At 50.7% G+C, this 71,160-nt stretch overlaps 1 protein-coding gene across 3 annotated transcripts; it reads right to left on the bottom strand.

Moving 5' to 3' along the window:
* Positions 1 to 26,255: 26,255 nt before the first annotated feature.
* On the bottom strand, positions 26,256 to 54,940 carry SSUH2 (ssu-2 homolog). 3 transcript variants are annotated; one of them, XM_072720350.1, is made up of 12 exons: positions 54,624 to 54,940; positions 45,352 to 45,450; positions 44,878 to 44,959; positions 43,278 to 43,410; positions 42,076 to 42,136; positions 40,680 to 40,804; positions 39,556 to 39,618; positions 37,811 to 37,896; positions 36,147 to 36,239; positions 35,472 to 35,577; positions 33,577 to 33,684; positions 26,256 to 28,884 (listed from the first exon to the last, which is right to left on the bottom strand). In XM_072720350.1, exons 3-12 carry the CDS (start codon positions 44,886 to 44,888, stop codon positions 28,738 to 28,740), a joined length of 933 nt encoding a protein of 310 aa, XP_072576451.1. In that variant the 5' UTR covers positions 44,889 to 44,959; positions 45,352 to 45,450; positions 54,624 to 54,940; the 3' UTR covers positions 26,256 to 28,737. The 3 variants fall into 3 exon arrangements, with proteins under 3 accessions (XP_072576451.1, XP_072576452.1, XP_072576453.1); XM_072720351.1 differs by having other exon boundaries at positions 43,278 to 43,407; positions 54,624 to 54,767; XM_072720352.1 differs by lacking the exon at positions 54,624 to 54,940 and having other exon boundaries at positions 45,352 to 45,505.
* Between the last annotated feature and the right edge of the window lie 16,220 nt (positions 54,941 to 71,160).

Here is a 71,160-nt window from a genome sequence, read left to right as displayed (position 1 = left end):
GTGTGTGTAGTGTTTATTTTATTTTTATTTATTTTTTATTATAAATTTATTTTTTATTGGTGTTCAATTTGCCAACATATAAAATAACACCCAGTGCTCATCCCGTCAAGTGCCCCCCTCAGTGCCCGTCACCCAGTCACCCCCACCCCTGCCCGCCTCCCCTTCCACCACCCCTTGTTCGTTTCCCAGAGTTAGGAGTCTCTCATGTTCTGTCGCCATCACTGATATTTCCCACTCATTTTTTCTCCTTTCCCCTTTATTCCCTTTCACTATTTTTTATATTCCCCAAATGAATGAGACCATATAATGTTTGTCCTTCTCCGATTGACTTACTTCACTCAGCATAATACCCTCCAGTTCCATCCACGTTGAAGCAAATGGTGGGTATTTGTCGTTTCTAATGGCTGAGGAATATTCCATTGTATACATAAACCACAGCTTCTTTATCCATCATCTTTCGATGGACACCGAGGCCCCTTCCACAGTTTGGCTATTGTGGACATTGCTGCTATAAACATCGGGGTGCAGGTGTCCCGGTGTTTCATTGCATCTGTATCTTCAGGGTAAATCCCCAGCAGTGCAATTGCTGGGTCGTAGGGCAGGTCTATTTTTAACTCTTTGAGGAACCTCCACACAGTTTTCCAGAGTGGCTGCACCAGTTCACATTCCCACCGACAGTGTAAGAGGGTTCCCTTTTCTCTGCATCCTCTCCAACATTTGTTGTTTCCTGCCTTGTTAATTTTCCCCATTCTCACTGGTGTGAGGTGGTATCTCATTGTGGTTTTGATTTGTATTTCCCTGATGGCAAGTGATGCGGAGCATTTCCTCATGTGCTTGTTGGCCATGTCCATGTCTTCCTCTGTGAGATTTCTCTTCATGTCTTTTGCCCATTTCATGATTGGATTGTTTGGTTTTTTTTGCTGTTGAGTTTAATAAGTTCTTTATAGATCTTGGAAACTAGCCCTTTATCTGATATGTCATTTGCAAATATCTTCTTTGTTGATGGTATCTTTTGCTTTGCAAAAGATTCTTATCTTGATGAAGTCCCAATAGTTCATTTTTGCTTTTGTTTCTCTTGCCTTCATGGATGAATCTTGCAAGAAGTTACTGTGGCCAAGTTCATAAAGGGTGTTGCCTGTGTTCTCTAGGATTTTGATGGAATCTTGTCTCACATTAAGATCTTTCATCCATTTTGAGTTTATCTTTGTGTATGGTGCAAGAGAGTGGTCTAGTTTCATTCTTCTGCATGTGGCTGTCCAATTTTCCCAGCACCATTTATTGAAGAGACTGTCTTTTTTCAAGTGGATATTCTAAGAGGCAGGTTTTTAAAGGCAAAATGAGAATGAGGAAATAGCTTCTGAACAAGTGTGTTCAAAATGAGATTAGGGGTGCCTGGGTGGTTCAGTCTTCTGAACATCTGATTCTTAGTTTTGGCTCAGGTCATGATCTCAGGGTTGTAAGATTAAGCCCCATGTCAGGCTCCAGGCTGGGTATGGAACCTGCCTAAGATTCCCTCTTTCCCTCTCCCTCTGCCCCTGCCCCCCCCCCACTACTAACCCCTGCACCAGCATTCTCTTTCTCTCTCTCTCAAAAAAAAAAATGACATTAAAGTCAGGTCTTCAGTTGAAACAGTAGGTCATTAATAACCCCGGCGTTGAATTTAAATAGTTTACTTGCAGTTTCCAAAATAATCGGCTGGGTGTCCTTTTGTCTCAATAAAATACCATCTTCTGGGCTGGAAGTTTAGAAAAATGATTTATCTCTGTGTCGAATGGCATCATTACACAGAGCACAAAATGCTCTGGACCTCTGAGTTTCACAAATGAGGACAAGCCATTCTTGTTGCAGGCAGCACTCCAAGGGCAAAGCATTTCAGACTCTTTATTCAATATTCACAACAAGCTTGGAAAATTACCACCATCCCCCATCAGACAGGTGAGACCACTAAGGCCCCAGTCTTCCTTCAGGAGTCTATGCATAGCTTAGCATCTGGAAAGTCTGAGTATAAGCTCTTTGAAGAAAGAAACTCCTCCGTGGGGTCCAAAATAATTGCCTTTTCTTTCTGCCAGTGAAAAAAAAAAGTGAATGTAGTTCCCAAAGTTATATGGAACATGTGCCTGTATTGTAGCCTTGAGTACTTGCCTTATCACCTTGAGCAGTAAACTGGGTAACATCAAGCAAATCACCTCACTTCTGAATGTTCAGGTTTTCTCAAGTGCAAAATGGAAATTGTAATAGAACTTGCCTGAAACATAGTCAGCACTCAATAGAGATTAGCTGGTGTTAATGTTGTAATGGTGATTGGGCTCATGGTCTCGGTAGAATGTCAAGTGCTGTAACCATATTATTATCTACTTGATCTATTTCTACAGATATCTGCCTATTAATATTCATCTACATCATCTAACTTACTACCTTGGCAAGTCTGCAGACTACAGTCCCTTAGCCCCACCTTATAGGAGGGGAAACTGAGGCTCTGAAACATGAAGTAACTTGCTCGAAGTTAGCAGTGTATGAGTTTGGAAGGGCAGGGGGGGGGAGGGCAGAAAAAGCTGTGACTTCGAAGACCTGGTTCCAACACTGGTTTTCAATTGTCACCAAGTCAAATTTCTCTTCTCCAACCTCGGTTTTGTCACCTCGAATGAGCAATCTCTGCCTCCTCCACGTACTTGGTGTGGGTACCAGCTGAGGCTGGCTGTGAAAATTCTTCATCATGACCAAAGAGTATTCACGCTTCCTGGGGGGAACAGGGGGGTGGAGGGGGTGTCCACATCTGTTCCGTCCCTGCCTGTGCCCTCGGTTCCTCACATTTTGGAAGCATCACAGTCAGTGCTCAGTCAAAAGTAGCTGGATGAATGGGCAAACTAATCGGTTTTGCTTCCTCTGAACAAAGGTTTCTCAGAGCAGATGGTTTCTGAATGACTCCCCACATCCCAGCAATCCTGTGGTCCTCGGAACCTGAGAGAATGGTCCCAATCTTTGCCCCAGGTTTATCTGTGATTCCAAAGAGGAAAACCAGATCCCAGGTTCCAGGAGGGATTGGGACACCTTTAGGACAGCACAGCTGTGCCAGAGGGAAGAAGGGCTGGTATCTGCATAAAGACTGTGTAGCTGGGCTCTCTCCACAGGGAGGGTGAAGTGCTGGCAGGGTCTCACAAGCTGAAGCTCACATAGAAAATAAATGCCAGTTTCATTCATGGTCTTATTTTGGTGGTTCTGAGCAAAGCCACCCCTGTGAAGGCCACAGGAGGTCCCACAGCATTCTAAGTCGCTTGCTACATGCCCTGTGGCCATCCCTGCATTCAACTTGCGTTTTTCCTACTCTACTCAGCAGAGATTAGATGCTCATTAGTTTTCTACTGTATCTTGGAGGAAGCATGTATCTGGCGATGAATCATGCCTGGAAAAATGAAGAAAACCCTCCAGAGGCAGTCGTTTATTTGTTTGCAGATAAAACTGCAAAGGAAACTAATTAAAGCTTTTATTTTTAATTTAGGTTCAATTTTGAAATGCTCCATTACCAACAGTCTGAAGGAATGTGTTTTCAGTGTCCTGAGGACTGGAGCAGCTAGCCCAGAAGAGAAAGGAGTTAGGAATCAGAGAAGATGCAGATACTCTCCAGGGGCAGGTGACAAGGTCCTGGGGGGTGGAGCAAGAGCTCCCTGCCCTGGGGAGCCTGGCCCTCCTGGTCACCGAGATGGTCACTCGCAGTGGTACCACTAAGCCCACTCGTTGCAGCATGCAGATTCAACTCCCAGTTCCGCCTCTTATTTGGTGTTTAAGCTGGACAAGGCACTTAGCCCCTTTGAGCCTCAGTTTCCTCATCTGCAAACGAGAATGATGACGCTTGCCTGTGTCAGAGTCATTCTGAAAATTCCAATGCTACGTTGGTTGACAAAGCAACTTTACAAATGGGGACGTGCTTCTAAGAATTGGAGCTTTCCTTAATTGTGTCGTGCCTCGTCTTTCCCACCTCTACCTCACCTTCTCCAAAGAAACAGTGGGCTCTCTCAGGGCAAGGCCCACATCTTGTGCGGCAGTGAAACATAGTGCAAAATGAGCAGGCTTTGAAAAACAGCATGCCTGGGCTTCAATTCTACCCCAACACACCCTGGCTGGGGTCACTGTGGGCAAGTTCCTTAACCTGAGACTCAGTTTGCTCTTCCAGAAAATGAGGGTCCTAACATTTTTCCCATAGGGGTGTGGTGAGGATAAAATGAAATAACAGATTCACAGCGTGTGACACTTAGTGGATATTCCAATGGTTGCTCATTCTCTTCGTTTACCTTCCCCCAGTACATTTGCTTATATAATTCCACAGTTTTCAGGACAGGGCTTCTGCACATGGTGTGTGCCAAATTAATGTTGACTTGATAAATAATTGGTACTCTATAAACACTTGTTCTAGATCAGCTGGCTGATTTATCTGACCTTGTAGTGCAGCAAAGAGTCATTTCCCATAAAGCACTCCAGCCCCCAACCTACTACTCTGTGGGGTATCCAAAGGGAACTAACAGAATTAATAACCATTAATCATCTATTAAAAGCAATAAGATAGGGGCGCCTGGGTGGTTCAGTCAGTTAAGAGCCTGCCTTCAGCTCCCGGTCACGATACCAGGGTTCTGGGATCCAGTCCTGCATTGGGCTCCCTGCTCAGCGGGGAGTCTGCTTCTCCCTCCTGCTTGTGCTCTCGCTCACTATCGTTCTCTCTCTCTCTCTCAAATAAATAAATAAATAAAATCTTCAAAAAAATAAAGCAATAAGTTAGACTTCAGAGGTCTGGCATGGAAATCATCATCATCATCATCATCATCATCATCATCACTTAAGTAGCCCTAAGTCCATGTCAGGCATTAAGAACTTTTTAAAAATATTCTTTCATTTATTCCTCACAACAACCCCTATGGATACAGGTGGTGTTACCACATTTTATACCCAAGGAAACTAAGGCACAGAAGCCTTAAAAGATGGTCTCCAAGCATGCAAAAAGTGAAATAATTCAAGTTCCAGAATCCTGAATAGAATTCTCAATTATATAATTTTAGAGACACTCACACACGTACACATATACACATGCATGTAAATTCACACAAGTGATGAAGTTAGGCCAACTATGAAGTCAGAGGGCACTATCCGCAAGATGACCTTCACTTCTGACACCAATTGCAAATGCAGGGGGCTGTCCCAAACCCTCAGCGTTAATAATTTGCTAGAAAAACTCACAGAACTCATGAAAACTCTTACACTCACAGTTATGGTTTATTACAGAGAAAGGATACAGATTAAGATCAGTCAAGAGAAGAGGCACATAGGGCAGAGTCCAGGAGAGGAACCAAACATGGGGATCCCATCGTCTTCTCCCACCTAGTCATGGTCATGCCACTCTCCTGGCATCCATGTGTGACACTATGCATGGCGTAGCATCAGCAAGGGACACCTGGGTGGCTCAGCAGTTGAGTGTCTTGTGTGATCTTGGTCCAGAGATTGAGTCCCACATCTGGCTCCCTGCATGGAGCCTGCTTCTCCCTCTGCCTGTGTCTCTGCCTCTCTCTATGTGTCTCTCACGAGACACATTCTCTCACAAGAATAAATAAATCTGAAAAAAAAAAGAGTAGTACCAACAAAGGTAGCTCACCCAAGTCTTAGTGTTCAGAGTATTTGCTGGAGGTCATTACAAAGGCATGATTGATCACTCAGTTGGCTTAATCTGCAGGTCATCTGGGCATGACCCAAAGGCCCCACCTAAATCGCATTGTTGGTCTTTCTGGCATGGTCAGCCTCACCATAAATCACACAGTTACTATCTGGCTGGCCCAGCATCGCCTGGCAAATGAAGGTCTCCTCCCAGGAGCTGAGAGCTAAGGCCACACATCCTCTTGAGCAAGGTTAAATTCTCTACTGCATAGACACATATGTATTTGCATTTATATTTGCACAGATACGTATATAAACACATAGAAGAAAGATTGGAAAGAAACATGCCAAGTTGTTAAGTGTCAGAATTGAATGACGTGGAACCTAAATATTTCACTCGAAGCATTCTTTCTATATTTCTCAATTTTTTAAGTCTTTCCCAATGAGAATATAATTGCATCTTACTTGTGAGAATAGTTATCTTTAAAACTTAGAGAGGACAGCCCCAGTGGCTCAGCAGTTTAGCACTGCCTTCGGCCCAGGGCCTGATCCTGGAGACCCGGGATCGAGTCCCATGTCAGGCTCCCTGCATGGACCCTGCTTCTCCCTCTGCCTGTGTCTCTGCCTCCCTCCCTCTCTCTCTCTCTCTCTCTCTCATGAATAAATAAATAAAATCTTAAAAAAAAAAAACTCAGAGAATAAAGAAAAAAAGAGAAAAGAAAATGAAGTCTATTGTGGCCACAAGGCCAGCCTCCAAGTCGCCAGGTCTAAACTGCTGCCTCATCCTATAAATAGTATGAAATCTGCTGACTTAACTTAATGAGGAATGGCATGGGCTGGCTGTATCATGGAATTCAGAGTTGGGAAATCCTAGTGACAATGTGCAACACTGGGACTCAGGAGGAAGGGGAAAGGGAGACAAATTCCAGGAGAGAAACGATCAACAGAGGAGGTTCAGTTTGACCTGCGGCGAGCTGGCTGCCAGGCTAGGCTGAGCCCTGTGAGCAGGTAACTGAGGACAGTAGGTGGCACGGAGAACATGGAATGCAGAGTTTGGCCTTAAAAATGGGGGAGAGGAAGTGAAGGCCAGAAGAGCAGGAGGGATCTTCCCCACTTTGATGCTCCTACACCCCATTCCCTAGCCAGGACCCCAGGAGTAGTGAGTGGCAAAGCCTTGCAACGTCTCTCCTGGATGACCCCCCTGCACACCACTGCTCTGTCCTGTTGTCCTAGCCGCACAAAGGTGCTTCCAATTCAGCAGCCTGGGGGCTCCCCAATTTGTACCCCACCTCACTGCACAGATCAGGGCCTGCCTGGGCCCACCTGTCATTGCTCATCAGGACAGACCCTCCCTTGCTCTGTAGGGCCCAGCTGTCACAAAGGCAAGCCCCACATCTTTCTTTTGAAATGCAGCTGCACTTTTCCCTCTCAAAAAACTTTCTAACAAAACTTAACAGTGAAGAAAGACAAACTTACACAAAGTGACGTGTATGAGAGACATATATTAGAAATCATTCTGAAACCATAATTCAAGCCGCCTATGGAATCTACATTATTCATAGTCTCCACTAGTTTGTTTTCCTTTTTAAAAGAGGGACAAATTTTTTAAAAAGAACTCAGTGCTGTTAGAGATGTAACAATGTCTGCTATTACCAAGTGTTGCACTAATTCAATGAATCTTCACAACTAACACTGCAAAGCACTACCCCCATTTTACAGATGTGGAAAACTGAGGCTCAGAGGGTTAAGAGGCTCAACATCACTCATACAGTGAGAGGAAGAGCTACAATGCAAACCCAAGACCGATGTGAGAATCTATGCTCTTCCCAGAAAGTTCTAAAGAGCTCCTGGTTCCCCCCCGCTCCCCCCACCCCCCCCGCCCCAGCTTCCAGCCCACAGGTTGTCCCGGTTCTGGTAGATCACACTGACCGATGGTTAGCTGCTCCCTCTCAGGCTTTGTTCCCAAATTCAGAAGCATCCTGAATCCCAAAACGACCTGGGCTAACTTGAAGATCACCTACTATAGGGAAACATTTTTCAAACCAAAAATAAGCCCAGTGTCCAACAGAGAAATTTTGCTCTCCTTCAGGTGTGAAAGTTAATCTGGAAGTCGTCATTTGGACCCCAAAGTGTCATGATTCCAGGCAGAGCTCAAGGGCTTATGAAGACCAGGGACCTCAAACATTGGGCTCACAAAGAAACCCAGCATCCATTAGGGCCCTGGAAAGGTTCCACAGGTGACACAGGCCAGGAGGAGGGGGGCGGGGAAGGCTGTCCTTGCCCTGCACCTGTCACCCAGGAGCCAGCCCTTCTTAACTGACCTCAGCCAAGATCCTAAAGCCTTCACCCCCTGCTGATCCGCCCCCAGGACCTCACACTGGTGGCTGCCACCCCCATGCTTGCCTCCCTCTGGCTCCCAGGGCAGCAAGAAGGGTTCCTCCAGGGTCCTCCAGACAGCAAAGAACACCAGGCGAGCGTGGGTTCACTGTGCACGAGACTCCGCTGACCCACCCCATTGCCTCCAGCAGCACAAGTCAGACACAGCCTACCTGGACCGCACCCCATCCTCCCCAGCCTGGGAACGGGAGGACTAAAGGAGCTGTTGGACCACACCACCTGTAATGTGTTGACTGCCTGCCCAGGGAGGGCGCTGAAATATGGCTTCGCGGGATCCTGAAAGGGACACAAGTGCCTGTCCCCACAGGTCGTGCTTCCCAGTGACCCGGCGAGCATAAGCAGCACCCCAGTCAACTAAGGGGGCCCTACAGAGCTGGGAGGCACTGCCAGTGGTGAATGTGGCTAGTAGGACCCCAAGATACCCAGCCAGCCTGGAGCAACAGCACGAACTCAACAAGGTGAAACTCTAATGAGGACAGGTGGTTGGAAGCCCCGTGCTTGGGCCTGGAGTCGCAGGGGCCCAAATCCCAGGATGGGTGGCAGGGCTTGATGGCAGCCTGTGTGACAAAGACCTGGGGGGGTCTGTTGCGTGTAAAGAGGGTGGGTGCCTGCCAAGCAGAGCTGTGACAATAGATGTGCGAGGGTCGGAACAAAGTCACTGTCCGGCTCCTCGCTGCTAAAGGACAGTGAGAAGCTGGTGCCCATCCAGCTGAGGGCAGTGGCATAGCGTGAAGCCATGTCATGTGAGCAATGGCTGAAAGAGCTATGTTTAGCTTGGAGAAGAAACTCAGGGAGGACGTGAGAGCTGATTTCAAGTATCTGAAGGGTTGCCATATTTAAAGAGGAATTGAAACGTGTTTTAGGTGGCTCCACAGGCTGAAACCAGGGCAGCGGAGGGGGCACCGAGGCTTACTGGACCACGCAGAAGTCAGGCTGGCACTGTCCGGCAGTGAGAGTTGTCCAAGAATGAAACGGGTTGTCTCCAGCTCCCCATCACTGAAGTAATCAAGCCCAGGCAGAATGAGCACCCCTTAGAGGGGTTGGGAAGGGTGTTCTGGGGCCAAGAAGATCTCTGGGGGCCCTTTCATGTCTCAGAACCGAGGGGCCTTGGGCGGGAAGACCTGTCTCGGGCTAGGTGTCTCAAACGGCCTTTTTCTTAAATTCTCTGGCTGAAGGCGTGAGCCAAGCACTTTCAACAGCTGCCATCCCCCTGATTCCTTTTCCTAAATTAGGCTCCCTGGAGCCTCCCACCGGCTGAGCCCAGAGACAAGGCCCTTCATGGTCCTGAAAGTAATTAGTCCGTGACATCATCACTCAGCTTGTCCCAAAGAACACCGAAGCCCCAGGGGCAGGGAGCCAAGGTTCCTCAAATTACCATTCTTGTAGCAGATTTTGGCCTTTTGTCCCTGAGGGCCCAGGCCTCTGTAAGGTGACACACGCCAAATGGCGACCAAAATAGAGCTGAGCGCTGGGACCCAGGCTGTCACCCAGGAGGGCGACGTTCAGTCAAGGACACCAAGGAAGCGGCCTCCAGAGTCCCTGACCACTTCTCCCCCACTGCTGTCGGCAGTGGTTTTCCTTCCAAGCCAAGCTGAGCGGGGATGGGAGATCACCCCACTGGCATGAGGACGGGAGACACCTCCACATGGGCAGGACTGGCCGGTCTGGGTGTCGTGGACCAGCGGGGCTGCAGAGGGGAAGGGTCCCCGAGAGCCCATCATCCACTCGCCCGGCAGATGAGTGAGCGCTCACGATGCGCTAGGTATTTTGCTACAGCAACGAACAAGGCAGACTCAATCCCAATGATGGGAAGGGAAAGGCCTAACAACTGAACAAACATTCTCTCTAGTGGGGTACGAAGAAACTGAAGCCCAGAGAGGTTGAGTGATCGGGCCAGGGTCACAGAGCAGTGGCCAGGCGTCTGTCAAATCTTAAACAGACATGCCAGCCCCACTGGACCCAGAAGCACCAAGGAGAGGCCCTTCTACCATCCAATTCACTGGCTCTCTCATCTCTAGAACCTCGTTTTTTAGGGAACCAGAATTTGTGGAGAATTAAAATTCCTAAATAGGTAGAAAATATGCAATCTCTGAGTGCCTGAAGGAGGTGGGTGGGAACCCCGCAAAGCAGACAACCCCCAGAAGAGCTCGGGCGTTCCAACCAACCCACCTCCCTTCCAAAACTCCCCCTTGGGATGACTACACACCTGAGGGACAGAAAAAGGCTGGAGGCTTGGGGAGGGAAGAGAAGCAGGAGCCTGAGGAAGCTGCCAGAATTGGTGGACCCCGCTTGAGTCTTCACTCCAAATCCAAGTTCAGATAAATATGTTTGTCTATTAGCAACTGGGAAGGGTTCAACTGGACACATTCTGAAATACTTGTGGATGGAATAACGCAATTCTAGGACTCCTTCCAAATACCCCGGTGGGGTCATGGAGGAGGGAGAGGTGGTCTTAGATGAAACAAGACCAGCCGTGAGTTGATAGGGCTGCAGCCCGGGGCTGGTACAGGGGGCTCGTTATCCATACTACTCCCTCTACTGTAGTGGAGGTTTGAAATCTTCTATAATTATAGATTTGAAAAGGAGATGTGGCCAATATTCTGAGCATCACTGCTATGTTACAGCCAGGAAAGGGTATTTCAAAACGATGCAAATAGTTTGCAAAGGCCAACGTTGGTGTCCAGGATGATGTGAGTGCTCGTTACTCCTTCCGGAAGTCATTTGAGCAAATGGCTATTGAGCAGGGCAGGGAGTAAAGCACACTCATTAACAACAGGGCCGAGTTGTTCATGCTCACTTTTCTTTTCTGGAAGACCAACTGCTGGCTTCAGCCTCCGTCCCGGGAAGGGGTTACCTCTGGGGAAGTTTCTAGAAGATTTCTTGTCCCTTTATTTGATTCATGTCGGTCTCCGAGCTGGACTGTCGTGCCATGTCTCCAGTGATGTCACCAGGAAGCTTGCTTTGGAGATTTGAACGACCCCTCTGCAGAGCCTGGCCCATCCCAAACCCAGTTGCTCAGATGCCTTCTCTAAATAGCAGCCTTCTGTGATGGTGCCTTTTCTTTTGCCTGCTTGAGGAAGCCAGCCTGAAAGGCCAAGCTGATTAATCCTGAGCTAATTTTTACCTGTGTCCACCTGTCGATGTCAGTTTCTACAGGTCCTGGATAGCACAGCCGTGGGACATGGTGATACAACAGCCTGTCTTTGGGGCAGACTGTCCGTGGGGTAGGGTGAGTTCCACTGGCAGCTCAGGAATGGCTTCAGTGGTTCACAGCCCAGGCACTAATAAACGCTGACCCACACACTGAGAAACTGACCATGCTCTGCCATCAATTCTCCTCAAATCTTGCTGGTGTCCACAGGGAGAAAGGCTCACTTTTGGTGCCAGTATCTTTAATACCTTTCTAATGCGAGCTGATCCCCTTTTTAACAAACAGAGAGCAAGCCTCAGGTTTGGAGTCCTTGCCTGCAACAGTATCTAGCCAAGATGAACTAACTTTGATTTTCATCATACTGAATTCTGTAGCCACTTTCTATTTATGGAAACGATGCTGGCTTCCCATGTACAACCAGAAGACAAGGTAAAGAAATGTTAAGTAAATATAATTCAGCTGTTCTGCAAATGGTGATAAAGCAGAGACTTAATGAAGCTTGCATAGGCTTCCTGAAGCTGCCCCATCATTACGCAACACAAGAGCTAGTGTGCAGGAGGGGAAGTCAGAGTAGGCAGAGAAAGTAGTCACAGTTAAGATATCCAATATCCAACTTTTCAAATTCTATAAAAGCATGTAATCATATTAATATATTCTGGGTGGCATTTTTTTTTTCTTAAAAAGTGCTCAGTCACCTGGCCTAGAACTCCTGCAGCCATCCCTGACTTTTTCTTCCAATCCCATTTGTCATCTCCATCCCTGATAGTTGTCACCATAAAGTCATCATCATCATTATCTTCACTATCACCATCATCACCACCACCACCATCAGCACCATCCTCCTCCTCACAATCACTATCATCTCTATCATCATCATCATCATCCTCATCACCACTATGCTCATCATCAATGGTTAAGCAGCATTTATTGAATGCTTCCTATGAGCCAGGCAATGTACAGGCTCCACTTGAATTATTTCAGTGAATCCTCCCAACCCTCCACAAGCAGAAATACTCCAGCCTATCTGGATGGTGAAACAGACCTGGAGAGGTTGTGTGACTAGCCCATGTTTACACTTACAAGTAGGTGGCATAGTTAGGATTCAAACTCAGATTTTTTTTTTTAAGATTGATTGATTTATTTATTTATGATAGAGAGAGAGAGAGAGGCAGAGACACAGGAGGAGGGAGAAGCAGACTCCATGCCGGGAACCCGATGCGGAACTCGATCCCGGGACTCCAGGATCGCGCCCCGGGCCAAAGGCAGGCGCTAAACCACTGAGCCACCCAGGGATCCCCTCAAACTCAGATCTATCATTAGAGTCCAAGCTCTTAATCACTACACTTTTCTGCCTTTGGTGCAAGCACTCACCTAACTCACACCTTTAGTATTTCTTCCCTCTTCTTCATCACTACTTAACCAATCCTCTTACCTCTATCTCTATCACCCCCCAGGCCCCACAAGAACCAAGCCATATATTGTTCAGTCACCAGCATTCAAATCTGTCCCAGAGATTCCCCTAGTTAAAATCTTCCAAAGCAGCTCCACCACCTAGATAATATAACCTCCTTGTATCTATTAGGGCTCATTAATGAAAAGCAACATAAACAACTCTCAATAATTTATGAAGGAAAAAAGGCAAGAGTGGAGAGTGTATTGGAAGGAAAAGAGGTAGCTCACTTAAGCACAGAGCCTAAGGTATTAAGTACTCATCACGAGTTTGTTAGATGGACAGATGAATGAGAGACTAAGTAAATGAATGGGGGAGGTTGCTTGGCTTCTAAGTAGAGCTGTAAGGATCCATGGAATTACTTCAAACACCCCTGGTGGTTTGAGGCTCTGGGCCATAGCCCCCTTCCCACTACTTCTATGTATCTAAAGTTGAGAAGACTCACATAAGACATCTTTGAGGAGTTCTATTTTTACAAAACCACAAGTAAAATAAGTAAAGCACCAGCCTGGAATCTGGAGATTGATCTTCTAACCCGGGCTCCAGCACTCAGTGGGTGGGCATTCTTACTAGATGTGACCCCTCTCTCAGCTTTGATTCCTATAGCTACAAGACCCCTATAGCTACAAGACCCGCAAATCCAGCAACTTTAAGTTACTTGCACTGAGGAAGAAAGAGATGCAGCGTGACTGCATACACTTGGATAAGACCACACACAAGCTCTACAGATGAACTTTCTTAATCACATTTCTTTTTTGCATTAATAGTATAATGAAAACTACCCAGCCACAGGGCATGTTGGGGGCACAAGGGTAGTGACAGAAAGAGGGCCTTATCAGGGTAAGGCAGCCCGGAGTTTTAATAGCTACTACTAGTAATCTACTAAATGCACTTCCAGCATTAGGGTAAGTTGGAGGAAACTGAAATTAAAGGTGGATGATTTGTGATTTTCCTATCCACCAGGCAGATTATGCAATTAAATGTAAATTTTGGATGTGTGTGTGTGTGCGCACACGCGAGTGTGTATGAGCATATGTGAACTCATTGGGAAGACCCTAGAAATCTACCCAACACTAACCCACATGATAAAGAAGCTGAAATCCAGAGAAGCTAAATACCTGCTTCTTGTACAACCATTGATTTTGTTCCGATGGTCTCTCAAGTCCCATGTCTCCTGATTCCACACCTAGTGCATGCCTACCCCTCCACCAACTCCTCTACATAAATCCTTTCTAAAATGCCTCCTGCCTGCTTCCCTCCAGGGGATCCAGCTGCTCAGGCAGTGTCCCAGAGGAGCCTGCGGTGGCCCCTGAGTCCACAGGAGCCCAACACACAGTGTTTTTGTTCTAAGTGGGTTGGCACCAACCCACCATCAACCTGCCAAAAATTTCCTGTACTCTTTGGGTTTAAGCCCAAGGTCATCATATCACCTTCCAGGGAGCTCTGGAATTGGTCCCAGAGAGAAAAAACATCTGGAAAGCAGAATGTAGATATGTATTACTCTTGGAACCACTACATGTGCACCCTACCAGCGGGCTCACCTTTGATACTAATGGAGGTGGAAGTGGGAACTGGGGCAGGCAGGGCCTTGAAATGAGGTCCTACCCAACTCCATAAGGCAGAGCTGTGTTGACACCTGCACTCTCATAGGTGACTAGTAGGAAAAATGGGACTTTTCAGCTTCTCTGGAAAGCAAATAATCCGCATAGAACAGGAGTCTTAAAAATATATGTGTGTGTGTGTATATATATATATAAAATGTCATACACAATCTTTGTGCTCACATTTTTATGTTCATCTCTGATGATTTCCTTCATTCAGAATTTTTTTAAAAGATTTTATTTATTATTCATGAGAGACACAGAGAGAGAGGCAAAGACACCGGCAGAGGGAGAAGCAGGCTCCATGCAGGGAGCTAGACATGGGACTTGATCCTGGGTCTCCAGGATCATGCCCTGGGCCGAAGGCGGCACTAAACCACCGAGCCACCAGGGCTGCCCCCCTTCATTCAGAATTTTAAAAGTGGATCATGGCCTGAAAGGAAACATTTATATGTATATATGAACTACACATATTATATATTGAACAATATACATTATATATGTATCTGTACAATAGCAAAAAAAATACAAAAGAAAAATATTAAATGCCCACTATCATAAGAATAGTTACAAAAACAAATGGCAATCTCTATGATATAAAAAAACAAAGTTTTATTATATATATATATATTTTTTTTTTTTTTTTAAATTCATGAGACACACAGAGAGAAGCAGAGACACAGGCAGAGGGAGAAGCAGGCTCCATGCAGGGAGCCCGATGTGGGACTCAATCCTGGGTCTCCAGGATCACGCCTGGGCTGAAGGCGGTGCTAAACCTCTGAGTCACCCAGTGATCCCCTATTTTTTATATTTTTAAAGATTTTATTTATTCATGAGAGATACAGAGAGAGGCAGAGACACAGGCAGAGGGAGAAACAGGCTCCATGCAGGGAACCTGAAGCAGGACTCAATCCCAGACTGTGGGACCACAACCTGAGCCAAAGGCAGATGCTCAACCACTGAGCCACCCAGGCACCCCAAAAAACAAAGTTTTAAAAATCATGTTTATCTGCTATGTTTTTTAAAAATATTTTATTTATTTATTAATGAGAGACACACAGAGAGAGAGAGAGAGGCAGAGACACAGGCAGAGGGAGAAGCAGGCTCCATGCAGGGAGCCCGGTGTGGGCCTGGATCCCAGGATTCCAGGAGGTACCAAACCGCCAGGGACATCCTGGGTGGAAACATCCTGGAAGGAAACATACCTAAATAACAACTGAGTTCTAAGTGGCAAGATCCTGGGTATTTCAGGTTTATGCCATGGCTTTCAAATGTCCCATAGGAAACCTGAATTGCAGCAAAACGGAGGAGCATCTTTTCAATCTCCATACCGCAGAACTGGCCTGGCTGCCTTGCTTGAACCATTGTGTAAATGCTCCAGCTCTGCACCCTCCTCAGTCTGGCCAGCTCCACTCTGTATTTACTAGTCTGACACCTCCTCTCGTTGACATTGTAAACTGATCTTGAACCAAACCCCATTTTTGCCTCCGTACAGCTCTCATCCCAAGTGGGCTGGTCAGAGTCCTGGCAGGAAACAGCCAGCACCCTCAAATTAGGACAAATTTGGGAGTGTCTCATAGAGAAAAATTTTACAAAGGTGTGGGCAGGGTGTGGTTCCCTGGAGCTGGCAACAGCCAACTCAAGGCAATGTATAAGTGGGAAGCAGGGGAACAAACAGCCCCCACATCACTCTCCTCATTCTGAGGCCTTAATCAGATGTAAATGGAAGCTCCTCATTGGCCAACCCCAAATGAAGCTTCCATTGGCCCAAACCAAGTGAAATTGCTCATTGGCCAAATCCAAATGAAGCCAGAGGCCAAGAGAGCCTCTCCAGCATTGCCTCTCAGGGCTAGAGAAGTGAAGAGATTCAGCCCACAAGCATTTGGGGATTTCTTAATAATTTCCACTGACACTGTGTATGTGCACAGGGAAAGCCCATATCACCCAGCACCCTGGATGTCTCTTGAAAAGCTCCCCACCTGACACTTCAACCTTTCTCAGGCCCTTCTCAGCAGCACTACTCTCCCTGTCTGCCATCCTCCCTCACACCTTGGTCAGTTTTTAAAACCAATCACTCCCTCCTCAACTGCAAACTTCTCCCTCAATTATGCAGAGCAGTTTAGGAGGCATCCTGCTCTGTGTTCCAAGAGGTCATCACAGCATTTCTTCCTGGCCACACAGTGCCCTCCCCCAGAGGCAGTTTGGCAAACCACTTTCTCAGGTCACATTTCTGTCGTTCATGTTGCACACGCCTGCTCATTACTAACTGCAAAGCCTTGTTGGAGGAGTGTTGCAAAAAAAAAAAAAAAAAAGAATAATTCTCCCTAATTGATCTGGATAAACATGTGTCTGTCAATACAAATCCCCATCCCTTCATGGATCATTTGCTGCATCTCCAGCTCTAGGCTCCAGGGCAAAGCTAATAAGGCTTTTCTGCAGCTATACGGGGCAGCCACTGAGTGGATCTTTCTTTGAGAAAACCTCTCCCAGAGCCAAGCTGGAGGGATGAGAAGAAAAGGCAGATGCCAGGAGAATTTTCATGTTTTCATAATGGGAGCTTGTCTGTTCCCTTGCAAGAGTCTACACTCCCTCCTGCCTACCAACCACAGGCCCAAAGCCACCTGCCCATGCTGCCCGTCACTGCCCAGGGCCAGACCACACTGGCTTCTGCTGCCCAGCCTGTGCCCATTCACTGTCATTCTAGGGAAGAGGCTGTATTCTGCACCACCTGAAGACAATGTATGTCCCTTAGAAGCAAGTGGCTTCTTGTCTTCCTGGACCATCTCCCCACTATGAGACAGGGTGATCCTCAAAGGGCTGAGCACCACAGGAAGGAAGGAGGATGAGGAATCTGACTTTGCTGCCCAGCTTCAGACTGAACTCAGGCTGGTGTAGACAGAGGTTCAGCCCAGCCCCTGCATCCTCAAAGGAAACTGTGCACCTGGGTTCCTATCATGTGTGACATTGAACAGGTCCAAGCTCACCTTTTCGGAATGAAAGAGGTTGGCTGGGGAATGCCCCATGTCTACAGTGTGTACAAATGCTGTCCCAGTCATTGTTATTTGGCTGCGTGGAGTCTCCTCCCCTCCTGGGAGCAGCACCCAGATTATCCTAAGGGAACCAGCCTCCTCTCCTTCCGAATCCAGGTGGTTTTCATGGGGCTGGTCCCATCCCCAGACCAAGGCTTGGCTAATCAGCTCATTTCATCACCTGGGCCACAGTTATTGGCACAAAGATGGCCCAAACCAGGCCATTTGGCCCAATGAGTCTCAGTACTGGAACCTTTTCTGGAGCAACCAGGAAAGCCATGTGCTCTTGGCTGCAAGAGTTGCTGAGAGAGTCTGCATAAGCCTGGAACTAAGGTGGACAGCATGCCACCCAACTGGATGAGAGATGGAGAGAAACACGTTCCTAATAGCACCGTTTGAACCTCTGGGTACACCCAGGCCCCAGGCCAGAAAACCCCTGAAGCTTTCCGGTTCTGCAAGCCAACAGACTGCATCAGCCAGGGTGAGCCAGGCTTCCGGTACCCACAACTCAGGGTCCCGGTGCCCATGTATACATCCATATTTTCTTTTGCTATACCTGAGTCACTCCGCTGGTGGTGTCAGCAACATCTACCTTCTGCACACCTTTCTCTGTCTTTGAGTGTCCCACCTTGGTCTGGAGGAGGCAGCATGTGGTGGGTCAGAGTCCTAGCTCAGCTGCGTGGTGGACAGGTGGTAATGTGTTGGCAGATCTGGGGTAAGAGCTTGGAAGCTGAACCTAGGGATGGCCAGGGATCAGATGCTGGGAGAGGAGGCCCAGGATGTCCAAACATGCTCTGTGCAGTGAGAAGTGGGGCGGGTTTGGACTCTAGGAAGCTGCTCAACAGGAGTCATCAGTTACAAGCCAGAATCACGGGCGGGGGTGGGGCCTCACAGACAGTTGGAGCCACAAGGGTGATCAGGAAAGACAGGACAGGGAAGGAAGAACCATGCTCTGTGTTAGTATGTGCTTCCTGGGACGCCCGAGTCTCTTCAATCCCATGCTGGAGATTGAGGAGCCAGGAGGTCCTGAGTCTGGTCCAACCCACCATGTGACTTTGGGCAGGAAGCACGACCTCTCTGAGCTTCAGTTTTCTCATCTTTGAAGTGGGTCTTAAAATAAATAGGCCTCAAAGGACAAGAAGTGCATCAGATTGAGACAGTAGGTGGATGGGTGTTTTGTAAATAAGCAATTAGGAGCTGGTGTGGTTTGCAACGTGGTTTCCTATATAACCAGAGGACAGTTTAAAGGAGTCTTTGATGCCTACGAAGAACGTAGGGTTTTGAGCCCAAATATGTTGAATTTCAGGCACAACTTTGAACTCCTACTCTTTAGGAAACCTGGAACCAGACATTTTGCTTTTTTACTCATCTGTTGGAATATTGTTCAAATGAGAAAAGGAATTCCAGCTTTCCCTCCGAACCGGAGTGAGGACCAAAGGAAGGTACAAGAACTTAGTAAAATAAATCATCATCATCATCATCTACCCTTTAATGAGAACTTACTGTGTGCCACACATGAATTCATTTAAGTCCCCAATGACCTCCAAGGCAGAAGTGACAGGAATAACAATCATCGTCACCAACATCAGATTAATAATAGTAAACATTTTTGGAGGGCTTAGTGTGTGCCAGGCCCCATTCTCAGGGCTTTCCAGACCTGAGCACTCAAACAGCTCCCGGAGGAGGAGCTACTATTAAGATCCCATTTTGCAGATGGGCGGACGGAGCTCACAGAGGTTGATGAGCCAGGGTCTCAAGGCCAGAAAGAGCATAGCTGGGATTTATGCAAACGCAGGGGTGATTTTACAAGTCCTCATCTATCCGTCGTGTGTGTGCACTACATATACCACATACCATATGATGCATGAGTTACTCTAGCCCCGTGGATTATTGGCTGGGAGAAGGACCACACAGGGGTCGATTAGTCCCCTTCCCCAGGACAGTGGCACAAATAGGAAGCTGGGGACAGGACTGCCACTTGCACTCCAAAATGAAGTTCCTGCTCTTGGGTGTGGCTAAAGGGGTGACCTGGGACCAACCCACCTTGAGAAGAGGCCAAGTCAGCCCGGGCCACAGAGAAAGCTGGGCCCCAAATATCTATCCAAGAAGAACAACGCATTTCCTTTCAGCAGCTGCCAGGCTGGGGCCTCCCCAAAGCTGCAGCTGTTCCAGCTACCCACAGGCACGCTGCTCACTGCTCGCTGCTCGGCTCCCCCGGCCTCCTCCTGGGTGGGGGGGGGGGGGCTGCTGTTGCCGCTGGCTGCTCAGAGGCACACATCTCCCCTGCAGACCTGGGGGTCGCCTCTTCTTACACGCACAGAAGCACACCATCTGTACTGGCGCACCGCATTCACAGCCGAGATTGAAGGCCAGACAGGATGGCTCTGCACTTCTCTGCTCTGTGACTTTGCATAAGTGATTTAAACTCTCTGGGCCTCAATCTGCTTATCTATAAAATGGGGATAAAACCCATCCTTCCTTCACGAGATTGTTAAGAAGATTAGGGCCAAACACTCGTAAAGTGGTAAAAACAGTGCCTGGCACTTAGTAAAAGCTTAATAAATGTTCCCCATGTTGATTATGTGTTTCAATCAGTGGAAAAGGGAAACAGGAATTGGGAGGAATCACAATGCCTTCCCCAGGCCAGGTTAAATGAATCCCACAGAGCTCTGTCTGGTACGAGGGTGGGAGGCGGCGAGGGTTCTATTAGCATAATAAGGTCCAGATGTTGGGCTGGGTCTCCTGGATGGAGTCAAGAGGACTGCTTCTTTGGCCATGTGCCCCTAATGTGAGATGCTTGGATTTCTACCGAGTGCGGGGGGCGTCCAAAAGAAACAAGCAAGAAATAGAGCATCTCTCCTTTTGGTTTCTTCCAGGAACCCAGGACATCATGAAAGAGGGCAAAGACCAGACTGAAAGATTGCCTGACACCCAGGGAGGGAGGCAAAGATAAGCAGCTAGTGACCGAGCTACCTTCATTCACAAGATTACAGCGTGTGCGGGGTCTTCCCAGGGGAGCTCTTGAGCTGAGAGCCTGTTCCCACCTTATTACACTGAGACTCATAAGTGCCTGGTGAGGGAGCATTACCATCCCCATTTTACAGATATGGCAACTGAGGCTCCAATAGGTGATCTGTGGCTTGAGATGGCTAAAGAGAGCTAAGCAGAAGCAATTAATTGGTTAACGGTGCTGATACATTCGTGGGAAGAAAATCCTTTGAGGGTGTGAGTGCAGGGCTCAGCAGGCACTAGAGAATCCTGGGTGTCTGGATTATGACTCTCTGAGACCTCGGGGAAGCTTGTGGGTGCCAGAGGCCAGGAGGAAATCAATGAGGGAGAATGCACCTTAACAGCAAGGTCAGGCAGGGAGGGAGATCCAGATTCAGCAGCTCAAATGCCATCTCTTCTGAGAGGCCTTCGCTGCTCCCCATGGGGCCAAATCAATGCCCCCCCAAGCCTCTGCAGCCTCCAGCTCCACTCCATTCAGCCCTGGCATGCTCTGGGCTAGGCTATAGCTCTGAACTGGATGCAGCTCTTTGCTCCTTAAAGGATACACACTTCAGAGAGATGGGCGTCCCAGGCAGGGCTCCCCCCAGAGCAGGTCCTGAACCAAGGGCTGCAACGGAAATAGTTTAGTTGGAAGGCTCCACTGGGGAGCACCAGATGACGATACCTCAGAGTCATCCGCCCCAGGGGGCTGGGGCATTTATCCTCCAGGGGCACCATCTCCCCAGCAGTGCCCCACTGCCCAGCTCGGTAAGACATCATCAGCACGCCTGGGAACATGGAGTGACTAAGGCACGCGTCTCATGCGGCTCTTCCTGCTAAGTCATTATCACGTCTGCTCCCCACTAACGCAGCTGGATCATGGGCTCTGGAGTCAGCCTGCCCACCTTCAGATCCTTGCTTCTCCCTTCCAAGTGGGACCTTGATTTAACTTCTCCGGACCTGAGTTCCCTCCTCTGTCAAGTGCAGGTAATAATAATACCCACCTGGCAGGGCTCACATGAGTTAACGCCTATGAAGAACCAAGAACAGCACCTGACACACGGGGGATGCTCTGAAAACGTTCACCATCATCTTGAGAACAGTCCACAAGGCTGAGTCAGCGCCTGATTCACCTTCGTTTTCCCCATGCCTGGCTGAGTTAGTGCCCACCCCAGCGAAGGTGTCAGCTCCCGTCTGCTGAGTGAGTGAACAATTGAGTCAGAGAATGAATGAATGAGTTGGATTCAAGAGCCAATGTGTTGACCTGGACCATTAACTTCCAGTTTGGCATCTCAAGCCTGGCTTTCTAAATGTCAGTCATATGTCCTTCTGGAAGGATAAAACATTTCAAGTGGGGCACCTGGGTGGCTCAGCAGTTGAGTATCTGCCTTTGGCTCAGGTCGTGATCCCGGTTCGGGGATCAAGTCGCACATCGGGCTCCCCACAAGGAGCCTGTTTCTCCCTCTGCCTATGTCTCCGCCTCTCCCTGTGTGTCTCATGAATAAATAAACAAAATCTTTAAAAACAATGACAACAAAAATCACAAAAAAAAATAATTTTAACTGGAGCCTCTGAATAATATCTACTATAAATATACTACAGGCATCTCTGAAGAACTCTCTGGAGACGCCTCAATTATTTCCCTGAGGCCTGAACCTTGCAAGGGTCTTCACGGCCCAGGAACAGCCAAGAACAGTCTTCCAGAAGTTCTGATTTCTGCTCCAAGGTTTCGTCCACGTGCACCTGCTGCCCCCCGGTGGACAGGATCAAAGCGGCAGGAAGCCCTGGAAAGCCTCGAGCTGGTCTTTCCAGCGGGTAACAAGGAAGATAACAAACGTGGGGTGCTAGGCCACAAAGTGCCGTCACATTCCGTGTCTTATGTGAGCCCTCAAGCAACCCTGGAGGGTCGGTAGCGCAAGGACTGTCCCCCTGTCACAGCGGAAACTGAGGTTTAGAGAAGGTAAGTCCACGGTGAGCTAACAGCTGAAATTTAAGGTGGAGAAATTTGATTCCAGAGCCCAAACATTTTGACTCCAAATGTCCATTTCCTGTTCTGACTAGGCACAAGAATCATCTCGGGGCATGGGTGAAGGCTGCAGAATCTCAGCCTCCAACAGCTCAAATATCTAGGGGTGAGACTGGGAACCTGGATCTTTGGCAAGCTTTCTAGGGGAGGCAGGTGCCATCAGGCCCCGACACTCAGCCCGGCTTTTGGAAACCACTGCCTGGTACCGCAAAGCCTCAGATTCTGTACTTAGACACCCTCTGCCTTAGTCTGGGACGCTATCGCAGAGCACCATAGGTGGGGTGGCTAAATGTTAATGTCTCACATTTCTGGAGGCTAGAATCCAAGATCAAGGGGCCAGAAGACCAGTGGGTGGTGAAGGCCTGCTTCTCTGTTCAGACACAGCTGTCTTCTCACTATACGCTCACATGGCAAAGGAGCTCCCTGCCTCTTCTAGAAGGGCACTAATCCATCACTGATGAGGGCTCTACCCTGATGACCTAATTACTTCCCAAAGGCCACATCTCCAAATACCATCACATTCAGGGGTTAGGATGTCAACATATGAATTTTGAGGAGTCACAAATGCCCAGTCTATAGCACCCTCCTTCTGCTCTACCCCCAATGCTAAGGGTCTGATCTCTTCCTCCCAATAGTTGCCTCTTCCTGTATACGCTCATACTACTAACCTCTCACACCGTTAAGGACCCGTGTGCCATGCAAACCATATACACTATTCATTTTGTCTCCCACTATCCTAGTGGTCAGTGCACAGTGTGTCCGTCTTAAGATAGGCCCTCTGGGCAAGCAAAGGAACACTCGTCCACATGGGTGCATTGCAGCTGAGATTCCCAGGATCGGAATCCCAGGCTGTGACCACAGAGGCCAGGCCATGTGGCTTTGTCCATGCTGTGCTATCTCCCCTACAGAAAGCCTGACTCTCTGACCATGGGACAGAAACTAATTATTACTAAAATGACAGTGACTAATTTTGGCCTAAAATATCAGCTCCCTCTGTCTGGGTCACATCTTTCTTTGAACTGGAAATCTCAATTGGCTGATGGACAGAGCATAGAATGCCCCAGACTTGGAAGACATAAAGACAGATAGCAACATTTGCTTCCAGCTTGGGGACCGAAGTAGAAAGAGGGGACCCCAAATCTGGATGTCCTAGGGCCCTTCTGCTCCAGACACAATACAGGAGAATTATCAATGGGCAAGAGCACCAGGGGACAGACCTTCATGGTGCTTCTTTTCTATATACATCTTTCACTCTGAGAAAGAATCAGAAAATAAGCTCACATCAAGGGTTTAACTCTCTTTAAAAAAAAAAAATGACAAAGTTTTCAGGAGCGTCCTGTGGCCCATTAGAGATGCAGACCATCACCCAGAGAGACTCTGGGCTGGCCACGTTCAAGTGGGTGTCATGAGGTGAGAAGGGGGCAGACATCAGGGGACGGCTCTGGACTCCACCCATACCTCAGCCACAGCGGCACCACTTGGTCTATGAGCCGTGTTTAAATATCTGGGCCCCACATGAGATCTTATTTGAGGAGAAGGAAAGGGTAGAAAGAAAAGGAAAGAAAAGGAAAAAGTGATTCAACCAACTCTTCGTGGTACAAAAAACAAATGGAAGCCCAAGAGGTAAAAGGGCTTACAGAGCATCACGCAGCTGGTGGAGACTGGGGTTAAAATGCAATATTGGTTGTGTTACACCGGTATCCTGCTCCTTCATTCAGTCGATGAGTCACACTTGGTAGTATTTACTAAGGGCACCGAGATAACCCTGCAATGAGCAAGGATACAAGTCAAATCACGGGAAAAATACACCTGTAATTTCTGCTGAGATCCTAGCTCTGAGCAGGGGCAGCAGGGCTGGCCTGACCTGAAGGTGAGGAGAAACACTCTTGGGAAGGGGTGGTTGAGCTGAAGGATGAAGAAAGGGAGAGCTGGCAGGGAAGGGAACTGCAGCTGTCACTGTGGTGCATGAGGCATGGCTCATCGTCACCAGGGGAGACCCTGTGACAGCCTTCAAGTGCTGCTCATCCGCCCCGTCCCCAGGGGGAGTTTCCTTCAGGGAGGACACAGCCTTTCCCTGTAATGAACACCCACTGCCACCGAGCTCTGCACACCTCATCCCTTGCCAAGCCATCCTGCAGAGCAAGTCATCCCCGTCACACAGCGAAGGTAGAGGGCTCAGCAAGGCTAAGTTGAATTGCCATGTCACATGGCTGCCAAGAGGCAGGGCCAGAGTTTCAACCAGAATGTATATGACCGCAGACCCCTGCCCTCTCCACGATCCCTGACCACTTGATGTGCGCAGAGGGAGAGCAGACCTCTGATGTACCCACTGGAGCCAGAGGGTCTCTCCTGCTGAAAAACAGTAACTCCACTTGGGTCGTTTGTCCTGACTGTGAAGAAAGCAGTTCTCTCATCATTCTCCGTACCAATGGCTGCACATGTCCTAGAAATTGAAGTTGGCCGTGGGTTCAACAAGCTAACCAAGTGACGAAGGCCGGGAACTACAGAGAAATGACAGGGGCCTGGAGCAAAGGGACGAAATATAGGTCAGAGGAGGAAGCCCCTCCTGCCTTCTAAGCAGTATCCTCATCTGGCAAATACACACACACACACACACACACACACATGCATGGGCACACATCCCCCATGCATACCCCATGCACACATATGCACAAATACACAACATGCATGCACACCCCATGTGCATACACACAATATATACACAGACATATGTACACATATGCATACATGTATACATATATATACATATATATGTGCAGGCATGCACACACACATAAACACACATAAACCCTCTCTTACCAGGACCACATGCCTCCCCTGAGACCAAGATCAGTCCAAATTCTTATTTTAATAGCCAACCTGCGGAGGCGTAGCAACCCTACGATGCCAACAAATACAGGGAAAGGACCGAGCCTTAATCTTACCCATCTGGCTTAGGATGTCATTTGGGGCAAAGTACACAGAAAACTCCTGCACACCATCCCTGGATAAACTTGGCACTTTCTGTGTGTGGACCGATGCCCAGCTTCTGGTGCCCTTTCTGATAGCCCCCAGGCTAAGCCCAGCTTAAGGGGAAGGGTAAATGTGACCAACTGAGTCGTTGCATTCACTGGTCAGTGATTGGTTCAAGAATGGGCATGTGACTCAAAACAAGCCACTGAGAACCTTCCCTGGGATGTCTGTGGGACTTTCTTTGGCAAAGCAGCTTGTAGCCCCCACTTTCCAGGGGTCACTGAGCTCTTATGATGAAATTCCAGAGCTGCTGGTAGCTGTCTTACTGCCAAAGTAGGGGAAATTTGCCTGAGAACAAAAGCAAAAGTGAGAAAAGCAGACAGGAGAGGCAGAAGGCAGGAGGGCCAGGGAGACCACATTCAAATGAAACCCTTCAAATCCCTGGATCCAGCTGTACCTGAAGCTGGAGAGCTCTATTTAGGGATAAGAACTAATCAATCACCTTTTCTGCTTAGGTCAATTTGAGTCTCTGTCCCCAGTAATCACTACCACTGACTTAGGGATCCTCAGCTCATAAAGCCACCTCTCACGTCCATGCTTTCACTTCCCTCTGTGTACATTCCCTCCTACTATCCTACAGCCTTAGGATACCGATCTCCCTGAAACCTTCCCCAAGCCGAGCATCGTTCTGGCCACCCAGCGGATGGACCGTCAGTGACTAGTGAAGAGAAAGCAAAGCAGTGGAGTCCAGCGTTCTTTTAAAGCTAAACAGAACTGAGACCAGAGTCACAGTCTGCGGTGGCCAGTGCTGGGGTCAGGCTGTCCTTGCGCTCTACTCTCTACACCCCGGTGACTTCAGTTAGGTTTAGGGCTACACACAACCAGCCAATTCAGCCCTGGGATGATAGAAAGAGGCAGAAATAGAAAATGAAGTCATACCCTGGCTGCGGCGGAGGCCATAAAAATAGGTAACGCTACGAGGAGAAACATGCAAGAGTTATGAAACGGCTGGACGACGCAGGATTTATTTGGGATTTCTGCCAGAACCAAGGGGACTCATGGCCCTGGGGCTAGTGACCCCTGGTGCCCAATGGGAACGGTGTCCCCTTGCCCCGCTTTATTCCCGCTGGATTTTTCTCCTCGGGTTCACACATCAACAGCACGTGCAGGTCCCTGGGCCCCAACCTCTAACATACTTGAGGCTCCTTTTTTATCCCAAAATGACACTCACGTATAGTCCAGTGACATCCCACGTTTTTAAAAAAAAACACACACACACACACACACACACACACGCAAAGCGACTTAATGCCCAAACTGAAATATAACAGAGAAATGAGAAGAGCGTATCATCCTAGTGCACGTGCTGCGGTTCGTGAAGGCGCGGGCAGGACAGCGTGAGGGGCTGTAACCAAGTCGTCCGGGATTGACTGGTTTGGGCTCTCCGGGAAGCGAGAGGCCCGGAGCCATTTCAAGCCACACTTGCGCGGCAAAGAACAGAGCTGAGCACACGGAGGGAGCACTGCAGTCCGTAGCCACTAATGAGGTGTCGTGTCCTGAAGCTCCCCGGGAATGCGGGGCGGCAGGGCGGGGGCAGGATCGGGGGTCTGCGAGTCACGGAAGATGTGAAACAGGCTTCACTGCACAGATTGCTAGACATCCAGGTCGCCAAATGCCAGTGGCGTCACTTCCAATCACGGCGACAACCAGAAACTGAGCCCTCTGCTTGTCCAACGCGCCCAGGGGCAAGAGCACCCCAGTGGAAGGCCACGGAGGCAGGCTGTCGGGACACCATGGAGGTGCCACCCCCCCCCCCCAGGCTTGCACACGACAGAGCTTCAGGAGGCAGAGGAGGAAGGGGTCTCGTCGTCCAGGCTCTGCCCCGGGGCCCAGGACCGACCTCACCTGCCCTCAGCCTCCCCCATGCAGAGCGTGTGGCACCGGCCAGGGCCAGCTGGCGCGGGAGGCAGAGTCTGAACATGGAAGGCCGGCCGGTCAGGTGGACTCAGCCTTCTGGTTCACGTCCCCTTGATTCCCAGTTCCCCCTCGTCTTCCATGCAATGGCAAGGGGGCTGGACACCCCTCCAAATGCTGCTGCTCCTGTGAGCAAGACGCCAACAGAAGTTTGGCCAGACTCAGGTGGGGGTGGGGGCAGCAGTAACTGAACAGGATATGGGCATCCCGAGGCTGGGGCGCAACAGGTGAGGGTGCAAGTGCTCATCGGCCTATCATTTGTCACCAGTGCCCCAGAGATGGCCTCCCATTTCCCAAGCTTCCTTCAACTAGGCCTCCTGTGTCCACATCCTCCCATACCCAGGGGACAAGGGCTGCGGGCAAGAACTGGGGGGCCAAGGGGGCCCAGACTGGCCCTATCAGTGTGTGGCAGTCCCCATCCGGGTGGGGTGCAGATGGACTAAGATGACAGGGGCCTCTGGTTACCCCCAACTTGGTGCACAGTGGCCCACTTGGCCCCCAGAGCAGGGCATTCTGTCTGCAGAGAAGAGAACCCCCTGCCCCCACCCAGCCTCACTGCACAAAGTGGGAGCTCCCGTGAACACATGACTGGGCGCACAGGACACCCAGTTCACGTCCCACTGATGTGCAGGTTCTAAGGTTGGCACGTGAAAAACCAACGTGTATCCAGAATCGCTCTCCAGAACCTCCCCTTGCAGAGGCAACATGTTAGATGCCAGCACGCAGACCTTCAGCCCATCCAACTCAGCAGCTCTCTTCTCCAGCTGGGAAACACATCTGTTTCTTCAGTTGGCTGTGCATGACGGCCACTGCCCCTCAGAACCGCCCCAGGGGGAGGAGCCCAGGCTGCATGGAGAGGTGGCTTGCAGGTGTCCCAGCCAGCAGCCACTATCCACAGCCAGACCTCAGGGTGAACCGGCCTCCCACCAATAACCTCAGCTGCCCCCACCTGCTCCAGAGCCCACCCAGCCTTCACATCTTCCAGGTGAGATCCCAGATATCACAGAGCCAGACATAAAATATCTCCACTGTGTATCTGAAATCCTAACCCACAGAGCGGGGGGGCGGGGGGTGGGTGGCTTTGTTCTTGATGCCTTAGAGCACTCTTCGGGACACATTAAGAGGCAGCCGGTTTGTAGGATATCTTTCAACATCTGAATAACGCTCAGCTTGGCAAAAGGCTCACCCTAGCAGTGGCCCAGCAGAACTGAGACAAGCTAAAGGGAGAGGCAAAATCAAACCACACGCTCCATCGGGGCGAAAGCTTGGGAGACCAGGGGCCACTTAAATTATCTGTTCTAAAGAAATGTGTGTAGCTGGATTCTCGTAGGTTAAACACATGATGATGGATTCCTCTAGATGAGCTCTGGAAAGCTTGACAGGTGATACGTTGAACTGTCTAGAAGGACATACTGGGATTTGTATATGATCGTCCAATGTAGCCAGTCACTCAAGGACCTCATTTGTCCTCCTTGGGGAACAAGAGTGCAGGCTCTGGAGATAGCTGAGCCATGTCAGATGATGGTGCAGCCACAGCAGTACCGCTCAGGGTAGTCCACCACATACACCCTGTGGTCAGTGCCATAGATGTAGTAGACATAAGTCTGTCCTTGGTACCAGTAATGAACTTCTGTGAGGGGGATCAGCTCAATGGTCTGGCGCTGGGGAGAAAATTGGGCAAGAAAAACTTCAGTGTTCTATTCAAGTCACTTGCCTGCTCGAGAACCTCCAGTAGCTCCCTACTACCTGTGGGATGAAGTTCATACTCTGGAGTTGGCCTTTTGGCTCCCATGTGCCCTTCTAGGTGTCTCTCCTATTACACTTCTTCACACACGCTAAGCTCTGGTCCAGACTAACTTCTCAGCTTTCGCCACCATCTGATTCCATGTGTCACAAAGGGAGGGTACAGCCATCCCCGGGGGAGTCCCAGGATGTATGGAAAGCCACCAGCCAAACAGGACATCTTTCAGAAGCATTAGTTTTTAGATGGGGAGGAAGGGCAGAGAAAGGTGGAAGATAAAGTCATTTTAAGCGTTTCTATATTAAAACAGCCATGGAGATATTAGGGAGTAGATTATACAATTTGAATGAAATTTTAAGGTAAAACACTGACACTAAAGAAATTCCAAAGTCTGGTGGTCTGCCTCAGGCTTTTTTCTCAGGACCCTCCCTCACCACACTCTTGCACTGACCTTACTTCAAGAGAGGCCTTTCTCAAATCCTCCCTTTCTTTTAGAAACAGGGAAACTGAGGCCTGCAGGCTCATGGAATTTCAGGTTTGGAAGATGATCCAGGTCAAGCCCCAGGGGTTTAATGCTCAAATCCCCTCCCAGCACCACCCTGTACCTAAGAGCCTGGGCGCTCACTCCACCAGCAGAGTGGTCCTAAAGCCCCTCATGCCCCCACCCCTGCTCTGAGCACTTGCTCTACTACCTCCCAAAATTGTGGGGCCGTGAATGGAATGGAGGTGACACTACTAAGACACCCACCTCCATCAGCTTTGGATGCTGCTTGGTTAAAGGCAGCTGCACACAGCTAACATAGGAAAATTATTCCTAGTCACTGAAGCTAAGCTTCCTTGGGGATGTACCGTGGTCCAGGCTCTGTGTCAAAGCCCCAAAGTTCTTCCGCACAAGATACTTCTTTGTCCCAGACTCACATTTAAGGGTTCCCAAACCCAGGGGGAGGTGGTGTGGACAGCCCAGGGCTGGGTCCTTTTTGGGAATTTCAGGAAGTTCCACTCCTTGGGGACCGTTCCAAGTCCCCTCACTCTGTAGGTGACGGTCCAGAAGCTGCCGGAGAAGGGGAAACAGGCCAGGGAGCGGATTTTGAGAAGCAGGGTTCCTCACTCCACTGGAGGGACAGCCAAAGGGCAATGCGACATTGTGGCCGGAAGAGGGGACTCAGAGTCTTCCATGAAGTTCCCTGAGTGATCTCGTACTTGCTTTTTCTAGGAAATGGGGATCAAAGTTTCTATGCCACAGAGCTGCTGAGATAACCAGAGAAGACCCGGAGACCTCCTGTATGCCAGAAAGTGGTCTCTAAGTGATAATTTTGGAAATCACAGATAGAAGACCCCTCTGCGACATTTTGTTATAGAGGGCATGAAATGGGGACCAGGAGACAAGAGAAGGTGGGAGCCCACGTCCCTGCTCCAAACGCCTGGGCAGACGGGTCAGGATCACTCTCTTTTCCAGGCTTTTCTACCAGGATCAAACAGGAAGCAATAGCCATACCACTCCCTTCCTGCCTCCATTTGCTTCTGATCCAAAAGGCCTCCAGAAAAAAAATTTTTTTAATTTAATTTAATTTTTAGAAAGGCCTCCGGGTCTGAGGCTACAGATTGGTTAGGACATCAGCTGCCATCGAGTGGCTGCCTTGTGATCAGCCACGGATCTGTGTGCATGCACACCTTGGCCATAACCCCAGGACCAGCAGTTTCCAGGTCTGAGAGCCATGGCGGGGGCACCGTGTCGTGACAGGCATGTCTCCGGCTGACTCCACTCGCTAACTTCTCACTCCTGAGCAGAGTGATCTTTGCCTACAGAGGCAGGACCAAAAAGGTTCACCAAAGAGCCCTTCGCTCCCGCTGCTCTGAGATGTCCACCTGCCCCGGGTTTACCCTTCCCGCCTCCAGGACTGGTTCCCAGGGGCCCGTGTTGCCCAAGTCAGGACTGCGCTATAGGGGATGTACTCCCCAGGGGGAAGCCTGGGGACATCCGGGCCTGCCACCGACACTGCGTGATCTCGGGCAGCTCACTCCCCCTCTGCAGGCCTCAGTTTTCCCAGCTCCCACATCAAGGACCCAAAAAGGACTCAACTTGTCAGTCTCCGAAGTCAAAGAGGCTCAGAATAACCACAAGTGTCTGCAAGCTGCTGAACTTGGGCCCTTATCTTCTTCCCCTTCCTGGAGTACGTACCTCAATACTGGGGGCTCTTCGTGTGACCCACACCATTAATACTAGTGAGGCAAGAGCAAAGTCCCCCAGGGACGATGCTCTGGGGGGTTCCATGGACAATGTTCTCGTCTCCCCCGTGTTCCCACAAATCTGCTGCTTCTCTGCTACTCACAGCCCATCGCTCTTCCTCGGGGTCCTGTCCTTGGATACAGAACCCTCGCACACAGGAGCACAAGGTGCCTTGGAAGTTGTGCCCGATGACTGGATGGTGCCAAACAACAAAAGGCCAGCTCCCTCATCTGCAGGCACACGGTTGCTGAGGTGTAACCGGTGCTCAGAGCTCCGATGGGATGGGACAGTCACTGATCCCTTGCCACACTGTGCCCTTGTGTGACCCCTGCCACTCCGGCTCTGGCTCCCCTACTCCTTTACAGGCTTTTTCTCCTGGGAGCCCTTTCTTGATAAATGTCCTGCACACAAGCCCTCATCTCGAAGCTGCTTCTGCAGACCCCAATCTAAGGCAATGTCCAATCCAGCTCATTTTAAAGATGAGGACATTGAGGCCCTTAGAGGGCAAGAGCGTGGCTTGGGGCCATGAGTCATGCGCCAGAGCTGGCAAGCAGGTGCTACCCTGGTAAATGAGCTGTCCCTGCAGTTTCTGGCCCCAAATCCCTGTCAGCTGACATATCCCAATAAACCTGCACTGGCTTTGAAGGAGTTACGTATCTTGAATGCAGTGAGTAATCACCTTAGGCTTGGCACTAGGGAAGTGGGTTCTGCTCCTGGGCTCTACCACCAAGAAGCTGTGTCACTTTAAGTGAATTACTTCTACTCTCTGAGCTTCCTCTGATTTACTGGGAGACTCATGGGTTTGGGCTAGGCAGGGGTAGCCAACAATAGCCCACAGGCCAGAGCCAACCCATCAGCACATACAGTATTCCTAGCATTTTTTTTTTCAGCTAGCTTTTTTTTTAAATTTATGATAGGCACACAGTGAGAGAGAGAGAGAGAGAGAGGCAGAGACATAGGCAGAGGGAGAAGCAGGCTCCATGCACGGGGAGCCCGATGTGGGACTCGATCCCAGGTCTCCAGGATCGCGCCCTGGGCCAAAGGCAGGCGCTAAACCGCTGCGCCACCCAGGGATCCCATTCCTAGCATTTTTAAACTTTTGTTCTCAATATGGAAAAATTAGAAAGTTTCATATAAAAATCAGGTTTTTTAGAAGATCTGAAATCTCTGCTCCTGTGCCGATGCAGAAGATGAGTGGCGGCCCACCCCTCTGGATAGGGAGGCTCTCCCACCCATGATTTCTGAGGCCGACTACAGCTCCAAGAGGGGCATCATTATTTTTTAATTAAATGTATCTTTTTCTCTCCTGCAAACAGGGGAGATGTGCAGAGAGAGAAGGGGAAGTACTCGTTGCAAAGGGACCAGAAGGAAAAGGGGCATTTTGAACACCAGGTTCCAAGGCAAATTACTGCATCTCTAGCAAACCCTGAGGTGGTGCCAGCGTCTCCTTTTCACTCATGAGAAATCGGACTTCAGGGAAGAAGTAGCTGGGCTACGACCACATTGAGACACAGGTGAACCAGCATATAAGCCCAGACTATAAGACTCAAGGAGCCGGGGCGCTGGCCATTCCCTGGCCAACCCCTCTCCCCCGACCCCGGGTCCCCCCAGACACCTGCAGCCGTGACCACTCAAAGCCGCAAAGCAACACCGCCACCTAGTGGGCCTCCCAACACAGCACCGGAGCAACCCTTCCCTGGAAGCCATCCCAGCCTGGAGACGCCTGGGATTTGCAAAGTGCTCCCAGGGGCAGGACCTGGGGCTCCAGACTTGCCTGCCACCCCGAGGCTTGCACTTTTCTTCCCCATCTCTGAAGACGCTAACCCACGGGGTTAGAGTCAAACTCATGCTGAGCCACGGTCCTGCCTGAAACCCTACGATAGCTTCTAGTTGCTCAGGATAAGAATCCTGCTCTCTGTGTCCAGGGGTCCCACCTGCCCCTGAGGCCCCACACTGCTCTGCTCTCTGCCCTCCGGCCACATGGCTCTGGTCAGTGTCAAGTACTCCCTCCACTTCCTAAACCGGGGCTCCTGGGATCCCTGGGTGGCGCAGCTGTTTAGCGTCTGCCTTTGGCCCAGGGCGCTATCCTGGAGACCTGGGATCGAATCCCACGTCGGGCTCCCGGTGCATGGAGCCTGCTTCTCCCTCTGCCTGTGTCTCTGCCTCTCTCTCTGTGTGTGACTATCATAAATAAATAAAAAAAAATTAAAAAAAAAAAAAAACTAAACCGGGGCTCCTTTCCGCCACCCTTCCCCTAGCCGACGCCTCCCTCCCTCCTCTGGAAGGGGCCCCCCAGCAGAGGGAACAGCCCATGCCCTCCTTCATGGGACCAGAGGGCCAGCCCCAGAAATCTCCCAACGGGCCCTAGCCCCCAACCCCACTCACCTGCTGCAGGACTCGGGCCCGGGAAGCCAGGGCAGCGCTGTGCTCCGCAATGCCCCTCTGGGAAGCCAGAGAGATCTCCCGCAGCGGGAAATCCACAATGGGGTACACCTGCCGGAGAGATGCAGTCGCCTCGCTGCCCTGACCCAAGGTGTCAGCACCTGAAGCCTTGCAGCTCTGATTCACAGGGGGCAGGAACACGAGCCCAGACAGGAAAGGGCCCGAGGCCACTCAGTGTTTAACCTCCAGGGGACTTTGATTAGGCACCTGCCCGCCTCGGGCATTCCAACCAGGAAAGGGGGGCTGTGGGCAGAGATGACTCCTCTACCTGCACCTCCCTGCTGCCGTCTAACTCAGGCTTGGGGCGAGCAGGGGGTGCTTCCTGAGGGGCCGATGCCTGAGTTGGGCCTTTAGGAAGCCACACTGATTTGGGGCAAAGGAAGGAGTCTGAGAATTACTATTCCACCATAAAAAAGAAGGAAACCCTGTCCTTTGTGACAACATGGATGGACACTGAGGCCATTGTGCTAAAGGACATAAATCAGAGAAAGACAAATACTGTAGAATGTGTATGCTGAATCTAAAAAACAAACTCACGGATACAAAGACAGATTGGTGGTCGTAGGGGAGAAGGTGGTGGAAAGGGACAAACTTAGTTATAAAGTCGGTCAGTCCCGGGGATGTGCCGTACATCTTGGTGACTATACTTAATAATACTGTGTTGTATATTTGAAAGCTGCTAAGGGAGCAGATCCTAAAAGTCCTCATCATGAGAAACTAAAAATCGTAACTATGTGGTGAGATGTTAACTAGACATTGTGGTGATCATTTCGCAACACATACAAATATCGAATCACTGTGTCGTACACCTGAAACTAATACGGTGTATGTCAATTATGCCTCGATTTTTAAATTTACATGCTATAAAGTGAGAAAAAAAAAAAGCCAATCTGCAAAAGCTACTTACTGTAAATAAAAAAAAGAGAGAGAGAGAGACAGGGAGAGAGAAAAGGAGGCTGAGCACCTGGCCCTCTCAGAGAAAACAAGCCCTCTCAGACGTCCCATAAAGGCCAAGTTTCCTGCCAAGGCCTACAGCAGAGGTTGGCAAATCTCCTCTGTATAAGGCCACATAGTAACTATTTTAGGCTTTGTAGGCCATCGGGTCTCTGTCTCAACTACTTGACTCTGCCCTTGCAGCAGGAAAGCAGTCACAGACATATGTCAACAAACAGGCATGGCTGTGTTTCAATAAGACTTTATTTATAAAAGCAGGCCAAGGGCCAGAGTTTGCCAACCTCTGCCCTGCAGGACCCCCCGATCTGGCCTCTGGCACCTCTCATGTCTTAGCTCCTTACTCTGCACAACCCACATCCCTCCTGTCCCACTGCCTTGTGCTGCTCCCTCTGCTGGACACCTTGGCTCCAGAGTCCACAGGGTCCATGCCCCCACTACACACTGTTCCAGTCTTTGCCCAGGGTCACCTCCCAGCACCCCCCCCCGAAACCCCACCCACTCCTGTCTCTTTACCCTGCTGGCATGTTTTCGGTGACCCTAACCACTCTCTGACATGAGGGCAAGACATGATTACCTTCTCCCTTCACCAGACTATGAGATTGACCTGGGCGAGGGTTCTGTTTTACGGTATCCCCAGGGCACTATCCCCAGAATAGCGCCTGCTAGGAGAGGAGGGTCTCGAGCTTTGTGTCAGGGTGTGGAGGGAGGAAGGAAGGGGGTGAGCAGAGAACTGGCCCCACGGGGTCCCAGCAGGCTCTCCCCTGCTCAGCCCCTCTGTTCCCACCCAGCCGGTCTTCCCATGAGGATGCAGGCCTCCAGGAAGGGAGGAGGAGGGGGGGGGGAGGAACCCAGCTTCCTTCGTGATGGTTCAAAGCCCCCCTTACCATGGTGTTTTCATCCTTAAAGAGGCTTTCTCCTTTGGCTTTAGCAAGGAGCTCCCCAGGGCAATTCAGTCGGTGCTCAGACACAAACTCAAACAGGCTGTTCTTCCTGGAGGTGACGAGCGTGAGGAGCAGAGCACATGGCACGTTGGGTTAAGAACAGAGGTTTGCAATCAGCGCCAGGCTGGAGGGCTTGCTTACTACTGCTGGGGCCTCGGGAAAGCTCTTTAGCACCCTCATCTGTAAAATGGCAAACCGCTAGAGTCCTGACAGTTCTGTTCTAGCGCCTCATTTTGTCCTCAGCTGCGAGGCGCTTAGCACGGTGCCCACAGGACAAACCCATCATGCACGGGAGCCTTCCCTGACGGGGGCATTTATGACACAGGGACTCTGTTCCAGAAGAGACGGCCCAGGCCTTGAGTGGCTGCTGCACTAGAAAGTGGCGATGTCAGAATTTGAACCCAGGTCTGTCTGTTGTAAAGCACGCCAGCATCCAGCCACCCGACCCCCTTTCCCAGGGACCTCTCCTCTTCCCAAGGTGCCTGAAGCCCTCTTCTCCTGGCACGAGTCCCTGGACCAGGAAAGCCCCAACCACCTGGAGTTCTCCACAGAAACCAGTCCGGGCCATGTCCCCCGGGGACCCCCATCAGGCCACAGTGCTGAGACACTGCCACATACCACATGATGACCAACTGGATGAAGTGCAGCAGTTTCTTCTCCCCCTTGCAGGTGGCGCAGGTCTTGTTTCCCCTCCCTGAGCATGTGCTGCACCTGAGGGGGGCACGTGGTCAGCACCACTCAAACAGCTGCTGCATCCTGGTGGCTTCTCGAGGGCTCACCCCAAATCCTCCCTCATAGAGGTGGACTGAGGTCAGCATCAGTTGCTTCCACCTGCCCACCATCCCGACCTCCTGCTTCTGGTGGCAATGCCCCTGTGTCCCTTCGAAGACCACCCTTTTCCCACCCTGATCACCAGATTCTGGTGGGGTGATTCTGGAAGGGGTTCTGTGACCACCCCTTCTGTGACCGGCCTGGGACCTGGGTTTGGCCAATCAGCTTATTCCATCTGTCTGGCCACAGTGGCTGACACAAAGATGAGCACACATGAGTGCACCCGGGTGAGTGCAATGAGATCTGCCCTAGAACTTTGTTAGAAACTATCAGGAAAGGGACAGCCTCATCTATTGAGGTAACGAAGCTTGGAGTTATTGGTTGTCCCTCTGTCACCACAAGAGACAGCATGCCTAAGAATGAAGCCAACACAAAGGAAATCAGGATGAGGGATGGAGACAGAGTCCTGGTGATTTTGTTTAAGCACCTGGATCCAGCTGTACCTGAAGCCATCCCTGAAATATAATCCTGGACTTTTCTGTTCCAAGGGCAGAACTTTTTGTTAAGCTCATTTGAAATAGGATTCTTTGACTTGTAAACAAAAAAAAGCTGAGCTTCTCTCCAAATCAAAGACCTTCTTTATCAACCACAGGTGGCAGGTCTGCCAAAACTTTGCTCTCTGGCTTCTTAGAAGGATGGCCTGGGTCAAAATGAATCAAAGGTATCATCAACCAACACAACTTTGAATAGTCTCACTCCTCATGGTTTCCTATTTCCCTCTAACGATTTATAAATAAATACCTTAAGGACACGATTTACAAAATGCAATAACCCACTATTTGCAAAGCCCTGTGAAGAGAGATGGAACTTTGTTGATTGTTTAGTCAATCAACCAACCTTCCTTGATGTCTCCACTCAGGCCCCACAATGAGTTATAAAGTTTTTTTTTTTTAATTTTTATTTATTTATGATAGTCACAGAGAGAGAGAGAGAGAGGCAGAGACACAGGCAGAGGGAGAAGCAGGCTCCATGCACCGGGAACCCGACGTGGGATTCGATCCCGGGTCTCCAGGATCGCGCCCTGGGCCAAAGGCAGGCGCCAAACCGCTGCGCCACCCAGGGATCCCACCCACAATGAGTTATAAATAAGGGTTTGCCTCGGTCCTAATCCTCAGAGGGTTACAGGTCTCACCTTTGGGTGGTTTTCTGTGTTCATTTCCCACCACATGTGTAGTCTCTCCTCCCTTCCCTTCCTCCCAGCAGTGCCTCGTTCCTTACATCTGGCCCCTAGACTGCTGGACGAGGTCTGGTCTTGTCTCGGAATAGCAAGCCTGGAGGAAAGCTCACCCACTCCACAAATATTTACTGAGCACCTACCAGGCACAGCACCCTGGGGCATAAGAGTGACAAGACAGGGCACCTGACTTCCCTCCAGAGGAGCAGACAATGAAAAGCAAGAAGGCCTGGAAGTGAGAGCTCGTCAGCTCAGCGCTGGGGAGACCCACTCCTACCTCCGCCTGCCAGACCCTGAGCACATCTGACACCTCCGGGACTGCTTGGCTTTGCGCTTGGCTCCGCTGCAGGAAGAGCATCTCACCTGCGGACACAGCACAGCCTCAGCCCTGCCGGCCTCCCAGGGAAGAGGGGCAAAGGGCATCTGGAGACTCAGTTCAAATCCCAACCTGGTGACCCTGAACAAGCCACTTCCTCTCCCTGGGCCTCAGTTCCTTCATCTGTAAGATGGGAAAGGTGGACGTTGTGCACCTCTGGGCCTCTCCAGCTGTAGCCTTCAAAGATGCTACATCCTCACATCTGTGTTTCTCCTGAGACACCATCTTCCCCTGCTCCTCTCTGATTCCCCATGACCCCTGAGAGTGCACCCTGACCAAACAGCCACGGCCAGACGGATTCAAAAGAGGGGCAGGCTGGCTGAGTTGGGGATGGGGAGTTCTGTCTTGGAAAGGCCTCCAGGCTTTCCAAGAGTGGACTCTGGAGACATTGCAGGGAAAGCCTGAGGGAGGAGGGAGAGGAGGAGGAGCAGGGGTGGAGGGAGAAAGTATAAAGACTGCAGGGAGGGGCTCCAGGAAGGCCGAGAGGAGGCATATGGTGGGAGTGAGGGTACAGGAGACAGAGGGGGCAGGACGAGCCATAGGTGGGCCCCATAGGTGGCATGTGAGTAGGCAAAGGAATGCACGCAGCAGATGGAAGGTGGGCAGAGAAGGATGGGGAGGGCATGGCTTAGGGTGGCAACTGGTCAATATGTGTCCAAAAGATCAGAGCGAAAGGAGAGAGCTGAGGACACCTGAGGAGCATGGTCTCACTCCCAGGAGCGTCAGCAGCCTTGAAGTTTTCTGAAGAGAAGCCTGATGGGGCCAGGGCCTGGATGAGCACGTAGGGACCTGTACTAGGTTGAAGACCGGCTCCCTCCACCCCCAACCATGACATTTACACCCATCAGAACCTCAGAATTGCCCTTGTTTGGAATTAGTACTGGCAGATGTCATTAGTTAAGATGAGGTCATGCTGGACGAGGGTGAGCCCTAGATCCGGAGCCTAGTGCCCTCAGCAGAAGGCCTGAGGAGACCTGGGACACACGTCGGGAGAAGGCCCAGGACAAGAGAGGCAGAGGATGGAGTGGGGAGCTGAGGGCCAGGAGCGGCTGCAGGCACTAGGAATGTGGCTCGGGGTCTCCCAAGAGAACCAACCCTGCTGACCTCTTGATTTTAGCCTTCCAGCCTCCAGAATGTGAGAGAAGAAATATCAATCGTTTGAAGCCCCCTGGTAGCCATAGGGCACTAACACCAGGTCCCCATCCATTCTGCCCCTCGGAGCCCCCTGAACTTCACCTCAGGCTCATCACCGCTTACTACATGTGCTGGTCACTTGTCGGTCTTCCCCAGGACAGAGTTCCCCCAAGAGGGTCCCTGCTGGGAAGGCCCTCAGCTGAGTCCTCTTATAGGGCCCAGCACTGAGCGAGTGCTCAGTCTCAGGGAATGTTTGCAGACAAATGAGAAAAAGAGAGAAGAATTAAAATCGTGAACCATAAACCATCCAAGGGAACAAAGGCCAGTAGCAAACAGCCGATCCAACTTGCCCATTTTACAGGTGAGCAAATGGAGGCCCAGAAAGGGAGGATGACTCACCTCAGGTCACACTGTTAGTGGGGGAGCCCCAGGCCCCCAGCCCAGCCCTCCATCCCCACAGGGCCCGTCCTCCTACAAAATCATTAATTCACCAGCAGCCACACAGGACTCACCATGCCGGCCCCATGGCAGCCGCTGCACTTGTAGCGCCCACGCCCATGGCATTTGTGACATTCCTGAAAGTGAGAAGCCCTCCTTGGCTCCAGTCTCCCAAGCACCAAGGCCTCCTGATGTCAGCAGCCCCACACCCACCCCATGGCGTCACCAATCCAAACATAGGTACAGCCGTTCAGGCCCAGCATGGGATGATGGCCATTCTCACTTGACTAGGATTCCAAAGGCCTTGAATGCCAAGCCAAGGAGATCATGTTACCATTTCCTGAGGGCCCCAGCCCAGTCTGTTCTCCAAGCTCCCTGTCCTAACTCATGCTCCCAGGCTAAACCACAAAGGCTGGTGTCCTTGGCCCATTGGGCAACTAAGAGGTCTTTGGGAATAGAAATCATAAAAAATGCACAGCATTTCTGTGAAAGGCAAAGAATGAGCTATTGCAGTCTAATCCCTGAATCAAAACAGCTTTTCCACTCCTGAGAAAAGAATAGAACCCTCTCTTGACCTCTCAAAGTTCTCGTCATCACATGATGCTATGAAAAGTCATCGGGGAAAGTTACATACTTGATCAAGTTCTACAGTGAAGATGAGAACATAATAGGAAGGTTCTCATCTGAGGTTTTGTGATACATTAGTCCAGCCTCACTTCGTGTCGTGATTATACTTCCATAAGACGGGAGAGAAGTCAACTCTGTCCCTTTACTGAAAATCCAAATAATGTTTGAGATTTGCTTTATATCCATTTCATTCAGCACTTCAGCTGTTTACTGTCAGGCAAAAATAAAAAACAAAAATAAATTTAAAACACTCAGATGGTCTTAGGAATGTGAACACTTACTGTGTAAAGCTGGTGACAGTTTGGTAAATGGAATCATCCCTTCGCTATGTGACGCAGGGAGGGGCTCCTCCCTAATTACTCCCTAATTACTCCCTAATTTGCATGGAATTTTGTATGGGTCTATATTCCATGCTCTGGGGTTCCTTAGAATTCGCCTTATGGATAGCCACAGCATGAACCAGCGGTCTGCATTCTGGCTTCCCTTTCTAAAAAGAAAAGGTTTGAGGAAATATGTAGTGTCTGGGAAACCGGCTCAGAGAGAAGGGCAAAGACGCCAACAATCATGTTACCTTGACCACTGACGAGTGAGGGACTTGGAACTTCCTCGTGTCTTCTTGAAACATCGGGGGGACCTGGACCCTGATGTCCCAAAGTCTGGGGGAGGTCCCTCTTTGTGGCCCATCCACTGACTGGTCTGACACAGAAAGGGATCATTGTAAGGCCAGTGAACAGCTGCAAGGACAAGCTTTCATTTATCTACCAAATAGTATAGAGCCTTCACTTGATGCCAGGCACTAGGCAAGATGCTGGGCCAAGGGACGGGTAGACAAGGGGCCCCTCGGAGTCCATGGTTAAGCACCCAGGTGTTGGAACTGAGCAGACCTAGTCTGACTCCTGACTCTTCCTCTTCCTAGCTGCGTGACTCCAGACAAGTTATTTTACCTCTCCGACCTTAAACTCTCTCACCTCCAAAATGAGAAAATAGATGGCACCTGCCTACCAGATAGGATGGTAGTGAAAATTAAATAGAAGGCATAGAAATGCTTAGCACAGGGCTGGCCTGTGAGACAGATCAATAACAAGAACCACCATCACAACTGTGACCATCCCCACCTCCTTCCCCTTCCTCGTCCCCACTCCTCCATTCAAGGAGGTGCGGCACAGCTACAACCACGATACAACGTCATGGGATATGTGGAGTACTTTGGATAAGAGCTGCATGAATGCTCTGAAAGCCCAGAAGACTGACTCCTTCTATTGAGGATGGGGTCAGCAGGTAAAGAAATCCTGAAGGGCTTTATTAAAGAGGTGACACAGGGGGCACCTGGGTGGCTCAGTGGCTGAGCATCTGCCTTGGGCTCAGGTCCTGATCCCAGGGTTCATCGGGCTTCCTGCAGGAAGCCTGTTTCTCCCTCTGCCTATGTCTCTGCCTCTCTCTCAGTGTCTCTCATGGATAAATAAATCTTAAAAAAAAAAAAAAAAAAAAAGAGGTGGCACAGCTGCTGAGTCTTGAAGGATGAACCAGAGATGTCAGCAGAAAAGGAGGGGCTTAGGGCTTCCCAGAGGGAACCCTCAGCCTCCAGTGGGGTTCAGCAGCAGGTGGGATGGCACAGCAAACAGGGTCCTAGGGACTCTGGGAGACACTGGGGGCGGCCTCCAAGCCAGGCAGATGCCCAGGCACACACACTGCCTTTGTCTGTGGCCAGGCGGCACCAGTCTGTGGCCAAAGGCAAACACTAGACTTTTTTAGGTCCTCCTGCAAACCGCTTTCCGGACAGGAAGGATTTGCTGAGACCAGCACTGGAAAGCCCGAGATGAAAGCCCACCCGCTCATTTCACAGGGAATGGGGAGACCAAGGCTGCACGCAGAAGAGCACCTTATTCAGGGTTAGTGGCTAAGACGTGTCCTGATATTTTCCACCAGCCCCTGTCAGATTTGCTCCCAGTTAAACTGAATTCACTTACTAGTAAAGGGTTGATATGTCCATTCGCTTATCCTTGATTCGCTAAAAGTCTCTAGTCGATACTACAGAGGGAAAAACAGACCAGCATGTTCACACTCATGCCCTTTAAGAAGACAGCATGCCACAGAAAGAGGACGCTTCCCCCCTGCCGAGGCTCGGAGGGGAAACTGGAAGACCCCCTGCCAGCGCGACCAGCTGCTGAAACAAGACTGAACCAGGGATGTCTGCTCCAGATGCCCCCAGACAAGCAGGGAGATCAGTCAGCCCCAGGAAATCTCTCCTGACGGGCTCACAGATGGGGCGATCTCAGCCCCCCATTTCTTTTTACCCAGAAATGTTCTACAAAGCAAGCTGTGGAGCAGCAATTGCTCTTTGACAGATGAAGGCCGATGGAATCTGCTTCTCCAAACATCCTCTTTGCAGGAATTTTTCCACCTGATGTCAAGAGCCTCCTTCTTGATCGCATCCACAAAAATCACAAAACAGTGAGGGATCTTGGACATCAGCTGGCTCCTCCTTTGACACTGGAGGAAACAGAGGCTCAGAGAGGCCAGGGGACTTGCCCCAGGTCACACAGCGACACAGGAGCCTCCTCCCCCAGCCTCCCACTCTGACCTCTCACCAGAGGGTGGCTGTGCCAATGACACTAGAAAATAGGAGTTTTAAATCTGTCCCCTTGGCCCTGTCAATGCAAAAGGTGACATAGGTACCTGCATGGTCTCAGTACCAGACAGAGGATTTCCCTGGAGCTGCAGGCCCAGGGGGATAATGAAATGATTCGTTGGCACAGATGTGACTTGGGGGATCAAGGGAGTGGACGGAGCTTTCTCGGCCCACCCCTCCTGGAGGCGGGTTAGTCATGTGTTTCAGGACATGGACTTTGGTACCAGCAAGAGAGTCCCAGCCCTGTCACTTCTAGCTGTGTGTTTGGGGCAAGTGGCCTTACCCCTCTAAACTTGCAGCTCCTGCCTTCAACTGGTGACCCTAATATCCACCACATGGGGTCACCCCTGAGGACTTCGTAAGACATACATGTAACGTGCTCCCCCCGATGGCCAGCACATTCCAGCTTTTCAGCAGCTACAGACCAACAAGGGCTTCAGCATCACCACTACTCATAGACACCGCCCCCCAAGACTCCTTGCACCCGTTTGACATCACAGAGGCCGCCCCCAGGGGCCCACCAGGCCCAGGCCCCCTTACCCTGCAGAGGGTCTGCTGCTTGAGCTCCTGGATGACGAGGTCCCCGGCGGCTGTGCTGCCATAGCAGCATTTGGAGCTCACAAAGCTGAGGAGGGCTTCACGAGCCACCTCCTCTGTCACCGTGGGGACTCTGCTGGGGACAGAGCACAGAGGGAGGGTCTCTGGAAAGGAGCAGCCAGCACCTCTGGATGCAGATGAGGCCGGGAGAAAGGGAAGGGCCCGGCCGCGGCCCATCACACTCATGAAGGTCCCGGGGCTCCCCCCGGGGATGGCAGCTCTGGCCCCGGGGGGCTGTGTGAACTCATGCCCGCAGTGGGAGCACAGTAGCTCCTTCTAGAGGACAGCAAAACTGCATGAGCTCAAGCGCGGGGCTCACGGGAAGGGCTGAATCTTCAACCCAAACACACACATACACACACTCACATTTTGAAGATGAATTATGCTATTTTACAGATGGGGAAAACTGAGGTCTGCAGAAGATGTCACACAGCCAGGAGGAGGCAAAGTTAAGCTAGACCACGTTCCTGCCCTTGGAGACCTTGACCTCGGGCAGGAGCTGTGAGCAGTGCCCACCGGAAGACCCCAGCCAGGAGCTACCTGACTGCGGTGCCGACACAGAGCACGGTGGGCCGCAGCGGCAGTGGCTGTGAAGGCAGCAGCAAAGGCCCCTTCCTTGGCAGTCTCCCTGGATGCCTCCCCCTCCTCCTAGAAAACCCTCTGCCCAGGCCCAGCTGCCATGTCCCCTCTTAGGGAAGTCCCCCCCTGCCAACACCTCCAGGAAGCAGGAATCCTCCCCTCCTTCCTCCTCCCTCACATCTTCTTTCTCCGCAGCAGCCCGACTCCAAACGCCCATCTCAGGCACAGCGATGTCTCCAGCACCCCTGCCTGCGCACAGAGGGGCCTGCGTGCATGCACCCCGGGAGGTGTGGGCCCGGAATGGCCAAGAGTGCTCCACGGAGGAAGTGGGGTCTGCCCTGGGCATGGAAGATGGGCGGCCAGGGAGGAGGAGGGGAGGCGCTGCGGGCAGCAGCGGGGCAGCAGCAGCCAGGAGACCCCTTGAAGGCAGGACACAGCCAGCCAGCCAAGAGGCCAGACCCAGAATGCGGGCCTGCACCTTCTGTCCACACCAAGCCGGCTGGGAAGCCGGAGCTCCGCCCAGAGTCCTGGGCCCGGGTGTCAGCGAGCTTCTCTAAAGGACTCGACAGCAAATATTGTAGGCTTCATGGGCCATACAGTCTCGGCCTCAATCACTCACTTCGGCTCGTGTGGTACAAAAGCAGCGACAGACAGTCAGTAAACAAATGAGCATGGCTCGATTTACAAAAACAGGCAGTGGGTTGGGTTAGGACAGCCCCTGGTCGACACCGTGGTTCTCAACCCCAGCCTGGTAGCCAAACAGCCTGAAGAGCTTGGTAAAATCCACCTTCCTGGCCCCCGTCCCTGGAGAATCCGGTCCAGTAGGTGTGGCATCCAGATGCACTGTCAGGATTGAGATCCATAGACCCTAAAATCCCCAAGGAGGGGCTTTGGGGAGGGGGGGCTACGGTGACGTGAGGGTCACCACATACGATCCTCTGTGACGGCACTCGCTGCAGCTCACCTGAGTTCCATGAATGAGGACCAGCACCTTTGGTCCAGGGGTCTCCCGGGAGCCTCCAAAGGTGGAAAGAATATCTGCCGACCTGGGGGGAGAGGAGTCCGGGGCTCAACGGCCTAGCTCAAAGGCACAGGCTTTTGTGCGGTGAAAGAAGGAAAGACTGGTTGAATGTGCGGCTGGACGGGACGAAGGGAGCGAGTCCCACATCCTAAGGCACCTAATGCGAGAAGAATGGTTCTCACACCTGCATGATCCCAGTCTTAAAGGACATGCATATGGTCACGGAATGTCCGTGGACACAGAGTCGTCCCACTCCTCCCCCCCCCCGCCGATGGTAACAAGAGGTTTCCCAGGACCCTCCCCACCCCCAGGGGAGAGGCGAGCTGTCCCGGCCTGGCCTGGCTCGTTCCAGAGAGGTCTCCCCAGCCAGCCCAGGCCCCAGGAAGAGGCTGCAGAGCCAGGCGCTCGCGGACTTACCACCTCCTTGAAGAAGCCAGTCATAGCTGGGCAGTCTGTCCAGGAGCTCAGCTGGGGGCGCCAGAGGACTCTCGGCCTCAAAGCTGAGGTCGGCCACACCTGCGGAGGGAAGGCAGTCCCCAGCCTCTGGGAGGGAGGGGCGTCGCCGTGACAGCCAGGGAAGCTGTGCTCACCGGTTAACTAAGCCAGTCTCGCTCTGGCCCCCGTGGCACACGCATTTGCAGGGCAGGCAGGGATGGGGCGGGGTGTGCTAGTGGCAGCACGAATAATCACGCTGAGAGAAGCGTTCAGAATGGCAGCTCCTGCTTGCTGGGCACCTATTCTGGGCCGGTCACCATGGCAGGTGCTTTATTTATTTCTTTTTGTATAGTTTTTTTTTTATTGCAGTTCGATTTGCCAACACATAGTATAACACCCAGGGCTCACCCCCTCAGTGCCCGTCACCCTGTCACCCCAACCCCCCCCCCCCCGCCCACCTCCCCTTCCAGTACCCCTTGTTCATTTCCCAGAGTTAGGAGTCTCTCATGGTTTGTCTCCCTCTCTGATTTTTCCCACTCCGTTCCCCTCCTTTCCTCTATAATCCCTTTCACTATTTTTTATATTCCCCATATGAGTGAACCCATATAATGATTGACCTTCTCCGGTTGACTTTCTTCACTCAGCATAATACCCTCCAGTTCCATCCACATCAAAGCAAATGGTGGGTAGTCGTCGTTTCTAATGGCAGGTGCTTTAGAAACATGATTGTCTTTCAGGACCCCAGGAGACAGATACTGATTTAGAGATGCTCACATTTCTTCGATGCTTCTCTCATCAAGAGATGCATCTGTATCCCCTCGCCTTGACCCTGGCAGGCTTGAGACTGCTTCAAGCAAGGGAACACAGTGGAAGCAACGAAGAGACCACAGCTTCTACTTCTTCCCTCCTGGAGCACTGCCCGCTGAGCCGAGCTGCCGGGTCAGAAATCAGGCTAGCTTCCTAGGAGACCACGTGGACTACGTGTGGACCCATGGACAGAAGCCCAGCAGAGCCTGGACTTCCAGCCGCCCGTCCATCCTGCCAAGCCACCAGGCACACGAGCAAAGCCATCAGGCCCGCCAGGCCAGCTGCCTGCTGAATACCACTGATTGACCCTGTTATGGACCGCATGTCGGTGTCCTCCGCACATTCACACGTTGGAGCCCTGACCCCTGATGGATGGCATTACAAGCTGGAGCCCTTGGGAGGTGATTAGGTTTAGATGAGGTGGTGAGGACACAGCCCCTGTGGTGGGATTAGTGCCCGGGCAGGGAAAGAGGCTAGTAGGGCTCTTTCGTTCACTGCCCTGTGAGCACACAGTGAGAAGGTGGCTGTCTGCAAGCCAGAAGCAGGCTCTCACCAGACCCTGGGTCTACCGGCACATTGATCTTGGCATTCCCAGCTTCCAGAATTGTGAGAAATACATGTCTGCTGCTTAAGCAAGGCAGTCTATGGTTTGTCGCAGCAAACAACCTAAGACAGACCCTAATCGGTTATACAGGGAGCAGAAGGATCACCCAGCTGAGTCTTGCCCAAATTCCAGACCTGCAGAATCATAAATGATAATGAAATGGTGTTTTAAGGCACTGGGATGTGGAGTGGGTTTTTTTTTATGCAGCTTCCTGCAATGGGCAGTCTTTGCTCTGGGACTCCCCGCAAACCTGAGCAAGACTTTCTTGGAGCTACACCACAGTCTGAGGCTCTTTCCTTCCCACCCTCCTCTCACGGGTGTCCACCTGCAGCGTGGTCTGCCCACACCGGCTCCCTCTCCTCTTTTCCCTCCACATGTGTTTCCAAGGGACCTCTGACACATCTACTGCCATCTGGGTGTCTACTTCTTGGATGATCCAAACTGACGCATATTGTCCCATTCTCCTAATGAGGAAATGGGTTCAGAAAGGTTGTGGCTCACCCAAGATCACACAGCCAGTGAGTGACGGAGCTGGCTTCAAACCAGGGCTCGTTGTTCTCCAAAACCCATGTTCTTCCCACGTACCTTTCAGATATATGGAAGAATCATTCACTGTATATCTGCTGTTAAAAACCTCACCTTAGACTCCTGCAACTAATATAACACTATGTTAATTATACTTCTATTTTTAAAATTTAAATTTTAAAAACCCCTCAGCTTGGTCTGTCAGGCTATGACAGAGATACACAGCCCTGAATCTCCAAGGAGGAAAGCATAAGATAAGAACTGGCTCCCAGGGGGCACCTGGGTGGCTCAGTGGTTGAGTGTGACTTCAGCTGACTTCAGCTGACTTCAGCTCAGGTCATGATCCCATGGGATCGAGTCCTGCACCAGGCTCCTTGCATGGAGCCTGCCTCTCCCTCTGCCTGTGTCTCTGCCTCTTTGTGTGTCTCTCATGAATATATAAATAAAAATCTTTAATTAAAAAAAAAGAACTGGCTCCCAGAAACAGACAACTCATAAAGCACCTCCCCATACCTGCTGCTACTCCCCACCCTCCCACCTGGAGATACAGGAGGCAGGACTTCTAACTCCATTTAACATGAGGAGTCTGAGGCTCAAAGAGGTTATCCAGTATTCCTAGGATGCACAGCAGTGAAGTCACAGCAGGCTAGGGGCTCCTTGTTCCAGTTCCAGCACACTGAGCCACCCCCAAACCTATTCCCTACAGCCCCCCTGCTGGGAGACAAGAACTCCTCATCTCTATCCTTGCAGGGGCCAATCTGATTACAGGAAGTCGACTTTAAAGGGCAAGCTGATAAATATGGCTGGTGGAAAGTAATTCTCTCTGCATGAAGTCACTAAACACACTCTGGTCACCAGCTGATCCCCCTCACCCCTTAGATCCCTTCTTTATTTTTTTTTCTTTTCTTCTTCTTTTTTTTTTTTTTTTTTTTTTTTTTTTAGCTCTTTAAAGCCTACAGCTCTTCCCCTCTACAAAAATAAAAAGTATATGCCCTGTCGTTTCAAGTTCAATAAAAACAGAAGCCAGAAGAAGCAGCAGATCTTGTTCTAAGCTGGAGCAGCTGAGTCTATCTGGAAGTGGGACCTCAGGTGGTGAGGAATGCTGGAATGCTGAAACCCACAGCTAAGAACAGTGGAGGGAGAGGGGGAAGACAGGGTGTCATTAAGACAAATGAACAATCTCATTCTTCCACTCCCCCTAAATTAGAAATGTCTTAGTCCTCTGACAATAAGAAATGCATATGCATCTCTACAGTTTCTCTCTGCAGGAAACTTACAGAAGAATGTTTCTAGAAGCAGAGAGCGCCTTCCTTAGCAGGAAAGCTTATCTTTGTAAGCAAATGATTCTGCACAGACACAGGTGAGAGATCTGGGATACATATGGGTGTGATGCAAGGGGACAGCATCCCAAGGCTTCACACTGGTGCCTGCCCACGTGTACTGAAGTCCCCAAGATGATAACTCACTAGGAATTATCGCTCATACCTGGCTTCTCAATATTGTTTGCTCCTAATAGGCTTATTAGCATTTTAAGTTCTTTTAGATGCCATGCCGGGAATCAGCAAACATTTTCTATGAACAGCAAGGGAGTAAATACTGTAGACTTGTGGGTCATATGGTCTGTTTCACTCACTCAACTCGGCCGAAAGCAGCCAGAGCTAATGAACGACTCAGTGAGCGTGGCTTTGTTCCAATACAACCTTGCAAAAACAGGCAGTGGGGCAGACTTGAGCCCTCTTTTGCCTTCCCTGCCTTAGACATCCCCTGTGTGCATAGGTCCCCTGTGTGTTTGAGGGGTTCAGAAAGAGGGAGGCTGGAATTTGAACCTTTCTGGGATCAGGGCCCATGCATGTCATTGCAGTTCCCATGAGCCCAGGTGTCAGAATTAAGGATAAAGGTCAGGGTTGGACTGTAGCCAAGGGTGTCCCGAGTCAGAAGTCCTGAGGCACGGTGGTTAGGGACCTGGGCTCCAACACATCTGAGTCATGGACGCATGATACCGAGCCGCCACACAAGCCCTCCCTGCTGCTGTGACACACGGCAGATGGTCCTAGTGCCCCTCTGATAGGACAGCGTGCGCTCGGCTCCGAGCCGCGAGGCTGGCATGCGATAAATAAATGCTCAGTCAATGCCTTGGACCGGAGGAGGGAGGGTCTTCTTCCCCTTCCCTTGTGCTCCTTTAAGCCAGAGGGGAAATGTCAAGTGTAGAGAGAAAGGCAAGACCTTCACAGCCCTCTCCCCGGGGAAGGCCCTCGCCCACCCCCAAGTCTGGGGCCCGCTGGGGCATCCCCACTCCGACTGCCAGAGACAGACACACATGCTGTGGCTGCGACGCCCAGCTGGAAACCAAACAAAGCAGCAGGAAAAGGGGAAGAATAAGAGGTGGGAAGCTCAGGGCTCCATCCATCAACCAGGAGCCGCCCTGACCTCTCGGGGCAGCCGTAATTCGTCAGCACTAAATTAATCTCACCATTATGTTATGTACAAAAATAAAGGGCTCCAGGCTGACCTGCAGGCAGATGCGTCATTTCCTGGGCCGATCTCAGCGGGCACAACAGGAACGTGGACGTCCTGGGTCATTGTGTGACGCCCAGCGTGGGGCGCCCCGAAGGGCCCCCCAGCCGCTTCACTGTTTCCCCGGGGTCGGGGCTGAGCGCCAGCTGGGCCACCCCACCCTCCGACACGCATTGTGTCCCGTGGCTCACAAGGGGATGGCGCGGGCCTGATCTCTTTTGCACTTGACAATAGCCACCGTTTTCCTTGCTTTGCAGAAGAACGAGGAGACTGAGAGATGCGACGTGGGGCACGAGGCTCACACATTCACAGCAGAGCCAGGAAGAGAACTTAAAACTCAGATGCGAACTCTAAGCCGGTGACCTTTCCACTTAGCTGAACGCCCTATTGCTCCACGCGAAGGGCATGGAGTGGTTGCCGAGAAGGCTTTGCAGAGCGTCTCTAGGGTAATGCTCACCAGCCACCAGCTATTTTTCTTTTGTGTAGAAAGGAATTTTTTTCTTGTGGAGCAAGGTGTAATTAATGGATAATCGCTTTAACTTCCTCTTTTTAGAATGCCATTCCCTTTATTTCAGAGGATAAAAGGAGTCCACATCTTCTGCCTCTGATTCCAGTCCTAATTATCTTAAAAGCACTAAAACCATGGCCCCTTTCGGCTCACATGGCTCCCCACTGCCATCTTGCTTTTGTTTGTTTCCTACCTTGTCTCCTCCAAGAGGGGTGAGAGCCCCCTTCAGAAGGGAAACCCCCCCCCCCTCCTGCACACAGTCAGTGCACCAAAGTGCACTGTGGTTAGAATTACACTGAAGATGGGGCAGGAGAGACTCAGGTGACCAAATCCACACAGACATAAAATAGAATGGTGTTGGCCAGGAGCAAGGAGGAGAGGGCAGTGGGGAACTGTTTAATGGGGCTAGAGATGAAAGGATTCTGGAGATGGATGGTGGTAGTAGTCGTACAATAATGGGAAGGTACCTAAGGTCACCGAACAGCACAATTAAAAGTGGTTAGGATGGCAAATTTCACATTACATGTATTCTATCATCATTTAAAGTAATAAAAATGGGAGAGTCTGGTGATGATAAGAGAAAGAAAAAAGTCCCGCTTTGCCAGGAAGAAGAAACAAATAATTGGCTACATTATTTAAAAGCCTTCGTAGCAAGACCAGAAAGCCTGACCAGGCCGTCCCACGTCTTAACCACGGTGGTGGCTCACCACAGCCCACAGCTAACGTCCAAGCTCTGGCCTCAGCGGAGCAGGCCCTGTATCCACAGGCCCCTTATTACCTGCGGGACAGAAAGAAGAGATTCTAGTCTCCTCCCCGGCTGTAGGGAAGAGACGTGCCCATGCTGCCTGGAACGTGAAAGGGTGAGAGAAGAGAAAACAATCACTGTGGACCATGAGGGAGTGAGGACAAAGAACAGAGCAGAAAGGGGGAGGAGAGAGAAAGGCCTCTGTGGGAGCTTCGAGGTGGGAGCCAGTGAGAACACATTTGGGAGAGCAAACATGGCGCCCGCCATGGGCGTGAGACCAGCATCAAGAGGCATGGGGAGAGGGCCGGGGAGAAGTTCTCGTTGGGGTCCTTCAGGCCCCTGCGGCATGCCAAGAGAGGACCCAGCCAATGTTACAACAGATTTTTCAGTTAGTTGGGATGTGGAGCTCTTGCTTTGTAGGAAGTGTCATCACGCCAAGACAAGGCCACAGGGTGGGGGTGGGATTTCTAAGTGATGCCTTGTCCTTCGGGACACTGATGTGTGCGTTCACCCTGGCACATGCACCGAGTCATTTCTCCCAGGGCTTGTTCTGGGGGTTCCTGCCCATGACACACCCGCTCACCCCCTTCGGCTGGACTCAGCCCAGACTGGATCTCCTACAAAGGCTGCCCCGCTGTGCCCCCGCCTCCCCTCAGGACTCTGTTCCACTCTCTGCTGTTGCTTTTGCCAAACAGCTTTCTAAGAATTATTTGTAAAAAGTCCATCTGGGGTCGGCCTCCCCCACTAGGCTTTGAACACCCAGGAGGTAGGTCAGCACATTCATCCTTATGCCCCCAGCCATGAGCACAGCACCAAAGAGCTAGCCTACTGTGTCATCTGGGGGGGACATCACTGTATATTTTAGGGCCCTGGTCTTCTTTCCCAACAACAGGGCTCAGGGAATATAGTCCCTGAGACGAGCTACTGGGAAAACAGAAAGGGACACTCTATCTTTCTGCTAAGAGTTGCCCCAAGAGGTCAGGGCCAAACTGACAGGGAGGGCCTGTGCTTCTGGTGGCCGTGCCCCCATCCCAGGGGGTCCGTGATACACTAAAGCCCCACAGTCAGTCGCCAAGGCTCTTAGAAGCTGAGCCCCTGCCATGAAGTCCAGCATCTTTCCTACCAAGTTACCCTGAGAGCTTCACCCAATCTCTGGTCTCTAATTCAAAGCTGGGATGGGAGGAACACTGATGAATAAGTCTTAAGGGACCCACAGCTGACCCTCAGCAATGGGTCACTGATGGTGATGGTGGTGTGGCTTCCGATCACTGCTCCCCCTCCCCAGCTATCAGTGCCCAGGAGTAAGGAGTTGCCACCTGGTCATATTGTCCAGAATCACAGCAGCCCTGTCCTTAAATTACGGTTGAAGGGTGGGGGTCCACCTTACTTGAAGAGGCTCTTGCACATCATTTCTGGGAGGGGGGTCAGTCTATAATAAAATAAGTTGTATACAAGGGATATGGTTCTTAGAATAAGGGAGGGGATTTTTCTGCTTCATTTCTGGGCTAAGACATCTCCCTCCAGGACAAGAGTGATTGAAACCACATTATATCTGGGACCATTGAAAAAAACAGGACCTGGTCATGCTAGAAAAGAAAAAAACTCGGAAGGTTTCTTACTTTAAACAGGGAACAGACCTCTACCGAGTAGCCTTGGGGGATCAGGGTGTAGAACCAAGACCAAAGAGTAGAAGTTCCAGGGAAAGAGATATCAAGGGAATGCAGGAAAGAATTCCTGGCAGCCTTAGCTAAGGAGAGGGGACCAGCCTATCACTAGAAGTGTCCCTGCCAATAGCGGGAGGTGCCACCTCTAGCCGGGATGCTGTGAGAGGCAGCCCAGTGGCTTACGATGGCCGTGCTAAGAGGCCCTCATGGTGACTTCCACGTGGATGCCACATCCCAGAATGTCTCTGTCTGTGCCTCCTTTTGGTCCCAAAGTGTGTCACTGGAAGAAGATATGCTCCCTCTGAAGCTGCCCACGTTACAGATTCAAAAACTGAGGAGACAGCATTTTTGGGACTGGGGAAAGTAACTCACCTGGGACAAAGTGGGCAGTGACCTCTCTCGCCTAAGGAGGGACATTTCAATTACGTGAGTCCCACCACAGGCTCCCTTTCTGAAACCTGAACAAATATTGACCTAGTTTCAGATTTCACCAGAAACGAAAGACTTGCTTCTAGAAACTTTCCTGAACAAGCCCATACCTCGCAGTAAGACCCTATGGTTTGATTATATTGGAAACCAGCATTTAGGTGACCCTTTGGCAGAACCAGTGTTTTTAGAAGTTTAAGGGAACTAAAGAGTTAACCTTACTCTCACCTGGCTTACCAAAAGGCATGATGCCAAAACAGAAACACTGCAGGTGAAAGTATCTTTCATTAATGGCAGTTTAGTTTTAAAGATCTGGGAGACATAGTCTGATCATTTTCTAGAGCTATCATTTATTCCATCCCTGCTCAACTCTAAGTGACGTTATAGGCACTTCACATCCAATCAGTCTTTTACCAATTCTTCCAGATGATATGATCTATATTTTCAATGTGAGAAATGCAGCTCAGAGAGGTTAAGTGACTTGAGCAAAGTCACCCAGCAATTAGGAAGCAGAACTTGTATCTGAATCCAGATCTGACCTAGCCCATTGCTACTAAGAAACTCCAATTATAAACTGCAAGACTGCTAAGGAGCAGTATTTCAAAGAGGAAAAGTTACATTGGCTTATCAGTAGAAGCTTATAAGATCATGGCTACACAATTTCCAATATGTCAGAGAGCAGATTAGGTCCAGCTCAAATACGTGATAAAATATCTCTGTACAGTCTCCCATTTCAATATGAAAAAGGATTCCAACAAAATTTTAAATGTGTTGCTGAGATTTGCATGGGTGTATTTCATACCCCGCTTCAGCTCTGAAACCTAGAGCTTTCAGCTACCTACATTAAAGACAATAGTGCTGGATCTGCAAAGGACCTTCAAAGTCCCCAAGTTCGGGAACTGTGAAAATGAACTAGTGTCACAGGTCTCTCCAGGATTCAAATGAAAGCTGAGGACCACTTCCCTCCACCCCCCCCAAAATAAAGTACATTCATACAACATTTTGCCCTCACCTTCATGGTCTTCAAATTAGGAACTCCTGACCCATCTCCTTTTATACCTGGGGAAACTGAGACTCAGAGAGTTTAAATGACCTGCCCAAGATCACATAGCCAATTCAAAGCAGAGCCAGGATCCGAACCCTAGCTTCCCAAGCCCCAATCTTATAGTCTACCACACTGCCCCTTCCAAATGCAAGATCAGAAATTTCCTTTTTTTAAAAACATAGCACATTTCTTCCTAAAATGCCATGTCCATCTTCACCTCTTTAAATAGTCCTTAGATTCCATTGTATTTCTGTTCCAGGAATGACAGCATCGGGGTCACCAGGACTGTGTTTCTGGAGCAGTAATGAACAAGCACCTCTTTGCTGGAGGAAGATCACGAGTAAAGACCTTCCAGGACACTTTTTAAAAATTAACCTCATCTCAGAACTGAGCCCAAGTGTGGTATTCAGGCTCACCTGTGGCTGGGGCAGGAGCAGGGTGGGGAACTGTCAGCCAGAGAAAGGAAGATTGAAGAATATGAGACTTGGATGGTGTGACATGGTCAGGGAGGAAAGTTCTCGACTGGGTTGTTATCCTCTTCCTCCTCCACTGCCCAGAGGCACACTCTGGAAGAACAGCCAGCAGTCTGCAAATGGGCTTTCCACGAGGAAGGAAGGAAGGAAGGAAGGAAGGAAGGAAGGAAGGAAGGAAGGATGCTCTCAGCAACACAGACCCAGAACCCAGGACAGCACGGAAGTCAGAGGGAAGATTTTGTTGGGTCAGTGCTAGCCCCAGAAGTGGGCGCCCCACATCTCCCCAGCTGTACTTACTGTCCTCGTCACTCAGATCCCTGTCCATGGTGCAGACGTCCAGCCAAGGAGGCGTCTGACCTCCCAGTGGGCTGGGGCTGCCGGGATCTGAGGGACCACCCTCGGCCCCTCCCAGAACCCGGGCCCATTGTTCCCCGATTTGAATACAACAGAGGGAAACCATCTCGGGAAGGCACAGTGTCCATCAGAGCTGCTGCTCTGACCCAATCTCCGGGGGTCCTTGGAGCTCCTTGAATAGGAACTTCAACGTGCCAGGCTCCTACAGGGTGTTTCTAGTCCCCTGTGTTCTCATACAACCCTGTGAGATGGGCACTTTTATGGTGCCCATTTTTTTGAGCTGGGATTCTGACTCTCAAGTCAGAGCCCCTGACCACTGTGCTAACTTGCTCATCTGTCAGAGGCAGGCTTCTAAGTGTTGTGGGGGCAGAGGGAAGGGATACAGAGAAATGCAGTAACACAAGGGTTACCTCCCCCAGGGGGAGAGTAGATATGGGCAGGGTCTCTGAAGTCTTGAGAGTCAACCTCCTCTTCTCACCAGGGAAGCAATGAGGCAATGCTCCAAAGCAATACAGCACATGGTGGGCAGAGCCAGCTCCCAACCCAGGCTGCGCATGGCCACTGCTCTCATCACACCAGCCTAGCTCCCTAGGAAGCATCTGTGGCTTTTTCAAAGTCTCTTCCTGAGCCTTTTGCATTGGAGTTTGAAAATCCTTCAACCCAACACTTGGAGGATCACTCCTTTCTTCCGGATGAGTCTAAACAATGAACACCTAGACCTGGGTATCCTGGTGGTGGAAGCAGACAGCTGTGAGCTGGAGCCACCTGTCCTGCATCCTTGGCAATGACCTCTCATGTCTCTGGCCAGGGCAGCCTTCCTCCATAGGGAAAGCAAGTACCCCACGTCCGTGCTTGCCCAGCCCAGAAACGGCCATGGGGTTGTCCCATGATACTTCTCAGTGCAGACTGGCTATTGCATTCACCCCAGAAAGTCCTGTGACTGTCCTCTCAGCAGCCTATCTTGAATGGCCACAGCACACACAGAGAGATGGCCTCAAGGGGCCCCATGAAGTGCCTTTCATCTCTCTGCACTGCATTCACCTTTATCATTCACTGCCTACCCGTAACAGGATGCTAGTAGCAATAATAAAAATAAAAAAGCTGTACCAATACTTTGGCAAACACTTCCTAAATACAGGCGGGTGACTCAATGCCCACAAATAGGTTTTTATGGTTCGTAGGAGCACTGAATCCTTAAATTTGAGAGTTATGTACGTTTCATTACTTCATGTTCGTGAGGAAGACCCAGATCCTGAGGAATAAATAGTCTTTTTTTAATGGAATTGTGTGTGCCCTACTAGGTATAGTCTTTTATATTCTTATACATTAAGCAATTTTTAAGCCCTTGTAGAACTGTCTCCATGGTAACAGAATTGCCATGGATGTGTGTATATTTCACTCTGAACATAATGTGTGTGTGTGTGTGTGTGTGTGTGTGTGTGTGTGTGTGTGTATTTAAGCCTAAATACAATAGATAGATGATGGACAGACAGATAAGAGAGAGAGAGAAAAAAACTACTTGTGGCTTAACTAAAACAATATACCACTATCATATCCTAAGTCTTTTTAAGCAGGAATATATGCTTGCCTAAAACCCTACTCAGCATTTGAAAGAAACAACCAGAGAAAATTCTTTAAACGGCAAACAGAAGGAACAGCATGTTAAATAGAGCAAAGTATTAAAGAAGCCAGAAATCTGGAGCCTGCACAAATGCAGATAACCCTGAGTGGTATCTTCAAAACCAGGAGGTACAGATCAAAGTGGGTGATAGTCCTTGCTGCATACTAGATGGATCTCACAGCAGTAGGTTAATAGACATCTCTTAAAATACATGAAGATGAATAAACCAACGGCTAGACCTTTCTAATCTTGCTTAGGCATCAAGACAGGAAAGCTGTCTATAATGGTGTGCTTGAGTGATTGAAGGCAGGGAATGTACCCACCGCCACCTAGTATTCATGGTGTCAGCAGGAGCAAGCATCATCAATTCTAGGACCCAGGCTAGCACGAAGCTAATACTGGTCCCCACCTCCCACTAGGACCAAAGGGGCTTTGGGTGGGAGAAGAGAGGCACCAACCAGGCTTCTTAGACTCATTCTGTATCACTGCTGTTGATGTCAGGAGGTGGGTTCCTTAGAGCTCTTCTTCCTGAACCAGTCCTCAGTGGTCCATGGATAGGATCCAACATACACGGCCTACACATGGCAAGTACTCGTGAAACATTTGCTGAATGAACATCGCTGTCCAAGAGCTGACTCTACCCATTTACTTCTGACTGTACCTTGTTTGTTCTTGGAAATAAAGTCTATATAACCTCAGTGGTTGTCTCTGGATGTTGAGGGTACATTGTGGCTGCAGAAAACATGTCAGGATGGTGGAGGCTTTAGAAGAAAGTCAAGAAACCACATTGCATGATTGTAGTTGAATATGATGGTAAAAGGAAGGCCTACAGGAAGGGTTCAACAAATGCCTTCGAGTATTTAAATGGCTGTCATGGGGGAAGAGGAGCAGAATCGAGTCTCAGGACACTCACTGAAGAGTAGGCATACTAAGAGCCGGTCCCCAGTAGGCGACCATCTTCAACTTACCAAAGAGAACATCTGTCTGGTGAATAGAGCTCCCTTCCATTTGGTTGAGCCTCCTAAAGAAGATTAAAACAGAAGTGTGATGATTACTCAAAGTGGGGAGAAGTATAATGTAACAGTTTATGGCTTCAGAGTCAGTGTAAACTGTGTTCGAACCCCAAAAGTGGCCATGGAAGCATGGCAGTCCCTTTCTGGAGCACCCCTGGTGGACTGGTGAAGGGCCATCCTCGCAGGGGCAGACCTGTTGTACGCAGTGCACCAGGTTGTGCATTTTGCCTGCAAGAAGAAATGGCCACAGGTGAGGGTCTATACCAATTCATGTGCTGTGGTACATGGTTTAGGTAACTGTGGTAAATGGTCAGGAACTTTGGAAGGAACACTACTGGAAAATGTGCCTTGGAGGTCTGAGGTAGAGGTAGGCTGACAGGTTTCTCTGAGTGGATAAAGAAAGAATGTGAAGAGATTTGTATTCCACATTAGTGCTCACCAAACGCTAACTTCAGCAGAGGGGGATTTTAATAACCAGGTTGATGGCATGACCCACTTGTGGGCACCCGTCAGGCTCTTTCCTCAGCCATTGCTGCCCATGGCCCGGCGGGTCAGAGTGGCAGGGATGGAGGTGTGCAGGGGCGTCCACCCACCAGCGCTGGCCTGGCTACCGCTGAATGCTCCGTCTGCCAGCAGCAAAGACCAAAGACTGAGTGCCCAGATGACACTGTTCTCCGAGGTGGTTAGCCAGCACCTGGTGGCAGGTTGATTACACGTAACCACTTCCATCTTGGAAGGCGTAGCGCTTTGTTCTTCTGAAACAGATACTCTGGATATAGATTTGCCTTCCCTGCGCACAATATGTTGATCAAAACTACCACGTCTGGACTCTAGCAGAAAGCGAGCAGAACCTGCCCCTTCGGAGACGAAAGGAGTGATCAGGTTAGCCAAGATCATTCTTGCCCCTGCTTGCCAGTTCCCTGCTATTACACTTCAGTTCCCTGGGGGCCACTTAGGAGCCGCCCAAGCATCCCGACATCTGGTTGCTTCTACCTTTTTGCCACTATGAATCATGCTGCTGTGAACATGGGTATGCAAACATCTCCTCAAGACCCTACCTTCAGATCTTTTTGGTTATATGCCCAGAAATAGGATTGCTGGATCGTATGGTGGCTCTATTTTTAATTTTTTGAAGAAGCGCTATACTATTTCCACAGCAGCTGTACCATGTTACATTCCCACCAATGGGACCTAAGGGTCCCTCTTCTCCACATCTCATCTCCACTTTTCTATTTATACAGCACTTTACAGTTTACAAATTGTTATTCCTATTTCCACGTGACAGATATTTTTATTTTTTTTTAAGATTTTATTTATTTATTCATGAGAGATACACAGGGAGAGAGAGAGAGAGAGAGAGAGAGGCAGAGACACAGGCAGAGGGAGAAGCAGGCTCCTCACAGGGAGCCCGATGTGGGACTCGATCCTAGATCCCGGGATCACTCCCTGAGCTGAAGGCAGACGCTCAACCACTGAGCCACCCAGGTGTCCCGTGACAGATGTTTTTAAAAGATTCAAAGAGATAAAGTGAGTTGCCCAGGATGACACAGTGAGAAGCCAGTCTGGAGCCTCCTAACTCCGGGGACTGCCTTGTCCCAGCGCCACACAGGGATACGTGAGCACTGGCTCCAGTGCAGTCTTGCTCTTCTTTCCAGGTGAGGCTCTCGCCCTCTATGTCCTCGAGCTCCCAGTCACTTATGTATCCAGTGAGCACTCGCTGAGCATCTACTAGGAGCCAGGCCCTGCCCCAGGCCCTCTCAGCTCTCCATCTAAACCTGGATCCACCCAGAATCACCCTCCCCGCCCCGCCCCCCCAAGGAGCCAAGACTGCCCAACAAAGGACTTCTGCCCTGAAGGGCCTGGCAGCTGCGATAACATTGTTACCAGCTTATCTGCAGGCTGGGTGGATGGAGCCCGGTGGTGCCCATGGCAGGAATCAAGGATGGAGTGGAAGAGAATGGTCCTGACACAAATAAGAAACTTGCCCAAGTGGGAGGTTCCTGGAACACTGCACCAAGCACCCCGCCCCCGAGAGCCAGGGAAATGGGCACAGCCTTTCAGGTCGGAGGCCTGGGCTCCTAGCCGCACAGACCAAAGAGCAAGACTGAGTCCTTCTGATGCCTCCCAACACCAACGATGAGGGGAGATGCCCTCGTGGGTGCTTTCCCGCCTCAACCTTTCCAACAGTGCATATCTACTTTAATCCCTTGTGGATAAAAAAGCAAGGACTCAGAGAGGGTGAGGTGCCTCCACCAAGGTCACACAGCTCACGTGTGGCAAAGCCAGGATTCGAGCAAGATTTGTCCGCACAAAGGCCCTGATGCAGAAACTACACACACTTCTGTGCATTGTTCTATGTCACTGAAAGAAGCTGAGGGGAAACAGAGTGACGTGGTTTTCACTGACCCAACGAGAAAACAGCTTGGTCCCTGTAAGTCTGGCTCCCCAATGTTTTTCCTGGCTGGCCAGGAAAACAATGGAGGAGTTAGGAAATTAATGACTGTAATTCCTTGGCCTTCCAGAAGGTCACCCTTCCACCCTTCCCTTTTCTGGCTGAGTGATAATAGTCTGAACCTCTGTTTCCTTGACAACAGGAAAGCCACACTTCAACAAGCATCCCTCCCAGGTCTTTCTGGAAGTTCCTGAGCACTGCTCTCCATTGCACTAATATGCGCCAGCCTGCGTTGTCACTGGCCATCCTGGTCTGCTGCTCTCCCCTTCTCTCCTTCACCTCCTCCAGGCTTCTGCTCCTCCTCCCCATCCCCCTACCCTGCCCCTGGTTCCCAGATGTTAGTGAGGCCCCAACTTTGAGTCTCTAGAACCAGGCCGACTCATGTCACAAAACTCAGCTGAGGAAATAAGGGAACACAAAAGAAACATAACCTGGACCGTGGGCACATCACAGCTGCCAGGTTCCACTGGTCTTGACTCTCCAAGGGAACCCCAAACTCACCAACTTTCTGAACAGACCCTGGCCTGCTACTGTCTTATAAGGGCCTGGTCACCTCCCTGCAGTGGGGCACTTCAAGGGGCAGGTGCCAGGCTGTACCCCCAGGGCCCCCTGGGCACCCAGGCATGCACTCCCCAACTCAAGTAGCATCAAGGCCGAGGCCTTTCTCCAGGTCACCCCTGAAGGGCCACCTGGCTCCCGAGCTACTCCTGGCATCGGGTGAGGCCTCTGTTGTGACTGCCCTACAGCTCGATGTTTCCTCACACAACTCGATCCCAAGAGCACCCCAGCTGACTTCCCACATGCAAATCTTCCCCCAAAGCAGCCCAGACAGGATCTCTCACCACATCACCCTGCCAGGGCCTCACAGCCATGAAGATGGCAGCAATGCCTTATCTCATCACATTACAGCAGTTCCTGGGTGGTGACCTCATGCAGCTTCACAAACTCTAGACCCTCTGCCCTCTGGATCCAACCGGATGTGTCACAGACATCTCAAAGCCCACATGTCCAACACTGAACTCCTGATGTCCACCCCCTTGACTCCTCTCTGTTCCTCACCCCCTCACCCACAACCCTTCACATCCGCTGTCTAGGCCACATCACATTCCCACTGCTTGCTCCCACTCACGTGTGAGCTCCCTCTCCTCTCACCTGGGTCACTGCAGGGGCCTCCTCCCTGGTCTTCCTGCTTCTCCCCTCAGTTCCCTGCCCCCAGAACCCGTGTCCACAGAGCCCTCAGACTTATGCTTTTGTAACGGCCAGTCACATAATGACTCTCCTCCCTCAACACCCTCCCTGGATGCCATCTCACTGGTACTGAAAGCCAAGCCCTTGCCACGGCCTGCGAGAGGCAACCTGCATCTCCCCCCACTGTCACTGTCACTGTCCTGCTCCCCCATCACCCCTACTCCAGCCTCACCAGCATCCTTGTTGCTGGAGCCATAGTAAGCACACTCTCACCTCAGGGCCTTTGCACTGGCTGTTCCCTCTGCCTGGAATTCCCTTCCAGCTCTCCATACAATTCACTCCCTTGCCTCTTCCGGCCTTTGCTCAAATGTCTCCTTTCCAATGAGGCCATCCTTGGCCCTCTCTTTAAAAGTGAACACCCACTGACACACACACACACACACACACACACACACAGTCACTGCCAGTAAATCTCCAGCTCCCTATTGCCAGTTCCTGGTTTTTCTTCATAGCACTATTACCACCCCACATCAATCGTCTTATTATTTACTTTGTTTAACATCTCCCTAATGACCCTAAAAATCAGGATGTAGGCTCTGTGAGGACAGATTTTTGTCTATTTTGCTCCCTGTTGCCTGCTTATCCCCCTGAATGGAACATGGCAAATAACAAGTACCCCATAAATACATGATTAGGACAATTCACAATCTACATTCTCATGCAGGGACTTTATCCTCCTGTCTCTGGACTTCTGAGCAGATTTCTCCAAAGATGAATTTGTTCCATCTGTAAAAAGAAAGAGATAGGAAAAGACCGAGGAAGATGGAGACAGAGAGAGAGACCATTAGTAATTTTTAAATATCAGTTTGTTTCTGTTTCTGACTTTCACAATTCCAAGACCTGAGGCACCCAGTCTCTCTCTGTCTCATTACAGGGACAGCAGGGGGGATTCATAGTGACCCTGGGACTCACATACTGAACTAAGGGTGCTTCCCCCAGAAGTGGGGAAACAAGGAGAGCTCTGTCCCCACAGGGTCAGAAAACTGGTGACAGCTCAAGATCCAACCCACGGGCACGACTCTGGAAGGCACATCTCACAGAGCTCTTGAGCAGGTCCAAGGTGAGGCCCACCCCCTCGTGCTTCAGATTCGACCAACGAGCACCAGTTTCTGTGGTCTGGCTGCTGTCTCTCTGGGCTAAAACCTGGCTCCTGGCAGGCAAGGAGGACAGAGTGGTCTGGTTCCAGCAAAAGTCCGAGATGCTAATCTCGTAAAGAGCGAGGCTGCCCGCCAGCAAGTCCATGCACGTGGAGCTATCCCTCCATTTCTCCCTCTCTTCCTGCTAATCCAATCCATTTGTCTCCAAACCCAATTTGGAATTCGAAAAGGCCAGTCTATTTGGTCACTTAAAGTCTCAAACATAAATTCAGTTTGTTTTGCGAGGCACCGCCAGCCTTCCCAGGCCTAAGCCCTAGCCCTGGGACATGGGGTGGGTGTGGGGGGTGGGGAGGGGCTCTCTCGCCAGCCTGTGCTTCCCTCCACCACCCAGCAAGGAAGGCCATGCAGCCAGAAGAAGGTCATCATCGCTGGTGGTGAACACATGCCAGCACCTCAGAAATCCCCGTGTCCTGCCTCTACACCGTACACATGGGGAAACTGAGGCCAAGCTAAGGGAAGGGACTTGCCCACAGCCATATGGCAGTGAGTAGCAAGCCCCAGTGTAGGATTTCTCCTATGACAGATGCGCTCCCCACTTGGCCCTGAGATCCCCAGATGTGCAATGACTTCTGAAGGCCGCGCAGGGATGTGGGAGCTGGTGGGGAATAGGAATTGGGCCTTTTTACATTCGTCATCATTACCAAGCTGTGACTCCCCCTCAGAGACCTTGATGGGTACTGGAGCCACAAGAAATACCGGACATTGCCCCATCAAGGTGCCTCCCGGGGAAGGCAAAAGTAGCAGAAACAATTCTCCTCTACGCCCTAATGTTGGGCCTCCCATTTGATGTCAACCAGAGACACAGCCTTGAGCAAGGATGAATGTGTTGCCGTGACTCCAATTAGTTTCCTTCTTCCAGGCCAGGCCTCCCCCCTTCCTTGGCCTCTGCTTTCCCCCAAGGCACATCCCCCTCCAGCCTCAATCTGGAACCCTCTAGTTATCCTCAACTCCTGCCTCAATGTCTCCTGCCATCTGTCCTCCCTCATCTCCGTGGCGGCTGCTTGGCTCTGGCCCCCCAGCCTCCACGTGGCGCCCCCCTCTTGTCACCTACCAGAGCACCCCTGCCACCCATCGCCCCCGCCCCCTCCCAAACAGGTCTAGGCCTTGCACTTGTGCTATGGAAAGACAGCAACCACCAGGCCACAGGGAGGGATCAGTGACCAGCCGAGCGGGAGCCCACTCAGGGTCCACGGGATGCTACGAGGGACATCCTCGCTTCTCCTGGTGAGTCTTTGCCCCACAGAGCCCACCTGGGCCCCCTCTCTCTGCTCCCCTGTCCTGCCTCTGCTTCACCTGCTCACGCTCACCCCCAGAGCCGCACAGGCAAGCTCCAGACCCAGACCGTGCACAGCTTCATGGGCTCTCCATTCCTCCACTTAAAACCCCCACAAGGCCGGCACACCTGGGTGTCAGCTGCCTCTCACAACATAATCCTGACAATTCACAATGTCTGCCAAGACCGTCTCTCATTCCTACCAGTCAGAGGCTCCCTCTCTGGAAGGGAGAGTGAGAGAGAGAAAAGGACAGGAGGATCAAAAGCTCTCTCCTTCGATGTGCATAAATCTCCTGCTTCCAAGCATCCAGGGCTCCCTATTATCCTCACAATGAAGCCCAGTCTTCAGTCTGGCTCCAAACAGTTCTTCCAGCCTTGACCCTCATACTTTCCCCTGGTCCACCCATGTTGTGAGTTCTCAGTCACCCTTCACTCCTACGCAACCCCAACATTCAAGCCGTCAGGACTGCAAACCTTTGTGTGTGCGGTTCCTTCTGTTTAGAACCTTCTCCTCCTCTATTTTCTGCCTGTCAAACTCCTACTCATCCTCCAAGGATCACTTCAGATGCCCCCTCCTAAGGGAAGTCCTCCCTGATTTCCCTGGGCAGAACCAACTGTTCTCTCCCTCATGTCTCCACACTACTCTTCACAGGGCCATTATGTATGGATATAAGCATGTGACTGGCATCTCCCTGAGGAGGAAGGGAGTGGGACAGCTGGGAACTGCTCCCTGAACAGCCATCCTGAGGCACATCCATTATACCTTGCTTCCAGATGTCAAACTTGACTTGGAGAAAGAATCCACAACAAAACCTCAAAGCAACAGCCACAGGAATGGACAAAGCTGAAGGCCTTTGTGGATCTATATTTAAAAAACAGAGATGCAGGGCCATACAATTCAAACCTGACCATCCATATTGCTGGATATATAGGTGCTCAGTGTTCATCACAGACTCCAGAGTGGGAAGAGGGGGCTTCAGATATCATCTGCTCCAAACCCTTCATTTCCTTTCCCCTTTTATTTCTCCCCATTGTCCTTTTTTACATTTAAAAAAAGAAATATCTTAATGCTGTGGAAAAAAATCAAACCCACAAAACATTAAAAGTGAAAAACTAATGACTCCCCACCTAAAATGTCCATACATAAATTTATATAGAGATCTGCATATTCGTGTCCATACACTTAGCATTTTTAAAACCACAAATGGGATTATACTATAAGCATTACTCAGCATCTTTTATTAAACAACAGACATATGGATACCTTTCTGGGTCAGCATACATCTTTTACTCTGTTAATTTTGGTGAATTCTGTAGCAAATTTTGCTTTTAGTGTACACATGTGGGACTTTAGCAGGGACTGAGCTCGAGGGAGCTCTCTGGTCTTATAAGGGCACTAATCCCATCACGGGGCCCCACCTTCAATCCTCCATCTGGCACAATCACCTCCTCAAGGCACCACCTCCAAACACCATCACATCAGTGGGTTAGGACTTCAGGGAATGGATTTGAGGGGACACAGCGTAGTGTGTAGCAGGTCCCTTTTTTAGCTGGCTTCTTTCATTCAACATTACACTTTTGAGAATTATCCCTCATGTCCCAGTCCCATCCACTTCCCATATGTCACAGTATCCCTCAGTAGGAATGTGCTGTGACGTTTCAATCACGCTCCTCCTGATAGACTTCCAAATTATTTCCTATGTTTTGCAATTACCAGAAGCATTGTGATTTTAAAAAAGAAATTCCTTGTACATACGCCTGCATGTTGTGTGCATGACTCCACGGGGGAGATGTGGAGAAAGAGAACTGCTGCAACTGCCTCATTTTACAGACGGATGCTGAGGCTCTGGGGGAGATGTGAGCACCTCCACGTTTCAGTGTATGCATGACCTCCCCATGTTCGGAGTGGGTGACACAAAGGAATCGTCTCTCCAAGGTCGCACGCACAGAATGGTCTCTCCAAGTTACAGTGAATGGTCTGAAGGTCACAGTGAATGGTCTTTCTGAGGTCACAGTGAGTGAATGGGCTTCCAAAGGTCACACTAAGGAGACTGCTCTCCACCAGGGCACGCTGAGAGTCCTCCTCAAGGTCACAGTGAGTGGGGAGCAGAGGCAGCGCCAGCGCCACGCTTCCCTGACTTGCCAGGCCTGCCTCCTTAGGCCGCACTCCCTCTAAATACATCGAAAATAGTCATTTGGAATTAGTTGTGCACACAGACTCCTTGGAATCCCAAACAGGCCTCAGGCCAGCTTTCTGACTGCCACCTCCAGCTGATGTGGAGAGAGAAAACACGGCCCTTTCTTTGTTCGAAACAAATCAGGCGGCCTAATAATAGGGCCCCGGCACCACACAGCCGTTTGTCCATCGTGACACTTGATGGCTTCTGAAGCCCAAGACCTGGAGCACTGGCTGGCAGTGGCAGGGGAGGCAGAGAGACACTAGGGCGATTTTGAAAGCCCCGCTCTCTTCTTTTTCAAGTTCTGGATACCAGGAAATGTTTCAGATTTCTCCACATTTTTCCTGCCCCTTGCCCCACAGTGGAGCAGGGGAAACTGAATTTCAAAAGAATATTATCTTAACTAAATAGAAGCCTGTGCTGCTATGAAAGCAAGGTTTTGTTTTTGTTTTCAATAACTCTGTCCCACGTCAACAATGGCCAAGGAAATACGATTTTAAGACACAGGGTTAGTGCAAGTCTCCAACCGAACACACCACTCAAAGGCTCAGAATTGAGAAACCCAAATCTCTGGCAACACACCCTCCCTCTTTTTTGTCTCCTACTAAACAGCTAATTTTCCCATCAACAAGTCTGCAGGAAAGGGAACAAAAGGTCTGGCCCAGGACAAACTGTAGTATTTGTATTCTGATGACACATGAGAAAGGAGGAGACCTCTTTGTAATGGTGTGTGCAAGCCAGGGGAGGGGCGGGGGTCCCTTGGAAAATGGGAGGGTCAGGGGATGCAAACAGCCAGGCCCCATGCAATGCTTGCCATCATCTTCGTCAGGAGAGCAAAGGCAACCTGTCAAACCAAAGTTTGGATCCAGACTTGACACGTGTCCTGGGGGGATCTGTTCCCCTTCTCTGGATTCAGTTTCCTTATTCACGGGATGAGGCTGGGGGCTGGTCCAGGGAAAGGGGATCTCGAGAAACTGCCCCCACCAGGATGTATTATACAGACCAGAAGCAGAAGGGAAATGGAAAAGGTCAATTGATTGGAAGTTTGATGCAGAGCATATTCAGGACCAAACTGGCACAAAACCTGATCATTTCAACTCCCAGGCTCTCAGCATCCCATGGCCAGCAACAGGTATCCGGGGACGCAGAAAGGGCCATCCCGCAGAGTTGACCTGCCCCCTCCCAAGCAGGAGTAATGTGACAAAAGGGGAAAGGGCCAGGGGCCTGACACACACCATCTCAGCTCGTCCTCACTACGACCTTGTAGGGGGTTATGACCATCTCCATTTTCTAGATGGAGAAGCCAAGGCACATGGGGGGGAAGTAACGTGACCAAGCTCCCATAGCTTGGTCAAGCTGGGAGTGGCACCGCCATGACTCGAATATGGGTTTCTCTGACTCCTCAAACCTTTCTACCTCCTCTTTCAAAGGATTTACCACTCTGGTGGCTGTAACTGCTTCCCTCTGCAGTCAGATGCCTGGTTCTTGTCCACTGGGTCTCCACGCCCCTAACACTGCACTTGATGCATATTTGCTGAATGGCTGGTGGGTGGGTGAGTGGGGACTAGATCCTGTGCACAGGATGGAGTCATTGAAGATCTGAGGCCAGGGCAGTGATACAAAGTGATGTAAAGAAGCACAAGACCCAGCCCCTACCCTCAAGCAGCTTTCAATCCAGTTGGGAAGACTTAGCATGGACACTTGAAATGTCTCTAACACCGACAAGCCACTTCCATGGAGGGTCCCTATACATACAGACAGAGTGAGTGAGACAGGAGGTCAGGTGAGAGGCATCCCACACTGCTCTGGACAGCAGACTAAGTCGGAGAAGGCTGCCTGGAGGAGGTGGGCCTGGAGCCAGACACTGAAGGATGGGGAGAGTTGGATGGATGGAGAGGAGGAGGAGGGAACGAAGGCTGACTCCAAAGACCAAGCTCTCTCTGCCACATCCTACCAAGAGGTGAGAACAGAAGGAAGGAAGGGACAGAGAGAGGAGAAGGAGAGACCAAGACAGAGATGGGGAGAGAAGGGGAGGGAGGGAAGGAGGGAGCACAAGCTTTCTCTAAGGTGACTTGCGGAGGATTCGGTGCTGCAGGATCCTGACCCCAGGCTCCGCCTTGCTCAAGGGAGGACTGGCATGGTGACACACTCATTATGGGCGTTGTGGCCTGGCATTAACAGGCTGTTGGGGCTCTCCACATCTCTCTCCATCTCCCAGCTCTCACAGGCCTGCCCGTCCAGGAGCACAGGCATGACTCCCCCTAGGAAGTCAAAGGCATGGAGGAGCCACAGATTCACCGTCCAGGTCAAAGGTAAGACCAGCACTAAAGCAGACCCCCCGATTCCTCCCCTTCTTGTGCCACCCCGCAGCATAGGCAATGAGCCAGGTGAGAGGCGCATCCACTGGGCAACCGGCAAGCCTGAGGCCAAAGCACTTTCCAGCTGGTTAACTCTGAGCAAGTCACTTAACCTCCCCGAGCCTCAGGTTCCACATCTGAAAAATGGGGCTATTCCTCCCAGAGCTATGACAAGAGATGGTGCATGTGAAGAAGTCAGCACAGGGCCTGATAGCCAGCACAGTCTCGGAAAGCAGAAGTCATGACTCTTAGCAGTAGTATTGCTTTTATTCAGATTACATTAAAGGATAAACTAAACCCTGTGGCTTCTTGTCTGACGACTTGGGAAACTCTGAGTGAGAATTCTGAGCTTCTACTTCCCAGCTGAGAGAAGAAGGCGCAGGCGGGGCACTCCAGGACTTTCTGGGACACCTGGCCTGCCTGCCAGGGAGGCTCGTCCCCAGGGCGCCCAGCTGTTTGCTCCTCAGCCCCGCCTCCAGGAGCCAGTCCCTCACTGGCAACTGGCTCAGGCCGCCAGGCCGGGTGGGGCTACATTTTTGGGCCTCCCAAGGTAAAAATAGTTATGCTTTGTTAGGCTGGGTGGTTACACACTCCTTGGCCTGGCAGCCTGCCCACTGGAAAGGCAAATGCCAGACTATTTCAGGCTGTGAAAACAAGCCCCCACCAGGCCCCAGCGTCAAGCCCCCAGAGAGCGGTATTAATATTCCACTATCTCATTCTTTCAGGCCAAAAAAAGAAGGAGAAAAAAAGCTCCATATCTGCAAGATTCCTCCTTCTGTTACAAACACAGCTGCCAGAACCACTGCAGACAATGCACATGACCCTCAAGGCCGAGTTCTCACAAACAAAACAAAACCCAAAAGGCCGCAGAAGGAATACTAATTAATAATAGCAATAATAATAGAGGGCTTACCACACACGAAGCAGTAGGATAGGCGTGCTGCTTCCATTTGGTCGTCTGTTCACAGCAGCCCTAGGAGGTGCCTATTACAAGGCCCGTGTTCTAGAAAAAGAAACTGGAGCTCAAAGAGGTGAAGTAACCTGTCCAGGGTCACACAGCTAGCCCTCACGGAGGTGAGGATTCAAGCCCAGGTCTACCTGACTCTGTATTCGAAGCTCTTTCCTCCACATACTTCTGATGTCTTACTAAGACAAAGCATGACTCTTTCCTTGGTTTTCCCTGTTTTGTTCTAAGTAAGCAACCCCTCTGGGGCATTTTCAATGGCTTCCCAGTGCCTTTGAGATAAATTCCATGCTCCTTAGCATGGCCTTCAAGGCCTCTTGAAGTCTGGCCCCTCCTATCTTCTTGGTATCCCCCCAAAATTTACAGTTTGAAATCCCAACTCCCAACATGATGGTATTAGGAGGTGGGGCCTTTGGGAGATGATTAGGTCATGGGATTAGTGCCCTTACAGGGGACACCACAACTTCTTCTCTCTGCTCTTTGCCATGTGAGGACATAGCCAAGAGGACAGGAGAAGGCCCTCACCAGACACCAGATATGCCAGGGCCTTGATCTTGGACTTCCCCGCCTTCCAGAACGGTAAGAAGTAACTACTGGTTGTTTAAGCCACCCAGTCTATGTTTTTATTACAGCAGCCTGAGCAGACTGACACACCACTTTTTGGTGCCCGGCTCCACCTCACCTCCTCCAGGCAGCCTTCCCTGCTCTCCTTGCCCAGAGCAGAGTGAGCTCCTTCCTGTCTGCCTATCACACCCACTGTCCATGTGCCTGGGGTAGCTCTGCAGAAGTGGTCTTTTAAGATTAGAAACATCACATGTCCGTGTTGTGTTTTCCCACTCGGGTTAGAAGCCATTGGAGGGTAGAGGTTATCTCTATGCTTCTTCCTGTGCATATCCCTCCCCGGTCCCCAAATCGTCCATGGCCTGGGATTCTATTTATCCCTCTATCCATGCATCATCCATCCATATATTTATTTGTTCACTCAAAGAATATTTACTGGGTGCAATGTAGGAAATACAGAAGTCAGCTCGATAGCCACAGTCAGAGGGTGAGACACGAGGAAAGAGGCCTATGAAACAAGGCAGTCAGTGCTGTGGAACGGGAGGCTTGGAGGTCCTGGGAGTCTTGCCAGGAAAGGGGACACCCAAGGTGGGCTCACAGGAAGAATGGGGGTTCATTAGGTGACACTAGACCAGTCTTACAGGCTTTGGCACTCCCTCCACAGGCCGACCTGACATGTTGGCTCCTGGCAACCACCGTTATCAGTCAGGATCCTCACTCAAGTCAGGATCACACAAGAAGTGTTGACTTTCATGGGGGAACCACACAGGTCAGTGTGGTCACCTGGCTAGTGGGAACAGAGCTAGGCCTGAAAGCGTGAGGACAGGGAGAGTCTGTAAAACTCGACAAGCAGAGACTTGGGTAAAGGCCCCAAGAGGAACAGTGACTTTGCTGAACAGTAGGCAGGGAGCCCAGAGGAGCCACCCCCCGACCTCACTCTCCTTCCACCCACTGATCTGCTGGGGCCTCCATGACCAGCCCAGCCAGAGCAGACAGCAGGGCAGAGAGGGCTGCAGGTGATTCCAGAGGGGCAAAGCATCCACCCCGGCCAGCCACGCATCTCTGGCTCCAGCACACTTGGAACAATGGCAGTCCCTTGGCCTTCATACCTCTGTGTCTTTGCTCATTCTGTTCCCTCTGCCTGGAACGCCCCTGCTCAGCTTCTGAACCCATCACAATCCTAGGCCTCCTTCAAGCCACACTCACAGGCTGTGTCCCAGAGAGTCCTGCCCTTACCGACTCAGGAAGGACTCCCCTTTTAGCACCTGTGTCATTCTCTCACGTGTCTTTTTCCTCCGCCCCT

This window comes from Vulpes vulpes, chromosome 9, assembly GCF_048418805.1.
Source record: "Vulpes vulpes isolate BD-2025 chromosome 9, VulVul3, whole genome shotgun sequence".
Taxonomy (NCBI): Eukaryota; Metazoa; Chordata; class Mammalia; order Carnivora; family Canidae; genus Vulpes; species Vulpes vulpes.
The sequence above is the reverse complement of the archived record's forward strand: the minus strand, read 5'-3'. Positions and strand labels throughout refer to the sequence as shown.

Excerpts from the sequence above, each read along its gene's own strand:
- SSUH2 (XM_072720350.1), bottom strand. Across the intron at positions 42,137-43,277 it reads AGCAGCAGACCCTCTGCAGG|TATCGACTAGAGACTTTTAG; the intron begins GTAAGGGGGCCT and ends TTCCCTCTGTAG. Across the intron at positions 33,685-35,471 it reads TTAAGGATGAAAACACCATG|GTGTACCCCATTGTGGATTT; the intron begins GTAAGGGGGGCT and ends TCTCTCCGGCAG.